The sequence below is a fragment of the Rhipicephalus microplus genome, chromosome 6 (assembly GCF_043290135.1).
Source record: "Rhipicephalus microplus isolate Deutch F79 chromosome 6, USDA_Rmic, whole genome shotgun sequence".
Lineage (NCBI taxonomy): Eukaryota > Metazoa > Arthropoda > Arachnida > Ixodida > Ixodidae > Rhipicephalus > Rhipicephalus microplus.
Window position 1 is genome coordinate 117,527,737 of NC_134705.1, and position 69,465 is coordinate 117,597,201.

The 69,465-nt window shown below is 43.7% G+C and overlaps 1 protein-coding gene across 1 annotated transcript; it reads right to left on the reverse strand.

The window, feature by feature from the left end:
* Positions 1–32,812: 32,812 nt before the first annotated feature.
* On the reverse strand, positions 32,813–54,448 carry LOC142765441 (uncharacterized). Its single transcript, XM_075866472.1, has 10 exons — positions 54,357–54,448; positions 52,093–52,175; positions 49,474–49,738; positions 45,238–45,451; positions 44,039–44,216; positions 42,180–42,304; positions 37,453–37,570; positions 36,334–36,507; positions 35,170–35,277; positions 32,813–32,993 (listed from the first exon to the last, which is right to left on the reverse strand). The coding sequence occupies exons 1-10, from the start codon at positions 54,388–54,390 to the stop codon at positions 32,853–32,855; spliced, it is 1,440 nt and encodes a 479-aa protein (XP_075722587.1). The 5' UTR covers positions 54,391–54,448; the 3' UTR covers positions 32,813–32,852.
* Positions 54,449–69,465: the final 15,017 nt, after the last annotated feature.

Sequence of the window (69,465 nt, forward strand, 5' to 3'; positions counted from 1 at the left end):
CTTCCAAGTGCCACTGCGCAGGACGTAGCGTCCTTCGTCTTCCGTCGCTTCATACTACGACATGGTGCACCTCGAGAACTAGTAAGTGACCGAGGTCGAGCCTTCCTATCAGAAGTCGTCACGGCTCTGCTTTCTGAATGCCATATTGTTCACCGCAAGACCACGGCATACCACCCGCAGACTAACAGGCTCACGGAGAGATTTAACTGCACTGTCGGCTATATGATCGCGATGTATGTGATATCTGATCATACTAACTGGGATCGCATTCTTCCATTCATCACGTTCGCATACAACACCATGGCACAGTCTACCACTGAATTTTCACATTTCTTTCTTTTTGGCGAATGCGAACCTTCCCACACTATCGACACTCTCCTTCCATACCGTCCTGACACATCCTAATGCCCATCTATGGGCATTCGGAAGCTGCCCGAAAAGCGGAAGAGTGTCGTGAACTCGCACGCACCTTCACGGCACAAGAACAGCAGCGCCATAAAGAAAACAACACCGACTCTTCACGGAGCCACAGCTATTCTCCAGGATCACTTGTATGGCTGGCTGTTTTTTATCAAACCCCCAGCCTTTCCTCGAAACTCGTCCCAAAGTACGAGGGCGCCTACCGCGTTTTGGAGCAAACCTTGCCGGTGAACTTTCTCATTGAGCATCTTTCCCCATCTGACGACATGCGCAGGCATGGACGTGACATCGTACACGTCGCTCGCCTTAAGCTATATCACAGCCCTATGCCTCCAGACTCTTAGGTCACCAGGATGGCTCGTTTTTTCGGGAGAAAATCGTGAAGAAAAAAACGCATCGTTGGCAAGCAACATCGCTGCCGCTTGGGTACTGGTTCCTGGGCTCCTCTCGTTCGCCTCGTGCTGATCGTCGCCGGCATCTGCTTGACCTTTGCTCTGTCCCGATCGTGTTTTCTTCGTAAAGCCGCGGTGGCAACACACGCCTATATACCCCTTTTTAATTCCTTCAGTTTGCACGACGTGTATGGTTTTGTCATAAGTGTCGTTCATGAAATACGAGATTCACTCCCGAGTTATGCGCTGTGTTTCGTGTGCCTTCTTTTCCCTGCTGACGTGTGCTTGCGCTGCCATTCATTATGAAATACGACCAACTAGCCCACTTGTTCCTGTAGCCAAAATTTCCATTCATGCAGCGCTGACCGTTACTTACGGCAGGAGGAGTGTTGCCGGACGACGGAGGATAATTAGCGTAGCGGGCATCGCTATCACCTCCATCACCGCCTTCATCAGTCTCGTCTATGGGGAAGAAATTGAGCGAATAGTTATAGTGTCGCCCCACGGACGTCGCAATGATCGGTATAACGAGAAATTGTAGTTTTCTCACTAGGGCCGTGAATCTTCGCAGTTTACATTTCTTGAAAATCGCGAAGTTTCTTTCGGAGTTACGGTTTTCTTTCGTAGATTCGAGTTGCATCCCAATTTACTTCGCGTGGATCCGAAATCCTACAAAATGTTGAGCTTGATTTCATGTGATTCTCACTGCTCCAAAATCTGAGTTTCGCATAATCTGAGTTTCACTTGTTTCACATACAGTGCAACGTATTTACCGTCTCACTAACCATTAAAATTTCAAACTTGCACTCTCTCAATGGGTAAGGCACAATAACACTCATCTAATTGGGCAAACGTGATTAGAGTGAATCAAAATGCTTAGGAATTATTTTATTCATTACGTTGAGAAGAACACCGGCAACTTGAAAGTAAAATCATATCAATCAATGAGCACACTCGCCGTCAAGCTTTCTATTTTGCATGCATTTTCACTTAATATAGTTTTCAACATTATTTAAGCCTAAGCATAAACTTGGCTTAACAGAATTTATAGCCTTTGCTGAAATGTGTTCTTATACGTGATAAGACAATGGCACACCAAACAGCTAACTGTAGGATGAGCGTTGTCAGTTAGAATACGTGATTTAGTTATTTGGTGGTAGGTGAAGGACTATACCCTGTTTCATACATCAGGTGCAATGTTGCGGAAGCTTTGCGAAAAATTCGGTCAGTGAGATGTGTCATTGCGGTTGTCTTTTGTCGTTGTAAACGCTCGTGCAAACCGAGCATGTGCGCACACACGATTCATCATGACGCGCTGCACATACAACACTAAAAAGCGAAGAGAAAGCAACTCCAAGTGGTCCAAAACGACCCATTGTTAAAGCAATGGCGGTGTTTGTTTATATCTGACGTACAAATCACCTTAAATTTATTACTCAAGCTAAAGAGGAAATGAAATCATTTTACAGGTGGTAAAGCCGTTGAACTATTTCTTGAAGTGAATGCCTATACTGTTAGAAGCCTCCCTAGCATACACAGCGTCGCACCTGATGTACGAAACAGCTGAAGTCCAACAGTTGATACGGATAAACTCCACGGCGAAGAACTGACACGCGTATGCCAGCAAATGAGCTCGTGCTCATTTCAATTAACCCTCCTCACTGTCATATAATTCCAGAAACTATTAAATAAATAGGGTGTAGGATTGTGGTGAACAGCGGCGGCCATTTTGCGATTTGGTGTATGATAATAAGCCAGATAATACGCAAAATTTCACGGCGTTTTCGAAGATGCACCTGAATTGGTACATGGTGGCCTATATATGAATTGATGCTTTTCGTAATTCTATCGCAGCAAACGTATCTCTTTGCAATAGAACACAATATTCAAGAGAGCAACCAACTTCACCCACTTTCATAGCACACGTTGTAAAAGATTACTCGGAGTTTCTCATTTTTAATGAGGCACCATGCGACATTGACATTTTTTTCTCATTCTTGACACAAAAATGGACCAAAGTGAACGTCACATGGTGTGTTATTAGAGATTTTTCAGCCACTATGGCTTTGCAGTTTTAATAGACATCTACGCGCTGACCTGGTTATGTAAAACGTTATAATTCAATCAAGAACAACGCTGACGAAATTCGAACCTAAATGCATCATTGAGGCACCTGCCGTGATTAATCCTATCGCTTCACGTATATGTTTCTGTGACAATGTATATTTGTAGTCTGTAATATATGCAACCTTAAAAGAATAAACAAGCTCGCAATTATGGACGTAAAAAAAAACGTGATCGCTGTCGTCTGTGTCATTTCTCAAGTTGATGCGTAACGTCGGCGATTAGTTTCGCGTACATACAGTATTTGCCTGTTATTGTAAAAAAAATGTGAATAAGAAGATGTTTAGCGTGCGCGTTTACTTAAACGTCACTTATCACTCTGGAGATACAGAGCATCTACACTGTGCATGCAGTTTTACAAAACCGGCAAAGTCGTCAGCAACGGGTACAAGAAAAAGATCACGGTGAATCAGTTTCTTGTGCCTATTTTTTGAGTGAACCAAAAAAAAGCCTTCAATAGAGCTTTAGGACAAAAACCTACCATTTAATCTCTATGTTTAATATGAAATTGATATTCTACACCACTTCGTAATGAAAAATTCGCATACTCACGAGTCTCCTCCGAAGAAGACAGTAGCGACAATAGAACGAGGGCTGCTATCAGGAAACAACAACACAATCCTGCCCAAAGCTTTCGATTGTCGCTGTCCGGAGAAAAATGACAAAGTCAGTCATCAGGGGCAACTCGGAACAATCCAGCATATAAACTGACTTGGAGTGCGAACAATGCTTGCTAATGCTTTATTCAATCGCTATAGAAACCACCATGAGAATGGTTTCTGTTGGAATGGTGCTGAAGATAATGCCTTTCACAATGTTTCTATGCACGAACCTTCCATGATCTCTGTTTTTAAGCACAATTAACTGTTCCAAACTGGCTATTGACTACACAACTCATTGTCACGGAGAGGCATGCTTAACCATTTAGCATCACTGCAACGTTTCATCGCTTCTCGTAAACTCGTGCAATGGAGTTCAATAGATCTGCAACTAAAACGGAGCGTTTCAAACGTAGTATTCAACCACAAGTATGAGAGAGCCTGAACTGCCTAAATATACCTCGTATAATATAATGACGATTGAGCTACGGAGAAAAAAGTTGGCCCTATCGAAGTCATTCGAAAAAAAAATTATTCAATCTGAGAAGTTGTCTGCGGTTAAAGTAATGGTTCGGACGTAACTGTTGCAATCAGCCTATGATATACACTGCAACAGTAAATTATGGCTTTATTCGTTGGCTTTATTATTATGCCTTTATTCATTGCAGTTAATGATAAACGTGTCACATCTTGTTGCATTGTGGGACAAAGCTTAAAAAGTATTTCTCTAATTTTAAGCAAAACAATGTAGGCGAAAAACGAGATCAGAGAAACCATCTGCTCGAAGATATTCACTAGTGTTAGTCATATGAAACAAACATACCAAGCATCATAACTGCATACCAATGATACAGTAAGAATTTGCTATCATTTTCCAGAATGTTCTTCCCAAGATGATGCGGTCCTTATTGCGTTCCCAACCAATGGTTCCTTCCGAAGAAGTCATTTGGGCACCCCAAAGGTGGACGTCAACTTGAACTGATTCTTAATGTAATGGCTCTATATAATTTTGTACAAACGGGAATATAGCTGATAGCTGAATGCTTCATGTTCCACCTGTAGCACACGTGCATCCATGCATATTTTGCGACATCAGGGATATAGAGTCCACAGCACATTGCCAATTACAAAACAGACACCAATCATAACTAGAAAAGCATTTGCTCAATCCGCCTTTCTAGAAATTTTTCGAGCTAGGTTTTTATAGGAGCAAGTTTGGATGATACTTTTTGTTTTTTTATGTCCGCACACACTCTTTCATCAATGCTACTCTGTATTGAAATTTTACTACGCTTTCTACAATCAGTACTTTCGAAAAGAAAAATAAATAAATACAAAACAACCTATAATATTTACAAATATAGGCTAGTTTGTGTAAAGTTTCTTATAAAGAAGCCGTACAGGAAGCATTGTTAACTTGTGCCCTCGCTAATTTTACTGCGCAACTTGGGAATGAAAGTACTAGTTTTGCTTCTTTAAATTGTCAGGTCTCACGTGGTTTTATTTTGTCTTAAGTATTGAAAAAATGCGACATTTCTTCTTGACTGTCTTTTACATTGAAAAAAAGAAAAACCGATAATCATCTGAAGCCTAAAAACCTACAATCTTACTTTAACACGTATGAAGCAAACTACAGAAATAGCTCACTATATAGCAGCGTAACATCGGAATTTTCGTTGGTTCATTTCAAAAAACAAGAAGGTATTTCTGTGTGTTCATGCTGCATTACAATGTCACAAACAGGGTTCTGTAAAAACAGTCCAAGCACACTGATACACACACGCATACACCATGCCCTCCGCCCAAGACATGCTTATACAAGTATACCTACACGTGGACGTACTTTTTGATAAGCATTCATGTTTTTATCTCTTAATGTGTGCAATTAGAGACATGTTCCCCCGATTCGGGCTTACGAAATTACAAAATGAGTGCAATAATACATGCTGGTATGTCTAAGTAGTGCTCTAATCTGCGAAATGTTCAAAAAACGTGGCTGATTCCTCTTTCTGAAATTGTTATAACACGAAAGCGAAGCGTGTCTTTACACAGGTAGTCGAGTGTTTACAGAGCATTGTTTCAGCAACAGTAACGGCAAACAGCTCAGAACTTGTAGCACACACCTCAATTAGAAAGCACGCACAAAAGTAGCATATTAAGAGTGAGTACGGTCTAAAACTGTCACCGCTGGACACTTTAAGCGCTCTCTTCAAACAAAGATAGATGCCCGAAACGAGAGCACAGGTATACACGGGACAAACACGAACAACTGTCCGAATTCTTACATCATCGTCTGTCAGCATTCCGCTCCGCTCGTAAATGCAGCCCCAGCAGCAACCAAAGTGACCTTTGTCCTTTGCCGAATCTGTCCCGTGTCTTTCTACGAGTCTGATTAGCGCGCGTGCTGATGAAACCACGCTCCGTGGAGACGACAATCTGTGGAGAGTGCCTAACTTCGCCCGTCACGCCATCTCGCTACTGATAACGAAAATGCGCTAACGTTTCGGAGCTCTGAAGGCCGCCGAACGGTATATGGTGTATATAAATGGCTTGCCGTTCGCATCTTCGACAACTCACGCTTCGTCGCATAGGCATTAGGGCCGCGCGCTGTGAATCCAGAAGTTGCTGGTTCGACACAACGCTGGGTGGTTAGTTAGGTAAAGCTTCATTTTTCTTTGTGAAGAAAAGGGGCAATGGGACAGAAATAAGAAGAGGTTGCTACGCTCGGTAGTCCTCTGCAACCATCTCTGCCTAACCCAGGATGGCCTCCTGAACGTCGAGTTTTAAGCTGCGCAAAGGAATTTTTCGTATTCTTTTTTTAACACGAATGTGTTCTATGCGGGTTCTACCGCAGCTCCACTCACGTTTTTCTGTCGTGGATATGACATTGTACAACCTATACAACAGATCGCAGAAAAAAATTGGTATGCAGCAGCTCCACCCCGGGGCGTCGAACCAGTGAATTCTATAACAGCAGCGCGCGGCGCTATAGCCACCACGCCGCAGTGCGCATGCAGGCAAGAGAGCTAACAGTACGCCATTCATTCATATACACCATATGTTATTTGGCGATCCTCAGAGCTCCACAGATTCACTGCGTTCTCGTCATCAGTCGTGAGTTGGGGTAATGAGCGCACGTTGGGCCCGTTCTGAAAGTCGTCGCCTCTCTGGAGAGCGCCGCCTCCAAGGAGCGTGGTCTCTCCTGCGCGCACGCTTATCAGAATTGTGTTTCGAGTGAGCGCGAAGGTCACTTCGCTCACTGTTGCGGCCGTATTTACGAAAGGAACTTGCTGGTCGCACACAAAGAAGAGTTTGCGCTTGTCTTGTGTATAGGTGAGCGTTCGTTTCGTGCGCCTTTCTGTTTGTTTTTAGAGCGCACTTTGAGGGTCGAGCTGTGGTGACAGTTATCAGTCCACGCTCATCCCGTTTATGCCCTTTTCATGCGTGGTTTCCGCTTGAGGTGCGCTCTCTAAATTTTGAGCTGCTGATGCTTGCCGTTTTTTGCATGACATGGCAGTTTCTTGTGGTAGCATTCGGCCTTGTGGCTAAACAATGCACCATAAACTCTGAACTGCACAAGGAACTCGTGTTTTGCTTCGCTTCATTCCATGCCTACCAATGTTTTTGTTATTCATGCATCTTTTTGTATTTTATTATTGAATTCGTCATATTTTGTACCATTTTCTAGTTCTTGATTGTTACTGTCTTTTTCCTCCCTCATACAATGTTCCAAACGTAGGGACCTGTGAAGTATTTGTACGAATAAGTATAAATTGCGTCCGTGAAAAGATGCTTCACTTTCGTGTTTTACCGAATATTAAATACAGGAATCAGCCACATTCTTTTTCTTTGCAATCAGTCAGCATATATTTTACAACGTTATATTCATGACGGCAATACGTCAGTGGAGCCATGGTGGACCCTGGCATGCAAAGACGTAGCCAATCAGGAATTGCAATCGCCGATTGCCGTGGTATTTTCATAAAAGCTACGCAAAGCTCTATTTAGTGCTACTTTTTGTTGTTTCTGCTAAGAAACTCAGAATGCCTGTTCTTTATTTTTTTTTCTTTTTAATGACTGCTTATATAAAAGCCTTCGTGTGGAAAGACAAGCGTAAATGCTTCTTCAGATAATCTCTCGAAGTACGCAAGCGTAGATTCTTCTTCAGGTAATCTTTCCACTTCAATTGTTGTAGAAGCATTTCAATAGATACATAACATACAGCCACGAACCTATCTATGAAGACGGACATAGTGCATTGCTGAAGTGAGTGCAGAAGTTTCATATAGCGTGTTAGAACATCAATATTAAAAGCTGAGAATAACACAAATGAGTGCTGGGAAGCTAGTGTATAGGACAGGGTTGGAAAGAAAACAGTACTGTTAATCTGTTCTTTCACGCGCATCATATGAGCACACGAGCCTAAAGTTGCAGGCAGCTTATATATTTAGTTCTCTACCAATCACACTTTCTCGGTTGCAAGGGCAGCACAATTGATAAAGATGAAGAAGTAGATCAACAACATTCCATGACTTACGTGCTTTCTGCAAAAGGGTTGACGGTGCAAATAGTGACACGATTAGTGGAAACCGGCCATGGCTGGTATTTTATTTGAAACAAAGTGCGAGTTTCTCTCGAACAAATGACATCTTGTTTTAATACTACATTTATGAGAAATGAACCGCCGAATCGTTCTTCACATGAACGATTTGCACACAAACGCCAGAGTAAACGAAAATCTCCAGAAATCACGCTGACTAGCTGCTCACATCAGTTAACACATAAAACATTGTCTTAGACATCACTCTTAAACTAGATTTTATATAAACATGAATTACCGAGGGGCTCCCCAAAAATACTCATATCTACCAGGCAGTGCTAACGCACTTGAAAAAGAGGGGGAGTTTCCAAATAAACGAAAATATGCACAATTCACCACAAAGCAATAAGACACCTAACTGTTACGATCATGTTACCTCAGTTCATTTGCAATGTTCAAGTTGACAGTGCATGCCTCAATAGATTTTGTAGAGATAAGAACTATGATTGGATTGGATAAACTTTTATTTGGTCCTCCAAAACACATATCACTGTGTTGCGGGCAGCTCCCCCGTGGGGACTGAGATGCCAAACTCCTCAGCCGCCTCGCGGGCTTGGTGGACAGCCCAGAGCTGATCTGCCAAGGACGAGCTGCGGATTGCCGCCTCCCATCTGGCAGAGAAGATGTTCGATAAATGAGCGAATTTGGTGCACAGCCAGAGCATGTGTTCTAATGAAGCTATTTCCCCACAATGTGGACAAAGATTACTTGGGTATAGGTCAGGGTACATGATGTGTAACATTTTCAAAGTAGGGTACATCTGCGTTTGCAAAAGCCTTAATGTAAGTGCTTGGGGCCGGGTTAGATTTTTGTGAGGTGGAGGGAAAATCCTTCTAGACAGGTAGAAATGTTTAGTGAGCTCGTTATATGTTGTAAGAATTTCGGGGTTATCCCATTCACCGGTAGAACCCGGGGAGGCGCGGTTGGAGAGTTCTCGCGCCGCCTCGTGTGCTGCTTCATTGAGATTGGGAGGGGAATAGTTGATCTGCCCAAGGTGAGCTAGGACCAACTCAGAAAATGATGCGTTACTTTTTTGCCTTGCGGTATTCTCAGCGTTTGTTCAGAGACTGTCCCCTTGGCGAACGCCCGTAGTGCTGCCATGGAATCACTGTAGACGACTTCAATGTTATCCATCTTGAGTGCTAAGGCGATGGCCACCTGTTCCGCAATGATTGGGTCTTTCGTCTTGACCGTCGCTGAGTTGACGACACGGCCAGCCCCATCGACCACCACTGCCACAAACGCTTTCCCATTGGCGTAGGAAGCCGCGTCAACAAATACAACCCCTCGTTCCTCGTTTGAGACTTAACGAAGTATAGTTCTGGCCTTCGCTACTCTTCTTCCGACGTTGTGTTCTGGATGCATGTTTCTTGGTATAGGAGACACCGTGATATTCTCCCTGATGTTGTCGGGGATATCATTGTAATTGCGTCTGATTGCCATTTGGTATTGGCCCAGCTCCTGCAGGATCATTCTCCCCGACCTTGTTGTAGATAACCTTGCAAACTGTGCTCTCTCTTGGGCTTCTGCTATTTCTTCGAGCGTGTTGTGAATGCCAAGCTCAAGGAGATGCTCGGTGCTGGTATGTATGGGTAGGCCCAGGGCCTTCTTGATAACTTTCCTGAGGAGCACATTCAGTGTCTCGGACTCTGCTCTTGACCAGTTGTGCATTGATGCCTCCTACGTAAAGTGGCTTGGAACAAGCGCATGCATCAACCTGATGAGGTTGTCTTCCTTGACCCAGTTTTTTTGTTGGCCACTCTGCGTATGAGGTGCACCGCACTGTCTGTTTTCCAAGTTAACTTGGCTATAGATTTGCTGTTGGCGCCGGTAGACTCTATCAGCATGCCCAGGACTTTGATGGAGTCGACCCTCTGGATGGCATCCCCTTGATTTGTATGGAGGTGGATGTCTATCTGCTTTAACGGCTTCCATCCCCTGGGCTTCGGTCCCCGGCGTGCAGTCCGATACAGTGAAAGTTCTGAATTACTCGAGGAGCACTTGAGCCCGGAAGAACAAAGGTATGCTTCTACGGTGTCCATCGCCTCTTGCAGAGCGCTCTCAATCTGCCCCTCGCTTTCACCTGCGCACCAGATGGTAATGTCATCTGCGTAGATGCTGTGCTTCAATCTTTCAATGCTCAATAATTTCTTTGACAGTCCAATCATGGCAATGTTGAACAGCATTGGTGAAATCACTGCCCCTTGCGGCGTGCCCCTTGCTTCTAGTTCGATTGCTGCTGTCTCGATATCTGCAATCTTCATAAGAACTATGATAACACCTAGGCTAATCTCGGGAGCTGCAAGCGTACGAACAGTGTTTGTCCGCTGATATTTTAGAGTTGGAGACGCTTGATAGTTTACCGGCCTTGTGACAGTCACGAGTTTAACGGGAGCATTCTAGAATCAACAGTTTTGAACCCGAGTTCACCTGACAACCAGTTTAACATACGCCCAGTGCAAGGTTGAGCCCACCCACTACGTTGGCGCTTGCAGAAGATCTGTCCTCATGCTAATACGCCAGCGAGCGGTATGGTTCAGCTGTAAGACAATTGCGCAGGCAATGCACTCACGCACAAAGAAAACAGGGATAAGTTTTCCCATATAAGTTCTTCTCTATAATTCCTTTCATCACTTGGCTACCACGTAACGCAATCTATTTCACCCTGCTCACGAAGTACCACTCACAACCGCGTAGCTGTGATGAAACGGCCACCCCCATTGACATTTGTGGTGAATAACGACTTTCGAGGCATCGCTTCTACTAATTCTTTTCTCCAGAAAAAAATTTTAGGCGTGTATTGTAAATAACAATAACCTGTCAATTTATTTGCGTGTAATACTCGATAGAATCAAGATGAGCAGCACGAAGGTGCTGCGTATGCACTCTTTTGGTAATCGAGAGTGGAAAATTCCATGCTCGGGGTGAAACGAAAGACCTCACCTAGAGGTCCATTAATGCCCACGGACATGCCGGTAAGCGGTGAGATTCATCTCGTAGAGATAGTTCGACAATCACAGTGACTTGCTGCACTGTTGAAATGTTGACTGAGTGGCAGCGCTGACGCGTTCGTACGTGGTTTTCCTTCGAAAACCTCCTCAATTGCTACTAGACATGCATTTGGGACGCTAATTTTTTGCTCAACGCTGCTTTCACACGCTCCGCACTGCTTTCCTGTTGTGACCGACGTAGTGCGAGCTCGAGGCAAACTAAAGTTCGTGAAAAGCTCAGGCCATTCTGCATAGCTGCTCTGTGTACGTTGTCACGCCACAACTGCCGCCACTCTGTCAAAGCTACGCAACCGCTCGCTATACATTTCACTTTGCTGGCAACTGGGACAGTCAACGTTCCCCCGCAGGACTGACTCCTTTTGCGAAGGCCTTCCACTTCTTCAGCTGTTAACTGGCTCCACCGGCCATGCTTTTGTGACCTAGTAGATTCGAACATTTAAACTTGAGATGATGTGGAGTCAAGAACAGCGACGGTAGTGCCACTCATTATTATGCGTCATCCAGTTATTCAGAAGCATGGGAATTTTTATCACGTGATTTTTTTCGAGGCCATTCATCAAGGTGCCCTGTTGCAGCGATCATGCATCTGCTGCGAAGTGGTATAGCGGGGGCGATAGCTCAGACCATCGAACTGATCGTAAGTACGGAGTGAATAGCTAGTTCAGTGAGCCGGGTAGGGTAAACATTAATTATGATCACCGTGAACCAAGAGACTTTGCTTTCTGCAACTTTTTCTCCGCTCCCATCACACGTGTGCCGATTGGGTTGGCGTGGAGTGCATTAGTTATGATAGGCGAGCGAATTACATGACGAAACATTCACGTAAAACCACGTAATATTTATGCACGTGACTAAAGACAGCTTATGAAGCAAATGGTTACGTGACTACAATCACGTAACATCATGTGACAACTGGTCACGTTACATTATCTGGCCAATAACCTCGTAACCGCAAGTCACGTGACTGAAGGCACGTAACGTCAGGTGTGTACTAATCATGGGAATAGAATCAAGCTACATAACGTAACTAATCACATAACACGTTGCCACCAAAACACGGGACACGTGACTTATAGGGCAACAAACTGATATGGGAGAGCAGCCAATTCTCCAAATAATTAGTACTACCAGCTAGCACAATCAGAAAACAAACTAACGTCTCTACTAACGCATGGCAATACTGGCAACCTTGAGCTAGGTCGAACACTATCTCCACTGCCGGTTCTTGTCGTGCGCTACTCGTACAAACTGCATGCTTTTCTGTTTCTTAGTTACACCAAAAACTACGTAATTTTGCCGCTAGTTTTCGCCCACAGATTTCTGGTGACGGCACCATCTCCCACCAAGCAAAGTAAAGCTCAGAAAATTTTTTTATTTATTTATTTCACAATACTGCAGGCCAATGTGCTGGCCCAAGCAGGAGTGGATACATCAAAAAGTAATTGTAGAAAACAACAGACAACAATGCAAAAGAAACAAAAGGTTAAGAAAGAAGGTGACGCTCAAGGTCACCAAGAAACTTATTAGAATGAAAGATGTCACACGGCAAACAATTCCAGTCATCGACAGTTCTAGGAAAAAAACTATATTTAAAAGCATTTGATCGGGCAAAAATTGGGGTTAGAGCATGTTCATGACCATGACGAGTACGTCGTACTGAGCTCGGTTTAACACAGTCAGGGAGATCAATTTTTACAATACCACACAAACAATTGTAAAGAAAGGAAAGACGACTGAACTTTCTCCGAGCTTCTAAAGTAGAAATGTCGTTTAATTGCATTAAGGTGGTCGGGGAATCAAACCTACGATATTTGCCAAAAATAAACCTTACAGCCTTTCTGTTAATACGTTCCAGATTCATAATATCTTTCTTGGTATGTGGATCCCAGATAATAGAAGCATACTCAAGCTTAGAACGAACACAGGCATTATAGGCTAGAATTTTAGTACGCGAGGGTGCAGATGCTAGTTTTCTTTTTAGAAACCATAGCTTACGTAATGCAGAAGTGGTAATGTCAGTTATGTGGGTCGACCAAGTTAATTTGCTTGAGAGTGTGACGCCCAAGTACTTATATTTGTCTACAATATTTATGTTAGTGCCTCTTAGAGTATAGTGGAAATGACTAGGACGTAGCTTCCTGGTGATGCGCAGAAGCACAGTTTTGTTAGTGTTTAACTGCATGCCCCCGTTCTGACACCAGTTATCGATAGCGATAAGTGCATCTTGTAAAGCCACATGATCACACGGTGAGGGAATTTGCTTAAAAATGACGCAATCATCCGCGAACAAACGCACAGACACATTTTCAGGAATAAGAGAAGCTAAATCATTAACATAAATTAAAAACAAAAGTGGCCCTAGCACGCTTCCCTGTGGGACTCCAGAGGACACACGAAGAACAGTCGATGAAGAATTACCAATCACTACATACTGACGTCTATCTTGGAGGTAAGCCTGAATCCACAGAACAATTTTTGTAGGTAGTCCAATACGCTGTAATTTGTGTAACAATTTCCCGTGTGGCACTTTATCGAAGGCTTTACAAAGATCTAAAAACAGTACATCAGTTTGCCCAGAAACATCAAGCACACGTGCAAACTCATGGACAGTTGTAACTAACTGGGTAACAGTAGATAACCCCCTTCTGAAGCCATGCTGATGCTTTGATAGAACATTGTGTTCACTGAGAAATTCATACACGTAATTAGCAATAACGTGCTCAAGAAGCTTGCAACAGCTGCTCGTAATAGAAATAGGGCGGTAATTCTCAAATGATAAGGGGTCACCTTTTTTATGAATTGGTTTCACGCGTGCTATACCCCAATCAGCCGGTATTTCCGGCTGATTGGGGTATAGATTGGGGTAAAATAAAACAGTACCTTTAATTTTTTCCTTATTTCATTTCGTCCCCTACAGTAACGAATTATGATGCCCTGCAAAAACGCATAAAATCTACAGGGCATAATTATGAGGTACTCAGTATTATATTAAAAAACATACAATAAAGGATTGTTTTTTGCAAGTTTCAGCAAATAATGGTGACGAGCATATAACCATTTATGTAATTATTCGGCCACCAGTCAGCTTTTGTACTTTGATAAAATTGATCAAGTATTGGGCCTCAAACATTCACACTGTTTTTTGGTTGTACTCGATTCCAGCGGAAAAAAAAGAACTGTTTTTTCGGTGGTCCTAGAACGCAGCGGGATGAAATATTGTCCAACATGGCAGTGTCTCCAGAAAAGTGATCTGTTACAGCATTAAGAAGCACTAAAATCTAAATTGACCACTGGTTGGCCACTCAGGAAGCCTGCAGTAATGTGCACAATTTTCTCAGGTCATTTCAAGAAATATGTGGCGTGTGACGCGCCTTCAATGTTTACGTACACAATTGTGTGCGCTGGGATTGAAAGGGTTATGGTAAGATGAAGTTCTGGTGAGATAAATACAATGTATCTGTATGTCGCCTCTGAAGTGTTCAATTACCTGCTTCCTGAGGAGGTGCAGTCAAATCTGTAAAAAAAAAGCGATGCTTTATTATGCACTTCAAGGGAACCTGAAGCACTTTAGGAATTACTTCGGAGCATGTAAGCACAGTCCAACGCAAGCACAATTCACAAAATGAGAAAAGAGTCTTAAACGGGAAAGTGAATGCTAATGGCATTTTCAGCCAAAAAAACAGACGCTGTAGCCGCAGGGCTAATTTCAATTCCGAATCAACCTGTCCCCCTTTATAAGCTCCGACTACAGCGCGTCACAATTCAGTCACACAGACTGCACAGTTTGTTATGCTCATTCGTCTACTACTTCATTTTCATGAGTAGAATAACGTGTCCTTTTTAAAACCACTTTTCAGAAGTTCTTCGTGCTGATTGCAAATATTGAAATCGTTTTCAATCGCGTTGTGTTAACGACGGTGGGCTTTGCCTTCAGATATGACGCAGTGACGTCTACGTAAATTAGCCCGTCTGGTTGCGACATAGGTAGGTTGGAAGGGAAGGAGGGCTCTCTACTTTGAAATCATGCAATCACTTATAAAAACGCCCTTCTTTTGGCATTTTATCGAACATTAATTTTTTGTTTTAGATATTTCGCCGACTGTTACTTGTCTAGCAACAAAATATTCTCAAGAAGTCCACATACAGGATGAGGAGCAGCGTAAAGCTAATTTAGCAGCACATAAAGTGCTAAAATGATGCATTGAACCTGTAGAACATCCTATAATATGCGAACATCTATAAATAACAATACTTTTATACCTAATAACTTTTGTTTCAAACAGAACCTTAGTTTACGAATCCTTCCTTCCTCTTCCTTTGTATTCAAGATTCTCCGACAGATGCTCAGACGGAAGTAATAGAGCCATTTTAATTTACCACAATTAGGGTGTACCAAGATATACATATATATATATATATATATATATATATATATATATATATATATATATATATATATATATATAAGGGAAAGAAGTGTATACCTAAGGGCCCGTTTTTTCCGTGTTTTTAACACAATAATAATGAGATCTAACAGACAGTAATGCCAAGGAATGTACAGGGGAAGTTATTAGAACCAATGGAATGTAAATAAGAAGAAAGAAGAAAGAAAAGTGGATGAAAAAATAACCAGCCGTGAGCAGAAATCGAACGCGTTATTCGAAGGTCGTAGGTTCGATTCCTCCTAACGGCTGGTTATTTTTTCATCCACTTTTCTTTCCTCTTTCTTCTTATTTACATTCAATTGCTTCTAATACCTTCCCCTGTACATTCCTTGGCATTACTGTCTGTTAGATCACATTATATATATATATATATATATATATATATATATATATATATATATATATATATATATATATATATATATATATATATATATATATATATATATATATGTGGTGTTTAACGTCCGAAAACCATCATACGATTATGAAAGACGCCGTATTGGAGGGCTCCGGAAATTTAGACCGCCTGAAGTTTTTCAACGTGCACCAGGCTAGGGTGCACCAAACGATGTTACTTTTCTGTTGATACAAGCAAGTAAGTATTTACATACCGGACATCTCAGACGATTCCACAGCGTACTCCAACATTTCTGATTGCTCAGCCATTTCTGAAAAAAAACGCAACATGTCAGGTTACTGTTACAAAACCACTAGAACTCTGTGTAAGATCTGTTACGAGGTTCTTATGAAGCAATGTCACAAAAATGGCAAAGAACAGGGTGCTGGCGAGGCACAACTGAGGTAGGGGCTATAGTACGCACGCAGCCTCTGCCTAATAAGCTCGAAAAATTGTGTGGAGTCGTGGAGGCTCGCTAGCCTGGAAACAAATAGGTGCTTTAGTGGAACCAAGTGATCCTCCACACCACCGTAATTAGAGCAGCAATACTTATTTTATTTTTTTTTTGCTGAGAAGCATGTTCCAACGCAGCGCAAGGACATAAGGACAAGTTCTTGCAGTGACTACAAATCACCTTGTTGCAAGAATCATTTCAAGTACCATTAAAACACTCATATTTAAGGCATGTTTTCTCGTTTAATATCTCAAAACGTGTAACTGTATTAGCGCTGTTAGCACTCATTTCGTCTTGTTGGCCTTTACATTTGAAGAAAGCATTTTATGATAAACTGCGAAGCCTGAATTCATTAGAGCACATAGAACACGCACACTCCCAGGAATATTTATATATATATATATATATATATATATATATATATATATATATATATATATATATATATATATATATATATATATATATATATATATATATATATATATATATATATATATGAAGCCTCAGCGTAGACTAAGGGTGTCTTTTTGTCCCACAACAATAATCGTCACCTATATTGCGTTCCATCCTTGCGCTATCGCCCCGCGCCCAGTACATTCCGGTCACGATCGACATGCCCAACATCAGGGTTACATTGTATTCTCGATAGGAAAATGGCCAGCGCCGAGTTTTCAAGAAAGGAAGCGCACGCAAGCCTGATGACGATTATTGTTGTGGGACAAAAAGGCAACCTTTTTAGTCGATATTTTTTTAGAGTGTAGGTCATCAAATATTAAACATATTAAACAGGCATGCTGTGAAGAAAAGTGATAGAAAGGAGACTTCCAAGCTGTCCTCCTGTCCCCACTGTACATATCTATGTACAGAAATAGTCCCAGTCATTCGTTAGTAGTCGTGGCCTGTGACGTTAACATAGATTTTCTTTCTATTGGAAAAAGACGTGAGAAACGGACTCTATTTATTTATTTATTTAAAATTCCTTAGAGGCCCTTTACAGGGCATTGAGTAAGGGGGTAATTGGTGAAGTTTTACAGATCACACAAAATTAATTCACGCGTCACAAAGCGTATCAGCACAATGAAAATATGACGTGGTTTGCAATATAAGTTGAAGTTAACAGGCGATAACAAGAAAAAAGAAAAGGCGATTTTATAGTGCACACACGACAGTGAAAACCGAATACAGTCATTATAGCATATGAAGGCGACATCAACCAAAGATAGCCAGCTGGCTTTACCTCAACGACGTGCCGTAATTTGTTTATAAGTTGCAGAACATATAATAGAAAAAGCACCAAAAAATGTAGAACCTATACCCATATACACAAAACATTTCCAGTGTGCAACAAACATCACCGGGCACAAAATCCGACACTAAAAAAAATATCCTTGACCGCTGCTCGGTTAAAGACATTTACTACATCAGAACATGGATTACGGGGCAAAGTAAAAATGATATAAGGGTTTCGTTTGGAACAACACACTTTTGTTATCAAAGTCGGGACTTAATTTTGTCATTTATGCACCCAGTGGTCACTATTGTGCTCCTAAGAATAAATACACAGATAATTTGCAATTTCTCTCTTTGGCTAACGTGGCTGCCATCGCTGATAGTTTAGCTAACTTGCTCTATTTTAGCCGCACTCTCCCTCCTTACTGTAAGCTCTCATTAGCGCTAGACTACACTGGTGGGTGAAAATGAAATTAATAGGCATAGTATTTATCTACGGAAAAGCAAGCCCGGCAAGAGACTAAGCTATTTAACACTAACTTGTAGCTATTCATACACTGAAAATCCGAAATACAGGTGCTATTAAAGAAATCCTAAGACTGGAAGGCTCCTTGCACTCGGGTTAAACTAGTCTGAACATATTTGCTGCTGTGGGGGGTCACATGGACGATAAACAAATACAAGAGTAAGACCCTGCCTATACGTCACAATTCGCAGGATTCAGCCTTAAACACTAATATTTCTTACTTACTGAGGGCTTTGGGTTCTCTCGAAGACCGGCAAGAATAGAACAGGGCAGCTCAGACGAACGCTAACTGGTTGGTCGTCTTTCTTTTCACTTTAATGATCGCTCATACCCGCCAGATTAAATAAACTACTTTCTTCTGACAATAAAATTAAGCTATGTTTATAATAAGCTTGTTATAGGCCTAAACAAAATAAAATCACGGCAAAATAATTTAGACGAACCTAGTTCGTGAACCGCCATAAATTAATTTCAAATTCTCCTATGGCCGAGAGATAAATTGACTCCGCACCGGAGGAAGCAGGCACCCAAGAAAGAGTTTGCGCCATATAAAGGATTTTCATTGGTTTCAAACCACTTTTGAAGACTTGGCTTGAGCAGAGGGAACTGATGAAGAAAATTTGAATAAAATTGTCTCCTATTAGCTCCAAATATCGGGCCCAGTGGCAATAAATCTGTACCAGCAGAGTGATGATAAAACGTGGAAACATATACACGAATACGCACTTTGGTAAAATTCCTTTGTTTTGCTTGCTTGAGAAAAGATGTCGTCAATATCAGGTGGATTGTTCTCTCCTTTAATTTTTAATGGATGAGCTGTACATTACCACTTCAAGGTTTGCCCAACGTTTAGTGCGAATGACCCCAGTACTGCTCGCAGAGACAGTCAATCTTCAATGCACTCGATTGGCTGGACAACCAATTTCTTTCGTGAGCCACGGACAAAGCAAAACTTGGGTTTTCGTTATCTTCCTGGGGCGGCTATTACATGAATTGACAAGGAGGAGGAATAAACTTTATTATTCAGAAAGGGGAAGAGAAATGGGGGAAAGCAAGTTTGACGGGGACGAGGTTGGGGCCCAAGGGGCCGCAACACGAGCAGACCAGTCCGCCAGCTTGGCTGGTATATGCAAATTTGCAAAGAGTAAAAGCGAGCATGGGTATGCCACCTAGCGGTTGTCTGATCCTTTCTCGCTCGGCCGCGAAAAGGCTCGAGTGGGCATGCCTTCTGTATGTAGTATATTACTTTAAGCGAATAGTATATACGCATATACACTATAGCGCTTACAACGCATTAGCACATTCTATGGGCACAGTCCAGTTTACACAGCGTGATCACACCGTGAATGAAGTTTGTACAGATAATGGCAAGGAGCTATAATAACTGAAATTCAATAATTTTTGTCCCATCGAGAATATAAAAGGAAAGCTATATCAACAATAGTATTTTTTGCAGTAAATCATGTATGATTAAAATCACAAAAAGGTCAAATTTCAAAGTGGTGTGCAAAATCACACATTATACAGTGCCACCATGAGAACACACAACCAAACAATTTCATTAACAACAAAATCATGGACGAGATTACCGCTAAATAACCATTTGAATGAGTCAGTGATACGAAGGAGTATATATATAATAAATAAATAATTGTAGAAGAATAAAATGTTCACCAGACGTCACGTGATGCCCGTGAATGTTTTTAAATAGAAATTCCCACCCACTACAAAGAGCTAAGCCACGTATATACTCAGGTATTTGACATATAATCGAGAAACTCATGGCAAAATTTTATTGTTGCTAAAAAATAAAAATGAAGCATACATGTTGGATAACATAAGGCCGATCGCACTCACATCAAACATAGTGAAATCGATTGACGGAACCATCAATATACGAATTAATGAACTAATTACCATGAGGTCAATTCTAAGCCCCTGTCAAATTGGGTTCAGGGCTGGTTGTTCAATTGGGGATGCCCACGTTGATTTAGAAAGTCGGCCTCAATTAGCTCAGCTACATAAAAAATATGCAGCTTTAGTTACCTTATACATCGCTAAAGCATATGAAACCATGGAGCACTCTAATTTGATAGATCGATTAGAATACCTTGATTTTCCATCATACATAGTAGCGTGGGTTCACAATTTTCTCGTAGACAGGAAATTTCATTGCTTTAAAGATGGGAGATGGGTTTTCATCATCTACTCATACCAAAACGAGGGGAGTACCGCAAGGCTTCGTGCTTTCCCAGGTGCTATTTAATTTACTAATGAGCACCATTTCACGTAAGCAGGATATAACAACTTATGTTTATGCATACGATTTCACATTTTTTGCAATGGCAGATAACACTCAGACCTTATATGGACTGCTTCATACTTACCTTAATGTATTGGAGAGCTGAATCGATGGCAACTTCTTTCTACTTAATCCGGCTTTTCCCGCTGCAATGCCCTGTGAACATCTCTCTGTCTTATCATCATGAGGATGTAACACAGGTGGAATCTGTTAAATACCTTGGGGTAATTTATCGCACACCGCTTAACTGGCGACCTCATATCAAATATATTGCTGGAAAAGGTGTGCGGGCCATTGCCATATTACGTAGGCCAAACAACTACCGCATAGGTATGAGAAGTGACATATTGGTAATGATATATCGCATGTACGTTCGTCCTATTTTGGAAATTGGTTGTGTACTTTTCTCTGGAGTTCCAGCTTACAAGTTTCGGCCTCTCATTATTCTGGAAAAAGAAGCTTTGCGCTTATGCCTTGGCCCTCCCAAAACAGTTGCTAACAATGTGTTGTATCTGGAATCGATGTTCCCTCCGCTTTCTTGTAGAATTCGCCTTCTGACTGGTCAGACATTTTTAAGAATTTATGAATCGCCATTACGACATTCAAAAACAGGCTTTATTTCCACCCCGGAATTATTTTTTGGTGCTAGATGGCCGTGATTTCACACCCCACAAATTATATTCGTGCAACTTTGACTGGACCCTCTAAACGTACGTATATGCGACATCATGCCGAGTCCTGATAATTCAGCCCCGGTGGAAATCCCATTTGGCGACATTTTTCCTAATAATGCCGAAATACCTTCCCATAATATTTTGGATAGTTTACTACAAGATCACCTGCGCAATATCACAGCGAACGTTTTTATTGCTACAGACGCATCGCAATATGATGAAAAATCAGGGGTTGGTATTTTCAGCACGATTTCGGATTGAATATATTTCCTTCGACTACCCGATTTCATACTCGTTTTTATGGCTGAATTTCTGGCAGTAGTGCTTGCCTTACACAAGTTAGATACAGCAATTACATCAGCTGTTATAATAACAGATTCCCTATATCTCTCTGTGCGGCACTTTCTGTTGGTGCTGATAATCAAGTAAGAAAGGCGTTACGTGCACTATTACTTGCGCATTTGAGAAAATTACGATTAGTTTTGGTGCCTGGACATAAAGGTTTATTCCTAAATGAAATAGCCGATTCCAAGGCTAAGTCGTCAGTCAGCGAACCGATTCCACCGCCCTGTCCATCATCGCTTATGTGACTGCTGCTTGATTCCGCAGACCTACGCTTATGGAAGTCTTTAAAGGTTCAGCACTAACAATATCTACAGAATATCGCCATTCATTATATCCCAGGTGAAGAGACTTTTGCCGCACTCGTAAACAAGAAGTAGCTATCACAGAGCTGCGCTGCCGGGTACGAAATGTGAATTTCTATTAACACAGGTCTATGAACACAGAACGCGCAGCTTCGCCATTGTGCGCATTCTGTGATGAACTGGAAATAATAGATCATTTCTTTTTGAACGGCAGGTGGTTTAACACATTCCGAAAAACCCTTTTAGAAATACCTTTACGTGGTATTGGTATGGACTTATCTGTGCCTGTCATTTGGTCTTTTGTAGCTTCTATTTCTGGTTTTTCTAATGCGACAGTATGTGCGGCCGTCCGGAACTATATTGATGAAACTAATAGGTTGACTAATTAACCAGTTCTATTATCCTAACATGTCCACATAATTATATACGTATAAAATCAAATTATTGCTCTATTCTAAGATAACTTTGTTTATGTATATATTTGTATGCATTACATTAAGCACCACACTTTACTAGGCTATCAGTAATCTTTCTGTTTTACCTCCATTATTCCAAATCTGAACAATAATTTTCAAACCCACTCGATTCCTGGCCAATCCCCCATAGTGGGTATGCGCCGCTATCAATAGGTGAACAACCACAACAACAAACGCATATAACGCGTTGCAGTTGTCTAGCGGGTGCCTCGCTTCTCCGCAGCCTCACGAGTAATAACACAGTAGGTACTGCCATACTTCACCAATATATGATTGATTACGGCATTGGATATCTTGCTTGCCTGTACTTGTAGTGTTCCATCCCATAAGCGTTCACGGCGAACTTCAACATGTTGTTCCTCCAGTTTCGGCTGTAACTGTGCTGCGCGTTTCTCACAGACGTTCCATATCTTATTATTTTCACTGTTTAAACGTACTTCAAAAAGGTAAAATGGAAAAGAATTTCCCATTTCAAGTTAAAAAACGAAACGTAACTTTGTCGTGAGAGATGCGGAAAATTGGTTGGCGTGGTATTTTTGAAAGTATATCCTATAATAACAAAGGTAATAAAAGCTTGAACATTAATATTGCTGGCAAATACAATAAGGATAGTGGAAAACTTGTCACTGAAAGGACCATTCTATATTGTGTACTTCTACAGATGCACCGATTATAACAAAACAGTGGACGCAACGCTCAAAATGCAATTAGCCCTTCTTTTCAGTGGTAGCTAAGCTGAAATTGCTAGTTTGCGACGCCTATACTACTGTAGCGCACTTTCAAGGAAGTAATCAGAATACAATTGTCTTCGTCAGACCAGCGATTGCCTCCTCCACACTTAATTCGTAGGCGCACCTATAAAGATCAATCAGACTTGACGAATTCAAGTGTCGCTTAGTTGTACGCCTAATAAATAAAATCAACAAATAATCAAGCCAAGGAAGCTATGGCACCAGCATTTCATTCACCTTCACTAAAATTTGACTCATGTACGCACTTCCAGGTATGCCATTCTCGTAGGTGACCACCTCGACGAAACTGGAAAGCAAGCTCAGGGACGCCAACAATGAGTCCACGTGAACTGTTTTCATCAAGCAGTAACAATCTGATACACCTTAATCTGGGACACCTTAATCTATTAAGATGACGACTAAGGTGCCTTGTGCCTGGAACAGAAGACCGCAGCACGAGTTATAGAAACGAAACAACTACTCAAGTTAAAACGTAGGTAGCATCTGAAGTCGTAAGTGCCGCCCGGCAGCCCAAATGAACGGCACAGTTGGGTAAGAGCACCACCAGTTTGAGCAACACTTGTTCGAAAAGACAAACTTTTTGGCGTCCTCACTGCGGCGTTTATAGGCACCGCCAACTAGCTTGAAAAACAACGTGAATACTGGAAACACGCGTAGAACACGTGATCACTTTCAGCCAATACGGGCGCGGCAAGCCTATCGATTATATACGCGTTCGGGTTCCTCGCGAACGATGGCAATTCAAGCCAAGTTTGAATCCGACAGATCCTAGCATTCACCAGCGTGGCTGAGCTCACAAAGCCAGTTTCGCCTCTACACGTTTTCCTAAGGACCTTCATTGTCCTAGGTATACAGCTCAATGCAACAAATGAAAAAGGAGAAGTGCTTGGTGTGAACAACACTTTAGAAAAGCTTGCGGCAGCGATGCTTCTTTGGCAGAAGGATCGGCTATCCCTGACGAAAGAGTGCACAGAAAAGCTCATTCGCTTCGGTCACTCTACCAGGTCTATCTACACAAAATTCAACTTAATTATTTTATTCAAGTATAAGCGAGGTCACACTTAGGAAAGAGGACTAAAGATCGTGGCACCTGACTGGGTCGTTGTGCCTGTAACAACAAACGCCCACTCAGAGGCACTGGCAAAAAAAATTAAATTGGCCAAAAGTTTACATAAAAACATGCAGAAAAATTGGAGGACACTTGAAGAGTTGAAAGCGATAGTGATATTCTGTCTCTAGTGCGTACCTCAAAGACTTGGTGTATGAAACCTTTTCGAACTTGCTTGCACCAACTACGTGGCCTTAAAGGTGCAATAGGGTTTTTCACAAGCAGAGGCATGGTTGTGTGGTAGAACACCCGCTTTCCGCGCAAAGACCCATGTTCCCCCTCTAACACATATACTTTATTATTTTATTTGAATCATTCTTGATTTTTCGGTCACGCAAAGGATCTTTTTCGCTCACAACTAACGACACCGATACCTATGCCGGAACTTTTGCATAGCTACCCGTTTAACGCGCTAAAATAAAAGGGCGAGTACAATTTTGATCAACATAGAATAGCCGACGTATTATCATCGCCGCAAACAAAAATCCCTGAACACAAACAAAACGCAATACTCACAGCAACACCAAATAGCTATAAAAAAGTATATGATTTATTATCACTCTATTTTTCCTAACTAATAGTTCTTCCTTTTATACATTTGTTGTTCGACAGTTTTTTAATTTGGTAGTATAGCATTTGTCAACTATAGATTGTCTTGATCCTTTTATTGCTATTGCTAACATGCTCCATAGTAAATTTTGGAGGTCATCAATATTTTGAAATTTGTCAATATTTTTTCTGTTCAAATATTCTTGTTTCAATAGTGTGTTAATTTGATCACACAGTGTTTGTGAACCCTACCTTCTCCTTATCCTATTATTTCTGTATTTAACATGTCGGAATGTATGAAGCAAATTTTTTTGCTAGTCGTGTAAGGTGAGTGAAAAGGTAGTGTTATTCGTGAGAGATGTGTCTCAAACCCCGCGGCAATGTCTTAATTCCTGTATGTTCAGTATGCCCAGTTTGCTTAAGTGTTCTTGAACAAACTGGGCCGGAGGACATTTCTACGACAACGAGGGAACAACGACGCAACGATCTGCCACAATACGAAACTCCTCGGCAAATTGTACCACCTAACGAGAAGACGAGCTAAGAGCTCGACAGCTTTGAAAATACTTTGACTAACGTAGTGAGGCAGTCTACAACAAGGCTGCCGAATCAAGTAAGGCAGCCGTCATGGTAATTTGCCGCATACCATTGAAACTGGCGCGACTCCGCTTGAAACAACCTGTACCACAAATGTGGCATCCGCGGCTACTGCTCTAGTTCATAGAGATAACGAAACCTAAAACACCTCCGCGGTAGTCCTTTGATTTTCTGGAGGTCTATAGATTGTGTGTACGTGGTGGACAAGCGAATGCCATCCCGAGAATATTCAGCGACAATCTGTTACAAAAAACAAGCCATTACCTGGTGCCAAGATGTAGAGGGTATCTCAGATAATGAGCTGGCGTGACCATCGGCTGAAGATTCCACCAGCTTAGCACAGAGAGATAAAAAATACAAACCTCACACTGCTCAAAATATACTTGAACACCGACGTACGACAAGGATGTGTTGTGCCCCACCATAAATTCAGGCTAACAGTTCCACATCTGGAATGGTTTTATTACCTAAACTCTACATATCTGAAGTGCCAGTTGATATCAACGCTTCTCTGCATAGCATAAGAATATTGGAGTAAACCTGTGGAAGCACAGTGACCTGTGATACTCACGATTCTCCTTTACTTTGTGAGTCTGTCTGCTCCCGAACAGGCTCAAGATCTGAAGGGGTCTCGAGAGAGAGAGAGAGAAAAAACTTTATTAAAAGGTCAGTCAATTGCTCAGGCATGGCCCGTTGCCCCTAGCTGTCGGCCGGAATCCCTTGGGACGCGGCAGCAGCAAGGGCTTGACTGATGATGTCGCGCTGAACGTTGGGATCTGGGCTGCAGAGCAGGGCCTCCCAGGATTCTACAGTGCGAGAACCATCGTTTCGACTTGGACATGTCCACACCATGTGGACCAAATTCGCTACCTTATCACAAAATTTACACTGGGACTGGAAAACTGCGGGGTGCCACTTGCTGTAAAGTGCGGGGTTTGGAAAAACCCCGGTCTGTAACTTTCGCCACAAAATCTCGTTTTTCTTACTTAGTGAGTTGTCCGCTCTCGGGTACACTTGCCGATTCAGCCTGTAGTGTGCGATGATTTCATGGTATGTGCGCATATACTCGCTTCTTTGTTCGGTAACTTGGGAGGTTCCAGGGGTCGACCGGTAGGTGAGACCTCGGGCGACGGAATGAGCCTCCTCGTTCCCTCTAAGGCCTTGGTGAGCTGGAGCCCAGACAAGCAGAATCTGCTCTTTGGGTACTCCTACCATGTTTATTATACGGACGGCAGTCTCCGTCACCCTTCCCGATTCGTAATTTCTCACAGCGTTTTTGGAGTCGCTGATGACCACCCTGATCCCCTTTTGGCTGATGGCCAAAGCTATGGCCACTTCCTCGGCCTCTACAGTCTCGACACCAAGTACTGTGCAGCACGCAATTAGGCCACCATCTCCCCTGACCGCCACTGCCGTGTGTGCCGCTTTGCTTTCATATTCCGCAGCGTCTGTATACGGGACGTCCTGTCGACCAGTGTACCTAGATTGTAATGCCTCTGCCCTGGCTTTACGCCTGCCTTCGTGAAAGTTAGGGTTCATATTTCTGGGTAGCGGAGGTATCTTTATCCTGTCCCTGATCTGTATCAGTATGTCTTTTGAACGCGCTTGCTCACGCGTGGGCTCATAGCCCAATCTCTTTAATATTGCTCTCCCCGTTTTAGATCCGAGTAGTCTTTGATGTTGTGCAGTCAGAGTAGCCTCAATTAGCTCATCGAGTGTGTTAGATACCCCCAACTTCATAAGTCTGTCAGTTGACGTGTTTGGGGGAAGTCCGAGCGCGACTTTCACACTTTTCCTGATAATGGTGTCGAGTTTGCCCCGCTCCGCTTGGTTTAATTTTAAATAAGGTGCCACGTACACTATCCTACTTATTATGAAGGTCTGCACTAATCTAAGAAGGTTCGCCTCCTTCATTCCAGCATGCCTGTTTGCTATTCGTCTGATGAGACGACATGTCTGATTAGAACTGGCTTCCAACTTAGCAAGAGTTTCAGAATTCCTACGGTTCGCCTGAATCCTTAGTCCAAGGACACGGATACTGTCGACCGCGGGGATCTCTGCGCCGTTAACATACAAGTGGATGTCCACTTCAGGCCCGTTGTGGAGCCGCCGTTTTCCGGCGGGCGTGAGGAAGAGTGCTTCCGACTTTTCGGCCGAGCATTTAAGTCCTTTGGGCTCCAGGTACTCCACGATTTTATCAATGGCGATTTGCAGAGAGCCTTCAATTTGGCCGTCACTGCCCTTGTTCATCCATAATGTTATGTCATCCGCGTAAATGGTGTGATTTAAATTCTCAATATCCTTTAACTGTTCAGGCAGTTTCAACATCACACTGTTGAAAAGGGTGGGTGATAACACCGAGCTCTGAGGTGTCGCCCTGTTGCCTAATTTAATGTCCTCGATGGATTCTTTCCCGATTTTTAAAGTGGCTGTCCTGTTCGAAAGGAAGTCTTTGACATAATCATAAAGTCGCTTTCCGACATTCAGGGAGCTCAGACTCTCCAAGATTGATACGTGCCTCACGTTGTCAAATGCTTTTGCCACATCTAAACCCACGATAACTTTTGTGTCTCGCGTTGGCTTGTCTATAATTTGGTCCTTGAGCTGTAGCATCACGTCGCACGCTGATAGTCGGGGTCGAAAACCGATCATGGTGTCCGGATACATACCATTGTCTTCCATGTACCTATTGAGCCGCGTCTGAACGACATGCTCCATGAGCTTACCTACGCAAGACGTTAACGATATCGGCCTAAGATTCTCGAAACAGAGTTTTTTACCCGGTTTAGGAATGAAAATTACATTTGCGAGTTTCCACTCCTGTGGTATCGTCCCTTTTTCCCAACACTCCTGCATGTACGTTGCTAGGTTAGCGATGGACCTATCGTCCAAATTACGGAGCATTTTGTTAGTCACTCTGTCCGGCCCTGCCGCTGATCTAGTCCTTAGCCGATTAATCTCCGCTCGCACCTCAGCCAGGGAGATAGGGGCGTCTAAGGCTGCGTTTTCCCGCCCTCCATAATCTGGGAGAGGTTCGGATACGGCGGGATTAATGTATCTGCTCCGAACTTCTTCTAAGAGTTCCTTCCTAGTACCTTCAAATTGGTGCGCCATTCGTTCCAATTGTTGTTTAGACGCTGTCTTCGTGCTCTCCGGATCTAAAAGGTGACGAAGAAGTCGCCACGTCCCTGACGTACTTATATTTTTATCCATCTCCTGACAGACGTTCCCCCACCTTTGCTTCGTGAGCGTGATGGCGTGCTCTTCAATTTGCCTGTTCAAAGCTGCTATTTGTTTCCTGATACTCCGATCCCATCTCCTCTGTTGGAGTCGGTTTTCCAAAGCTTTCTTTTTCTTCCAAAGATTTACTAATCTCGTGTCTACCACTTCGTTGTCCTCCTCGGTTTCCACCACTTCAGTGGCTTCCTTAACATTACGTAACACCCCATCGCACCACTCGGCAATGTCGGAAATGGGAGTCGGGTCGCCCCTGAGGTCCCTGAAAGAGTCCCAATTTACGGCCTCTACCCTTCGTTTCCGAGGTGTTGCCGGGCCTCCCTCTACCACTATTTCTATGATCATGTGATCACTGCCTAGGTCCTCGTTTGTGTTGCACCACGTGGCACTAGTGCCGCTCCCCGTCAGGGTAAGGTCGGGTGTGGTATCAACCGCGACACTATTTCCCTTCCTTGTTGGCTGCAACGGGTCGGTTATCAAGTCCAGATTATGAGTTTGCATGTCATCCCACAATTTCCTGCCCTTAATTGAAGCCTGCCTATATCCCCATGCCGTGTGGTGAGCGTTAAAGTCACCGACGATCAGCAATGGGTTGTTCTTACTCTTACGTCGCGTAGAAGCGAAGAGGTCCCCAAAGTCGCATCGCCTTTGTCTGGGAGAGCTGTATATATTTAATACGAATAAGCTAGCGTTTTTCTTTTTTTGGGGTATTAGTTCTATGAGAACATGGTCGATGTGTGCATTACCAATGTCATGCTGCACCGCCGTAACGTTTCGCCTGACCAGGGTGGCCACCTGCGTACTCGTGCCTTCGCTTACATAGGATTTATAACCCGGCAACGTCGCCTTTCTCCCACATTCCTGTAAAGCTATAACATCCGGTCGATCCCCTTTCCTCAGGAATTCCTGCAGAACCGCACGCTTGCGCGTGAAGCCTCTGCAGTTCCATTGCCAAACGGTGTTCTTACTGAATCTGTGAGCCATGATTGCCACTAAGGTGATTAATCGGCCTGCCTAATACTTCTTGGGCGAGCTGTTCATACGCGCGATCCCTCTTCGCGAATTCTGTTTTAAGTTCCTCGGTAAGTTTATTATCCCGCTGATGCAACTGCTGATTCAGATTTTGAAACATTTCGAACATTCGTTTCTCGAAGGCCTTACGCCATTCATCGTCCTGGGTAGATTTGGCTTCAATGTTTGCCTCCAGTTGCGCTATTTTCATGTCTATCACTGTCGCTACGTTCTCCTCTATTACGGGCTTTTCCGCTTCTTTTGCCCTCTTTTTCGCTGGAGGTGGAGTAGCGCTCTGCTCCTCCGGCATTTTTATATTTTGATTCTGTGGCATTTGTGGTAGGGAAACCGGTGTTGTGTTAGATGACTTAATAGCTATTTGAAGCTCCTCTATTTGCCGACTCATCATTGCTAGCTGCTCTTTAAGCATGCGATTCTCTTCCTTAATGGTTAACATTGCTTCATCGCGTTTATCCTGGGAGGCCCTATCTCCCCAACCCACCTTGCGGTTTGGCGACGTGGGTCTCCCACTGTTGAGGACAGCACTGCCGGAAGTCCCCTCGTTTACTGGACCAGTCATTGGTGGCAGATCTCCTTCTTGTCTTTCCGGTAGTCTTGGGAAGGAACCTGCTCTTCCTCTTGACCCTCTTCGATGCTTCGACCGGCTCCTGGACCGTTCTTTGATCTCTTCCATTCTGCACGTTTGTGGATCGGCGTCTTTCGCCTTCCGCTCTTCTCCTTCCATTCGCCGCCAGGCCTCCCACTGTCTCTTCTTTATTGTATAAGGGGTCCTGAAAGCTTCCTTGCATTTCCGATCTGCTGTCAGATGACCTTTGCCGCACAGCTTACACTTGGGCTCACATACATGGTCCTCGGGTGGAGCTGTCATTCCGCATCCCCGGCAGCGAACATGGTCGCTGATACACACGTCCGATCTGTGTCCTAGCTGGCCACATCGGTAGCACACCTCATATCGTTTCTTATAAAGCACGCACTTCAGCGGTACGCCGTAACAGTACATCCACCTGGGCACTGTCTCATTTTTGAAGATGATGACCGCTGAGCTTGAGTTCCCCAGCTTCCTAACACCAAGTATCGGCGGGTTCCTTGAGTTCTCGAAGGCCTCTGTCAGTTCCTCTACTGACAATCTCGGGTCGATGCCGCGCACCACACCCCGCCCGCTATCCTCGTGCGGCGCGAGGTACGCCGTGACGTCATAGCTCTTGCCTTCAATCTTGATAGACTTAATCCTGGTCACCTTCCAGACAGTGTCTATGTCTGGAGTGCTGAAAATCAGGGTGCCTTGCTTGTCGTTAACAATGAACACTTCCTTTTCTTGTCCCTTAATCCACGGAATTTGCGCTGCCATGCGCACCGCTTCACTGAGCCTGGTGTTCGGAATTTTTGTGAGCGCCAGCCCGCACTTCGGACGAATGATTATCTTGTAGTCGTTCGCCGGCAACCGCGGTAGGTACGACGCAATCGAGCGCTCCGCGATCTTGTGCCCCAGCTTTTTGTATGCTGCGTTCGCAGCCGCCGTCTTCTTCCTGTCTTCGCCGGGCTCGGTTCCACTTTCTGCCCGGGCGTTGCCATCTTGGCGTCCCTGTCTGTCGCCTCTAGCGGCGTCACGCAGCTCTTTAACATGTTTTCCAACTTTCGTGATCCAGTCAGCGGTTCTAAATTCTTCAGGGGTAATTTCAGTACCCTCCACGGTCACCTCCATTGCCGTCGCGTCTCCACAACGGGGCTCTGAAGCGAACGCCGGGGGCGTCGGCCACCGCCGAGCCGCCGCGTTTGTTCACCGCTAGCGTTAGGCTTTGCTGGGCGGAGACGCAGTCGACACCAAAATAGCCATAAAATGCCCCAAAACGTACTCACAGTCCTGAAGTCGTGGTCTAGATGGTCCAGAGAACTTCAGGCAGGAGATTGTAGGAGTTGTTTGCTGTAACTGCACAATTTCCACCAGACCATACAACTTTCCGCGGAGCTGATGCGAGGCACATCCGAACTCCCTGGCCCCCTCGAGCGGTCAAGTATAATGAAGATCTTTTGCTACCGTCTCCTCGTGCCGAGCTGCGATAGAAGCGTGCAGGTAGGTGCAGTTTGTAAACCAGCGAAGCGACGCCCTTGAATGGATGGATGCACCAAGGGGTCTCGAGGATCAATTCTGACGAGCAAAGGCGGCCGCGTGTGTTCATAAAGAGAAAGCTCTTTGTTGACGATTCGCCATTCTTTATTTTTCTCAAAGGTAAACGTTCTATACCGCTTCATATATTCCTGAGAAGCCACGCAATCGATAATAGCGCTCCTAATACATTATTTAACATCGATGCTTTATTTCGTAACCTTTGTAAAATGTATCGCTCGATAAGCTTGAACCAACACAAGATAGACACGATGCAAACCCAAAACGCATTACCATGCCGCTGAGTGAAGCTGAAACTTTGGGTGTTGGTTGGTTGGTTGGTTCCTCAACACCTTCGCACAGGCCGCCCAGGGGGATAGGCCAAGAATGTGACGGTGCCTTGCTTTTTAAATTATTTCACTTGATGAAAGGGAGGGTCGGATTAATTAGGTAATATAGGAAATAATTTAGAGTTGTTAGATTTCTAAAAGAAGAACCTTAAACAAACATAATAAACACACAAAAAGAAAAAAAAGAGTTCTATACATAAACCACTGAAGTTATCTATTTTTAGCATTCAATTCTTTTAGATTCTCGACGCTGACTATGGACGCGGGTCGGTGGCCTGGAAGTGCGCCTGCCAGTTGACTGAAACTCTGACGAGCGCCAGAGAGAAGACGAAAGATGCGATTAATCGATGCCGCCCTCCAAAAGGGGTTTCGTGAAAAGCAGCTGCCACAAAATAAGACGCCACTAAAGTGCCTACATTTTTCCCTGTTCTTTCTTTAGTACCGACAACCATCGAGGAACCTCAGAAGAATCTCATTGCCTAACGCTCATTTTCGGCAATAATGGTCGTCTTAAGCCTTTGGCAGCACCTGGTGAAACGATTCGTCTGCTCACCGGAGGAGAAAGGCACATCTCATTCACTTAAGGATGCGTCGCTAATGTACTTAGACATAGTTAGACAAATAATTGTGGCAGAGGCTGGCTGTGTGTGAGAGAGGGCTGAGAGAAAATGCCGTTGTTGGTGCTTACTTAGGTAAAGGGGAAATATCTAGGGGCTATGAACGCGGCGCTCACACATCACTTACACAGCACCAAAAGCACATTCATCGTCAACCTTATATTGATACGTGCCATTACGGGGACTTCCGCGGTTAATGTTTATTATTTGCTGGCCAGGTAGTCCCGCAGCTTCCGCTCCCTGTCGAAGCTCGAAATGCACGTTCCGGGAGTCATAGAGAAGTGAGTGTTGTACAAGAGCCAGGCGATCTTTGGTGGCAATTTTAGGCTCAACACAGCATCAACCTGTCACAAGAAGTCGCAACAGAAGCAGTCAACATGTAATCAACCATTTTTAGGTTAGTAAGGTTTAGGTAAGTAACGCTTCGTTTATTCAAACTTACATTTGATACAAAATTGCCGTGTAAGGCTGAGTATTTGCCTGACTACAAAAGTGGAGCCAAGTCGGGAGCAAAGCAAAACGAACACATCACTGTACAATATAAGCGGAAAGTTCAACAGTACATATTATTCTACACGGGTTCCAGTGTCAGAAATAATGGTGAGTAGATAACGCGAAAATGTAAACACGTCTCGCTATAATGCAATCATAATACAAAAATGCGTACTTTAAATAAAATAAACAGTAAACATATCCTTGCTGAAAGTAGAATGAATAAATATATAAACAGAGCTCTCTTTATATACTATATAGAGTGATCGCGATCACTGGAAATATTACTGGAGTAAAATACCGTCATATATTATTCTACCATCACTACACTATACTGCAGGGAACGTCTGTCGTGAAATGAACTACCTTGACAATGAGTCAACACAAAAGCATATATATTGTAATGGAATTGCTGCCTGTCAATGTCACCCCAAAATTATTCTGGGAGGCTGCGTACAGTGCTGGGACCTGGAAATTTCGGTCACCAGCTGTTTTATATAGTGACCCCATAGTTCCCGGGTCTCGAGCATTTTCGCCTTCATCGCAAATACTGTAGGAATCGAAAGGAGTGTAAATAACAGGAACCCTGAAAGCAAGGCGACAGCGTGCGTCCTCTTCCCCTTTATTCATTGGGACGTACCCACTATTGTTGCCTTGTGCTATCGTTTGGATACTGTGCCATCTTATATCGCATCATTGGACCCTATTCTAGCATTTGGCTATGGGTCCAAACTGTTTTTTTATCTATCATGTTGGAATTGGAAATAAAGTGAAATGAAATGAAGAATGAATGAATGAACGATTCTTCCTTGAGTTACATGCCCAGACGCTGTCTGGACTGCGAGCCTTGTTCAGGCTGTCACCTGTGTAGACTATTTTCCGCAAGGCAAATGGGCGCCACCGTTTTGGGCTCTTAAGCCCATGTTTTCGTGTTTTTGCACATCGCGACGGGAATGAATAAGCCCATGAAACATCATATGCACGAACCCAACAGTTTCTGTGCGTATGCGCCTATTCTAACAATGTTCGTTGAGGTGTTCAACATGCAAAACACTTAGGTTAACAAGCCACTATGGCGGCCCACACACACATTCATAAAATAGTCTATATCTAAGCCCTCGCTGCTATCAGGCTTGGCCTAATAAATAAGACAATACTGACACCAGTTTAATTTCAAACTTCCTTAGTACGAAAGTATAGAAACTACTAAAAAATGCGCTTGTTCTTAGGCTGCTTTTCTGTCGCCATATTGCCTTTTCGGAAGTATATATTCTGTTCAGCAAATGCAGCCTTTGTCCAAATCTTGAGAGCAGTCTTTTCAAAGGTCATTACCGCTTTTGTCACAAGTGGACGCATAACATTATCTGGTCATTTCATCCTTGAAGCGATGACTCAAGTATACTGGTTTAGCAGCGTCCAATTTTTAAATAGAAAATTTCATGCGTGGAGTGAAATCCAGCAGTTGCAGTGATCCAGTGTTCGCGATTTTCCTCATATATATATGTGATATTATTGGCAGAAAGCATATTTATACCCATTTATTTAATTTATCGAGAGCATGTTTAAGATGACTGTGACACTTCCTGCAATTTCTCAAAGTTTATGTGCCGCATCCGCAGCTGCCACATCACCGGTAGCTATTGCATTAGAGCCACTGCTGTCCAAAAAGGTGGTTTGCGTTGCGAAAAAATTATCGCAATCTTTTGTGGCATACTTGAAACTCTTCTAAATGCGAATATAGCGTTTAAAAAGCAGAATCTTTTTTGCAACACAATGATTTTCCGGTGCTATTCTAAACAGTTGGAAATATTAGTGAACATTCAGATAACCAATTTTTTTATTCGAATTTGCTCTTTCATCTTCTTAGCGGCATGTATACATTTCAGTTTTCGAAAAATATCTCAAAAAACAAAGTCACCATATTACTGACTTAGTAATATTCATCTTGAAATCTCTAAATTAAGCAGCATAAAAAAATATCTCATCAGCGCATGATCCAAAAACGTCTGCATATGTTCGCAGACTCACCTTCTTTTTTATGGTGTCCCAGCTGTCGTAGAAGAAGACATAGTTAGAGATGACTCCCGATTCAACGACGTTGTTAAGAGTTTTCAGTCTCACGTGTGGATCGCAGACCTGCGTGTACAGGTACAGGGATATCTAATCACTGTTTCTGTGGCATTAGCCAACGCTAATTTAGGCAGTGACGATGCGTTTAACGCCAATCGGAAACGCGCAACTTTTTTGGCGTTCTGTGCAACATCGTTCAAGCGAAAAAAAAAAACGCATAGGGCTGCGGAAAATCCAGCGTGTCAAAACATGATGATAACAAGAAACAAAGTGCCTACGCTGTCTAAGGAGGAGCCCATGATGCGCTTTTATTCGACATTTATGTCCACGTTGTTGGCAATAATTAGTTTTGCTTCTTGTCAATCAAGCTCTACATTAATATGTGAAATGAACGGACGTCGCTTACTCGATTTACGCACTAAGCTTCAAAACAAATCGTAAAGAATTTCGCATTGAAAAAAAAGAACGACCTTGTCCTGTACGAAATTCAACACGGTGCGGCGTCGAAAAATGTTATTGTCTGTCGGCAGAAGTTTTCTTTTTCAGAAGTGGGTGTTAATTTTCGGTGTGGCATCTCGATACGAGCGGGCTCACGATGGCGGTTCTTTTTTGAGGAAGTTGCTTGGCATTACGAAATTTCGCTGAGCTATTTCAGCGTAGCCGATAGATAGCGACATTATCAATCTTCACTGCACGACAAATACTACGCTGGCATTTATACAGTGTGGCTTTACTGTACTGAGAACATAACAGACAGTATCGAAACGTGCAAATTCCGATATTCATTTTATGTATGGCAAGATTTCCACGGCATAGTATTGGTACACTTGCTCCCTGTTTCAATAAACTATACGGGCACAGCTCAACCCTTTCAATTTCACGAAAGTGCCTCCTCCTAAAGAAGGCCTGGTCCTGCTCACACGCTACGTGAAAGCCTCGAAAAGGGACTCCACTAAACCGGACCAGTTTACACTGCTGCGTTCTATATCATAGCGATATATGACTGAGCATACGTCATGTGAACTGGTCAAACTATAACATATGTGGGGATCGCTTTACTATTACAGCGCTTTCATATGCCATCAGCGGCTCGACCGTGTCAAGCAGGCTCTTTACACTTACCTGCTCATATGCGACTTGCGTGTACTGATCACACGGAGCAAATGGAGCATCCTCTATTGCAGTATCATTATGCGACAGCTGGTACAGATTGACCCCCATCTCGAACGAAAGGCCCACGTACAGACTGCTTCTCGGGTAATGCTGCGAGTCGAGGAGCAGCTTGGAATGCCTCTCCTGCGAAGGCGGTAATGTCCAAGCTGACAGTACCCTTGGAACTGGAACCCGCGTTGGCGGCAGAACTCGTTAGAATGTGTGTAAGGAAGGAACTCGCACAAAAGAAGAATAATTGGAGATCGCCTGGGAACCGTATTATCCACGAATACCAAAAGATATTCGAGTGCCAGGATTGTTGTTCTCAAATATTTTTTTCCGCTGTACTGAACTTTGTATAAGAACATGTTGCCATCATTGATGAACGAGCCCCTGTGGTTCATATTCTTTTTGGGTCCACGAAGAAGAAGAGAACATTTTGGTTGCTCTTGTTCAGGTCTACCCAGCACCTCCATCAGTAATGTCACGAGCAAAACAAGACCTACAGCCAGGAGTTCACCTAAACCAGAGCAACCAAAATGTTCTCTTCTTCTTCGCGGCCCCAAAACGAGTATGAGCCACATTGGCTCATTCATCAATGGTGGCAATATGGAAACATGGTGAGCCCAGCCTACTTTCCCCTCAATAAAACTAGCAACATAAAAGCTTATAAAAAGTCAGAGCTACAAAAGTGTTCAAGCACAAATATAGCGACAATCATAGGCAGAGGCCGAAAAACGTGGCCTCTTCGATCTACCGTTTGAGGCATTGCGTGTTTCATCACATGGACCATTGTGCGCTTGAGGGGAAACCATTGCCACTTGTCTAGTTTCGCCTACCAGTGCGCGTTTGGTCGTCTTCGCTCAAAAAATAAAAACCAAAAAAGATCATGAATACCCCATCCTGAAAGTGCACAATGCGATCTTCAAAGTGCGCTGGATAGTGCGTGTGCCGTAGGTACTATTTATTCTTGGCGATTATTCACCGAATAAACAGGCGTAATACGACTCTGTAGGACAGATTACATGCTAAACGTAGGGTTTTTTGTTGTTATTCATCGGCGGCAAGGAAAATTTTGCGGGTACTCACGATAGAGGAGAAGTTGGTGTTTGTAGTGTTCCAGACGCTCGTCGGTGCGGCGTAGCAGACCTTGTCTCCTATCTGACCCTCTTCACTGGTAACCGCGATCAGGATATCCACGTCGTAGCTGTTTGTCATTGAGATGGTAGGAAAGCAGAAAGAAATAACAGCATATTTGTCAACCTAAAAGTGCTCTCGGAAGGAACGCTTGAGTTTGTTTGTTGGTTGGTTGGTTTGTTTGTTTGTTTGTGTTCGTGTGCGTGTGTGTGTGTGTGAGAGAGAGAGAGAGAGCGTGTTTGACAGATTACGAGATGAACAAAGAACGCCGCTATCGACACATCGAAAACATGCACTGAGCACACTGAGCATCCTCTAACTACAATACAGAAAAGTAAGATCTGAATAACCAATGAATAATAACAATTCGTCATGCTCCTCGTTTAAGCACATTCCGTTCTTTCCAGCTTTGTAACAGAAATGAGAAGAAAAAAAATACAAAACCGGAATCAAACTTTGTGGTCTCATAAGTTTAGTGTTTACTGGAATGCTGTTTTAGTTAAGAGGAGTTATGCTTAATGCACCACAGTTTTATGACGGTTCTCTGCCCGAGGTAATTTATAAAATTTTGCATGATGTATTTTAGTGTACCCTAAGAAAAAACAAAATCAAACTTTTTCCGTAATAAGTTGATTGTTTACCGGTACACTGACAGCTATGCGTACTGCTCCTAAATTCATTGTAGGCTCTTTGTCTGGGGTAATAAAAACGTTTTAGATATGTTGTTGAAATACCGGTACGCCACATTTGCCTTCTTAAAGGTACACTTATTCTGCTACACCTGTGAATTGCTGCTTCTTGCACGTTTTCTAATTGCGTGTACAGTAGTATTTATGCTTTAGGCGGCACTCAATTCATTGTCAAACGTCACAGAGCAATTACAGCTTTTCTACCACGAGTGATTTCGCCTTTTGCTGCTACTTTCTCTGAAATAAATGAGAAGATCAGGCGCTGTAACAAGGCATGGCACAGCATCGGCTTGAAGTTTCGTATATAATGATCAATTAATGAAAGAATAAGGGGCCCTACGGACTGACAGCGCTTCAATACATCTATTTTCGGATGACAGAAGTAACACGTGGAAAAACCTCGGCGTAGGATGTCGCCACCTGTCCTGCGAACACTAGTAAATTCAAGGGAATCAACAGCTCATCGCTAAGATAAAAAACGCGAACTTAAATAAATAAGCTCAAATTGAATCATGCCGAATATCTTATTATTCTTTGATTGAATTCAAATCGCTCCTGAAGAACACTGTTTAAAAAAATTTGCTGTCTAATTAATTATTTTTGTTTTGGTAAGAAAAACAGTTGTACACTGTCGTTTTTTATGAAAGAGAACACGCGAACGCGCGGCCTGCGCTCTCCGGCGGCTGCCTACAGCACCATATACCGACAGCAAAAGAAAACACGTTGCTTTTCAGCGTCATCTGTTGGAAAAAAATAACAGCATATCCACGGAGAGAATGATGGATAGTGGGACGAAGCATCCGTCCGTTTGTTCGTTCTTGCTTCCGTCCATCTATGCGTGCGTCTGTGTGGCCGCCCATGCGTCCATCCACCCGTCCGTGCGTGCGTCTGTTCATGCGCCCGCACGTTCATCCGTGCGTCCGTCACTGCTTTCTTCCATGCATCCGCGCCTGCGCTCGTCCATGCGTCCATTCATCCGTGCAGACATCCGTGCGTCCATCCTCCATCTGTCTCTGTGTCCATTCGTCCACCTAGTCAACACTCTAAGTACAAAAATTTTGCATCTTTTCATCATATATTCCTCATATAGAAGCACCGCCATCCAGCGGACATTCCAAGGACTCAACGAGAGGAGGCACACGCACACTTTCTCACGGCTTGCGCTTCGTGTCTACTTCCCACCTTTAACCACCTCAAGTTAATGGTATATACTAGTTCACTGTATTCATGGCACTGTGGCCCGACGTTCGTTAAACCTTTCTGAAACCTAGCAGGTTACGCCTAGCGAGTATAACGTTGCAAACCTTTCGTGTCTTCTATGCGTTGTTGAACAATAAAAAATTCGCAGCGTGCGCGTTAACTAAAAGCCGGATTCTCCTGTCTCTCATTCCCCCTTAGCAGCCATTGGCATGTACATTGAGCACTATCTTTTATTGTTAAACAACGCACAGAAGAAATTTCTCACCGGCACCACCTTGGAGGTCAAAATTTATACTTGTTACACACTACTACTACGGCCACGAGGGACGAACGGGTGCCGCCAAAAGTAGTTTTTTCAAGTGATTTTGTTACACCAGACGGTTGTACTCACCTGAAATGTTGTTACCAGTTTGCAATAAACTTCTCTGTTTCGCCCCTAAACATAATTATAGCGAGTGATGGCGGGTAGACAAGCGCTGAGAGATTGCACTTGCTCTCTGCTGACGCCTAGCGTAGTCCACTGCCATCGTATCAAATATCAAACGCTGTGCTCGGCTACGGCGCAAGCAGCAGTAATCGCCCGATATCACTCACCACGCGCGGAGGAAGGGAACGTAATCTAGCAGCGCTTGTCTACTGGCCATGACTCGTTACATTGCTTGGCAATAGAGGACGCCAAAAGCGAACGTGCTTTCTTCACTTGTCGGTTGATGGTGCTGTAGGCAGCCTCCGCAGAGTGCCGGCCACGCGTTCGCGTGTTCCCTTTCATAAAGGACGACCATGTACAGACATGGAAGGCAAAAAAAGAAACAGCATGGTTGAGACTCTAAACCTGGGTGAACTTCCAAGCTCAATTAAACTCCAAAGAGAAGTCTTACCGGATTTAAAGCTAGAACTTGATATAAGCAAGCTTAATTTACAAAGTTTTCCATCAAACCCAGAAAATGTCATTCCCCGATAAATATCCGTGGGATTTTATGGTCTCATCCGTAAGCATTAGTGAAAAAATGTGGTCAGCAAACCCACCTAAACGAAGTGCTTTCTTGAACCAGCCTCGAAAGTGAATTCTTCTTAATTTAAAGATAGACCGGTTTTTCTCCGAGTCGACGCTGTAACGTTGTCGCATTAAAAACGTCTGGGCATCCGGGCCACTGTAATGCTTTTACTTTTACCATGCTGCACGCCGTTTACATGAAGAGAACAGCGGACTGCAGATCAATAGCGCTCGTACGCACCACACAATGCTAGAGGCTACGGTGACCTCTCTACCCTGATGGTCTGTTCGAAACTTTCTCGACCGATCTACTCGCAAAAGCATCCCTTGATTTCTCCGCATCATGGCATATCGGCAGACTGTCAGGGATTTACGTGACTGACCTGCATCCAGCTGACCTGCATTTCCGAAGCAGGCCGATTTCGATCCTTGCTTGCGGAATGGGCCCTGACGCCGCGTTCGCTTTTTGAGGTCGGTAAGTTACAATTGTACGGCGATTTTTCTTGAGAAGGCAGGATCACTCAAAAACGCGTTTGCCAGAGTGTGTCAGCATATTTTAGGGCTCCAACCGGAGTATATGTACTCGTTCAAACCACCCTCGCTCTACCACTGTCACACAGTGGCAGAGCGTGCTAGAGCACTTTCACGCCGCCGAGAGTAGAGGAGATCAACCAAGTGAACTGCTCTCGCCTAAAAAGCGTAGTAGGCACGGAACGAGAGGGACGACTTGAAACGCCACATTCATTTGACATTTCTTAAGTTTTTGTTTCAGCCTATAGGAGTGCGGAGGCAATGGTAGCAACCAGGTGTAGTTCGACGCCGCCGAGGCTGGCCGTATATGCGCCATTTGTACGGTAGCGAGGATGACGGCTGGGAAGAGTACGCCGATGCTTAAGCTGTATGCGTCATTCGACAATTGTACTACATATCTGTGCATTAAAATAATGGCCAACATCTGACTGGCCAATTATATGCGTACTTTTTTGCTGTCCTGCGAAGAATGCCGGGGCTTTGAAAGTTTCCATCCCATGGTATATTTCACTTATCACCCCTCCCCCCTCCCATCTGCTTTCCCAAAGGATGCCGCGTTGTAGTGGCACATTGAGTGATCATGCTCTCAGTGACCTGCCAGCCACCCCTCCGTGTACTACAAACTCCTGTTCCCTCAATAAAATTTGTCACTGAAAAAAAGAAACAAGTGACTGCTTGGGTAAATCTGCAACACTTTCATGGCAGCAGGTACACAGAAGTGTGCAGTGTTTAAATAAGCATATATGGTAGGTGTTAATTGTAACAAGACGAAAGGGGAGGTCATTGAAGTTTGTACTAATTTAACGGCTACAGTAGGCGTGTGTGGAAGCGCTCAGCTAATAAGAAATAGCATTGGTCGATAGCGCTCGGCCAAAAAGAATTAAAACTCATGAATAAAGCAAGCTAGCGTCGGTAGCTAGGGCTTCCCTCCGCCTGCTTCCTGATGTCTTAAGTATATCAGCGTAAATAAGTCACTACAGGCGAGTTGGATGTGGTGTGATTTGTATTGGTTTGTTCTTGTCTGGTCCGGTGCTTCATAGCTTTAAACAATGACGGTTGATTAAAGTTCTGCATGTAGAAGGACAAAAAAAGTTTCCGTCTTGATTCTACGGAATGACCAATTTCATAAACAAAACGACTTGCGAAGGGCGATACTTTCGTTATTAGGACTTTTGACTGTACACTGAAAAACTATAGCACATCGTTTTGCGGAACGTAATTCTGCAAATCGAACACCTCTAAACAAACGTGCGTGATGTCCTCACTTTCCAATTTCCTGGAAGTACCGCCGATAATACATTGTCCAGTCAGAAGAGACGTTGACTTGGAATGCGCCAAAGGCCAGGACAATCACACCGTTCGGGTCGCCTCTCTGCAGTGACCTCATTTTCTGCACATGTAAAAAAAGACGCACGGCGCACGAGTCATTTGCATGTCCAGCTCTGGCTTGGACGTTGCGACGAAAGCAGTAAATTATGCGACATCATAAACTGTGAATGTCAATGCCACCTAACCAAATCACAAGAAAGAGAGGGAATGAGACGTTTATGCCAAAGTATATGGATGCTTTAACTTTTGAACTTTAATTGGGAAAGGATTGCGGAGGAAGAAAAATCAACTTGCCGTAGGTAGCAACCGAAGCTTTATAGATTTGACTACTTTGTTTCCTAATAAAAATAGCTCATTTTTGTAGTTCATGGCAGTGTGGATTATGGTAAATGAACAGACGCAGCAGTACACAAGTATACATACTTAAAATCTTAACGACATTATTTTTTACAGGTGGTAAATGTCTTAATTATAGCGTTACTGTAATAAAATGATTCATTTCACTAGATCTGTTGAGCTATAGTTTGCAGTACTGTGCACAGTGCAGGAGCACTTTAGCCTCTGCTGCGCACTCGATGTTGCTGTCCTTGCACCGATCTACTTCTTCTTCATTACACTGCCATAATGCAAGCACCTCATTGTTCGTGGTGCTTTGTTGCATAAGAGACAAAGTGCCTTATTCTGAGTTGAATTTGAGTTTCATAATCTACTGTGGTAGAAAGGCTGCTGATACGTAAAGCATTCAATTACTCTGCTTCTCTGTTTTCATTTGAAAAACTTTAAATGGCTTCATATATGAGCTGGTGCAAGTTGCACGTCTTTTATTTGAAAAGGAAATTCTTTCAAGAAGTTGTTTTTTTACGGCGGCACCACTATACTACAAATTTTAGCTCCTATTTACTCGCGCTGAGCAAGTAATCAACAATTGAAAAACACCCGAAGGAATTCGGAGGCCTTTCAGTATACGCCGTGTTCAGTTTAAAAGAACAGCGTACCACGATTCGTGAATTAGAACTGTAATGAAACTTCGTGAAAGATTTCAAAACTAGGCATCATCCGTTTTGCTTGTTCCGCTGTACAAGTTTTTAGACGCCAAGTTTTATAGGTCTTGAAGTTTTGAATACCATAACAAGGATATGAATAATAAAGACACCGTATTAAATGGCTCCGGAAGTCATGGCTATCTAAGATTATGTAATGTACACTTTAATACACGCCTACAGGCCTGTAGCATTTTGCTTTCATTGAAACAAGACCGCTACGACTGGGATCGACCTCACGACCATCCTGTCTGCAGCCTAGTGCCGTAATCGCTAATCCACCGCAATGGACTCGGACAAAACAGCGTATAAAGGCTCGTTCTGGCAGTGAGTGTGTTTTTTTATCATTCATTACCCTGTTCAAAGAGGTGAATTGATAAATTCGCTAGTGTATATGTATGTAGTTTGCTCTACATATAGTAAATTAGAGATCGCTGGCAGAGGCGTTCAGCCTGTAGTAGACCTAGGATAGGCGAAGAATTATTGTGAAAATAATAATGACGACACTTTAAGGTGTTTCTTCTTTGAAAACTCAAGAATATGCTTTTGATGAAATAGGAATAATATATTGCCACTTGATACATTAAGATAGATTTTACCATAGCCATTTAGGCACAAGTATTGTTAATTACCACTAGTGATTTGGTACACTGCACACACAGGAAAATAAATATCAGAAACCTGGCAAAAACAGCGGAAACAAGTAATAAACGACTGTCCTTGTGCTTGTCGAGAGGCATGACTATACTTCTCACCGAAAACGTGCTGGGCAGAACCGCCACGAGATAGCTCATAAGACCTGGCATTGTGATGCAATTGAGGATGCCGTAGTGTTTGATGTTGCTCTTGTTGTACAGTTCGAGCAGTTCAGTGCGGGCCTCCTCCAAGGCAGTAGGCAGTAAGGCTGCCCCAGTTTTTTCGTTGATGCCGTACCTGGGCACAAAGAGGTTCCGCTTGAATTTCCACTTTATATGCATATCAAAACTTGCAAACTCTAAACCGACTTACTGTGACTTATCACCATACAGAGTGCAGCTCATTGTGCTCCTGAAGCATAACTGCACTACTCAAAACGCCGCGCCTATTTACCAACTTTCGTACTTATGGCCGCCTATTGCGAAAAAGAAGGCCTAAGCCATTTCTCATGCATGAAAAGTTGGTGTGTGCCTGTATGTTTTTCTCTGTAAAGCTTTTGCGGTTGATTCCGGCATCGAATGAAATGTTCAAGGCACCGCTAGTCTTTATCGAATACTTTGCGTCGCACCAGCTTTTGATTTTGATAACGAATAAAAAAAGGTAGCCTATATTGTGTCATTGTGACATATAACAGTCGTACGAGAGCCATGTTAAGGAAGACTCAATGTTCCTCATACATACGCCTGAAAATACTAGAGGGGGAAACCATTTTATCCTGCCCCTTTCTCCTCCGAAGGCTTTCGGTGCTCATCGGCGTTTTGCATTGCCTCTTGAATCGATGGCCCAGCAAGCTACCTGAACCTCGCCGGGCAGCTTCTCGCACTGCCTCCGTGATGAGCCTACTTTTGACCAAGGAACCACGTCAAGCAATAACGTCATCGCATGACGCCATGGTACGTGACGAACTACATTTGGCGATATAATCTACAGGTGTTCTTGTCATATAGATCACCATTCGCGATCACGTCAGAACCGAAACACTTTAAAGAAAAATTATGTTTTGAATTACATGTCGATTGCGTTAAATCAGGCCAGTTGGTTTTCTATGATCAAAAAATATAACAGTGCAAAAAACGATGGACTATCAAACAGAAACAAGCGAGCGCAGACAAACAGCGTCATTATATGTCTGAGTGCTGGTCCATAGCTTTTTCCGCTGTCCTGCTTCTTTTTAATCATGAATACTTTGTCTTCATGCTGTCGATGGTACTTTCGGGGGGTTCAAAAGGTATTTTCCGAACGTCTTATGCTCACTTACCGCATGTCAAAGGAGATTCCACCAGTGTAGCCACCAGACGCTTCTATGGCGCGAGCGAAGTCCTGAAATGCCCCACTGCCATCCGAGGCGTACAGGCGTTTGTTCCTCGACATGACGTGCGTGAAGAAGACGTAAGAGCACACATGCAACTGAGGCAGCAGGATTTGTGCGCTGCCCACGCTGCTCACTGTGCACACGAGGGGCATCTTTGTCGCTGCACAAGATAGCAAAACAGGAGTCACTCACTTCTGCAGGCACCAATATGTATATTTATGCAATTTCGTTCACATTACACATTTTGGTCTTTCATTTCCGTTGAATGGCGAGTGCTTTTCTGGCAAACATGCGAGGGCGAGGCTTAGTTATGTGTAGAAATTTAGGGGATTCATTGTAGGAATAGCGTAAAAAAATTTTTGCACGTGCTCTACGTGATTTCGGGTATTTCTTCATAAGTGCTTCTTTGTGAAACTAACGCTTCAATTGAATGTGAGTGGTTGCTCGAGTTGCTGTGTTTCATCAGATTTGTGGTTTTGTTTGTTTTTCAAGACTTGACGACAATACATTCATATGAATGAGCCCTGTTAACTACGTTCCTGCCGTTTTTTTTTTTTTAGGCGCTCCATGCCCGGTAAATCTTGTCAACAATATCTGGAGCGAATTTCTTGCACATTTTTGAAAGAAATACGTGCAGCAACAGAAGAACAGATTTCAGTGCAGAAATCACTAGTAAAAAGTCTATACCGCTGACATCTGTTCTATTCGTACATTCCACATAAGGTTACCACCTCAAATATTGTGACAACTGGCCTCCCTACACCTGGCCGACTAGCCTCCCTACATCTGTGTCTTCGTGTAGTATTCGCCCATGCATATTCATAGAAGCAAGCAAGCAAGCGTTTTATAGCCGATACCGTCAAGCGCACTGACGGCTTTGGGGAACATGGATGTTAGTGCCCCTCTTTGGAAGATCAAGTCTTGAACAGCATGCAACTTTAGCTTACTTCACCGGAAATGCCCTCACAGTTGACAAGATGCGCAGGCAATGAGACATCGCAATAGAAGAGAACTGACATGCTTTGACATGCATGAAAACGTTCTGGCTGATACCATCTAGTGCACTGACGGCTTTGGGGAACATGTATGTCCGTGCTCGTCTTTGGAAGCTCAAAGGCTTCTACTACGTGCAACTTTAGCTCACATCAACGGAAATACCCTCAGGTTTACAAGATGCGTGGACCATCAGACATCACATTAAACAAGTACTAACATGGTTTGGAGCTATCCCAAGAAGGGCAGTTTTATTTCCAATGTGTGCACTATCAACACTCTCCTCCGCACAACTGAGAGGGACAACACGTATCAAACATTTACTCCAAAGGTTTCTCCTGTAAACATCTGAAACCATGCCTTATCTCAACGTACATTATCGCAAGTAAGGACAGTTCACTGCGCTTCAAAGTCTGCGCCCTGCATGACGCCCGAATCGCAGAAATTGCTGCCAGTGTCTCCGGATGGCAATTAACTCATCGTTGCTTAGGTGAATCACCTGTGACTGACAGCAACATGACAACTATTGCTAGTGTGTGGTGAATTGCAGTATTCTAATGACGTCAGACTTCTGTTAACATGTCAGTTCAAAGCCGCCGCATCCTTACCAAAATCAAAATCGATGGTTTAGGTTAAGAGTAGTCAGAATATATTCAATGCATTGTTTTATTAAAGTTCTTTGTATGTATGTATGTATGTATGTATGTATGTATGTATGTATGTATGTATGTATGTATGTATGTATGTATGTATGTATGTATGTATGTATGTATGTATGTATGTATGTATGTATGTATGTATGTATGTATGTATGTATGTATGTATGGATGGATGGATGGATGGATGTGTGTATGCATGTACGTATGTATGTGTTGTAAGTGTAACGATACTCTTTCTAGAGTTCTCGGCACTCGGCTTTTCATTTAAAACAATGCACCAAAATTCGTGTCACTACTTCTACAAGAACAATTCGGAAATTTCTATTAGTTGAAATGTGCAAATGTGCACCAAAACAAAATAGTCGTGTGATTGAAAGTGGGGGCCAGATCACCTCTAAGCTCGACAATGAAGGCCTGTGCACCTCAAAAATGTGTCATGATAAAACAGCTCGTGAGAGTAAAAGTCTGCTGGTCCTAACATTTGACGTATCTCTAGCGAAAGCGGCTTGCCAACATGGCAAAGATATCTCAGCAACATGATATCAGCAACATGATACCCGTGTTTCAAGTAAACCTTTTCTTGTTAAAGGAAAGAAGGGGAAGTTTTAGGAATCGTGTCTGTCAAACTCAACATTAGCAAGAACTAATAGACAATGGTTTAAATAAAGTATACGGAATGTTACATCTAGTAAATGTAATCTAAACCGCAGAAATAAAAGCAGAAGGAAAACTTCCGTGCACTGGCAAGTAATTTGTAACACTCTGCCACCTGAGCTACAGCGGCAGGCATACCCCGTCCACATTATGAACCATATATATCCATTCAATCCTGAAAAATTCCAGCGCCGCCAGTAGCCGCGACGGCGAGTGTAGAACACACTTTGTCAGTCAGTGGGCGTCACGTAGCAAGTAATTATATCACAAACTGGCAGCTGACCAATAATCTTTCTCTAATACCTGAAGCCGTGAAGGCTACCAGAATACACATCAGCGTAATATAGTGGAGCATGCAACCTGGAACTCCTTTTGAATTCTCAAATTCAAAGAATTGCTTTCTCTTCTCTTTACAAATGACGGAAGATGCTCATTATTCACGCGTCACAGCCGTTGGTTGAGCAATTGGCTGAATTAAACATGGCGCGCTCGGTCGTTACAGAGATCGCCGCGGGAGGCCGCGACTTGTTCACACATACGCCTGCCATCGCACTGAAAAGCCGCGTATTCAAAGAAAAAAAAAGGAAAAAGTGCTCATAGTCGTGAGGCGTGCGCGACACGCCTGATTTCTCCATGCCATCCCTCCCTGCTTAGCTTCCAGCGCTTTCATTGGGGCGAGAGAAGAGAGAATGCAATTGCAGCATGCGATAAATAGAACTCCGCTTGTTGGGGGTGGATTCAAAAACATTTTACAGCAGTGAATTCACGAGTGCCTGTAGCAAATCTATTCTATGACTAGTTGAAGCAGTGTTGAGGGCTCCGTTAAAGGACCACTCACCCGGCTGAGCGAATACAAAAAATAAGCAAGCGCAATATTCTCTCCTGATATTTATTATCCTTCTTGTGCACTTCTGTGACGCAGATAGCACTTCCCGTGACGTTTATAGCGTACATGCTCTCGATTGGTCCATTTACGTGAAATATAAAGTGTCATTTGTCTCCTACACTATTTCGCCAAGCAGTCGTTCATCCGTTCTTCCTTGTCTCGCACGAATATCGTGCGCGATGGATGAATCGATTAACACTTCATTTGGTTTGTTTAAAACTGCGCAAGCGGTGTCAACAGCACCTAGCCGAGAAGATTTAAAACCTGATAGGCTATAGCGCATATTGCTGACATTGTTCATTTGCTTTTAAGAAGTAAGGGGTGAGGAGGATGCATTGCTTGTGTGAACAATAGCGAAAGAAAGGAGAAAACCACCTCCTCGTCTTTCAACGTGGGGTGGTGGAGGGCCCTCGAACATTATAGAAAGCAGGCTTGTCCATCAGAATTAAATAAACGTTGTTCGTGGCGAACAGGTAAATACAGTGCAAACAAAATAGAGGAATATGAAATGCGAGAGATATGAGAATACTCACGAGAACATCTTCAATTTTATACAGTGCACCTGAATTACGAATGAGAGGCAAGAGAGAGACAACAAGCTCGGGAACAAGTGTGTACAGAAACTACAATGCGCATAACACCAGAGCCCATCATCTACCAGTAATTACGTAGTTCATTCGCCTCCAAATGCTACAGGAGGATGCTTTGATATTTCTTCGGCGGTATAAGACAGAAAGACGCAAAAACATAGGTACATAAAAAGCGCCCTTTCACAGCTTGTTATGAAAAAGTTCTTGGGTCCCCACTTTTTTTTTGCCTCTGTCCTTACAAAAGTTGATTTAGACAAACTATAGATTGTTTAAATATATTTTAGACCGTCTAAAGGATGTATCATTGTTTTTTCGAGGACGCGTGTATGCTCATTTGTATACTCGTCCCCACAGCGTCAGAAAGCCCTGCTTGCTGTACAATGTCCGGAAAGATACAAACCGATGATTGGAGGTGGAGTAGTAGTCGTAGGTTTATGGGTCGGTCCTCTGGGGGCAACACTGGTATGGTGACCGGGCTCCGGTGTGCCTGGCTTTGTCACGATAGGTCCGAGTCTTATGGTCTTTCCGCCGTGGGTTGGAGCATGCCTCGAGGTCGTCTTCCCGCCAGGCTTGTGACCTCCCCCAGAAGTCGTCTTCCCGCCAGGCTTGTGGCCTCCTCCAGAAGTCGTCTTCGATAGATCAACCTTTGTAGAAGCGCCACGGCTCTGCACGCCGTGAAGCTTCGAGTCATCTATATAGTTTCGAGTGCCAAAGTCCCCACATCTCGCGCTCGGTCAGAGAGACAGGGATGACTCAAAAATTGATCTACAGTGCCTCAAACACTGCTCGCGCATTGACGTATTTCGTGGTACATACTGACGCATTTACTCGTACGCGCTTGCGCCGTGTGTGCGGAGCCCATCTATAGCACACCATGGACGCTCGAGGAAGCTACAGCTGAAACGAAACAGGAAATGCATGGTGCCAACTGGCACCAAACCTTGTAAGCACATATGCATGGCGTGTGTCACGGTAAACAAAATTCATGCACACATTCCTGTGGATGCCGTCTAAGGGGATCTGTATATGAAATTTTGCCCTTGCTTCAAGATGTCACACTGCGTCATCGCGTTTATCATGGTGCCTCCCTTTGTATTATTTGGCAGTTTATGATCGCATGTGCTTCTCATTACCTGGTGCCCTTTCGGCGTTTTTTTCTTGTGATCAGTGTCCTCAACAGCGTTTGCTGAAACATGAGCGATGAACGCACTCGACATCGCAGAACAATCAGAAATCCTGTGCCGGCTTCCACTCGTCATCCTAGCGGGATGATGAAACTGTATAGTGTCGTGTTCTGTGTGTAAGCATCCTCCATCCAGCAAGCATGTGCTCGCTAGAGCCGATATTGTCAAGTGCTACCGTGCCCCAGAAAGGTAGCCCTAGGTCTTCATTATCAATGGGACATGGGCGTCTGACCGTACGGCGTCTTCCACAGTCAGTGTGGGGGCGTGTGAGTGAGTTGAAGAGTGAGAGCGTTCTTCTGTTTGGGTGACAATATGTTTTCATCAGCACTGGCCCTATTGTTCAGTATGTTTAAACAGCGCCCGATTCTGGCGCGGTCGTAGGGCCCCAAGTTTTGTTTGTTTGTTTGTTTGTTTGTTTTTTGGGGGGTGCAGACATGTGCACTTTGAGCGCAGTGTTCATTATTGGCGCAAGGTGACATCATTGTAGATGCAGTAAAAAACGAGGCTTGGTTGTCACGCCCCAACCGTGGCTCTCTTTTTTTCCTCCTGCCAGGGGCAGCCTGGCTGTCGTTTCGAGTCCTTCTGTTTGCCCCTGCCCATAATATTAAAAAAAAAACGGCAGAATTGCACACGACTACAACGATTAGCTCAGTGATAGTTGCATTATTATGCCATTATCATTGGCAGAAAACAATGCAACTGCCATTCAGTTACTGCGTTAATTTCGACGCGATGAGCCTAACGGTGATTAGACAAGAATAATTTCAAACTGAGAAGACGCGCCATTGATGTCGACGACACCGCAATCATGAAACCAATTTTCTAGTGAATCATCAGCGTTGGGAAAAGTAGCGAAGAATTTAAACAAGCTTGCTAACAAGGAGCGTTGCCTAATAATCCTTATAATGCCAATTGTATCATGTTTGATACATTAAATAAAATACCTCAATAAAGCTACTAAAAGCTACCATAGGTGTCACAATAAGCAGCTATTGCAAATTTCACATGTTATGAAGAAGGTACAGTCACTTACATATAATACAGTAGCAACTATTTCAATTTATGGTAATTATATTTATGCCTCAAACGAAATTCCACTCATATTTTCTCTAAAATGCACAGCACAAGAAGAATGAGAACGTTCAGCGTTTGCTCGCAATTTACCTGAAGGTAAAATTGATCATGGGTATTACAGGGTTGAAAGCGTCTGCTTATCGAGGCGACATGCGCTAGCGGAGAGCTCACGCTCCCGCGCCAACGTTGCTGAGTTGAAGCGTGGCAGATTGGGCTAGTTGTTATGACATGACGATAGTTATAGCACGAGAACAGAACGACAACAAAGAGACAAGAGGGACACAAGTACTCGTGTCCTTCTTGTCTCTGTTGTCGTTCTGTTCTCGCGCTATAAACCGATTGATAGATGGATTGATGTGGCTGTACCCTTTACATGTGAGGGGAACGAAGAGGGAAAGAAGAAGAGTACAGAGTAAAGCTCAACATGAAAACAAGCAGAAGAAATAGAAATAAATAAAAGAGAGGAAGATAGATAATCGACACACGAGATGGAGAAAGGAGAGAGAAATATGTAGAAACAGAGAGGGCACGAAAGACAGAAAGCCAACAAAAACAAAGACATGTAAACCAAGTGACAAAAAAAATAGATACAACAGAAATAAGTACAAATAAACATGCAAAAAATAAAAAAACGGAGATAAATCAAAAAAGAAGAAAATATAAACAATGAGGCCACTCGGCTATACGCTTTCTTCATTGTTACCACCACTAGTTTTTTACGAGCTAAGCTTGCGACCAACGCAAGGGTGACTGTTACTCACAGGAGGGGTTTTTCCGCCGCCAGATGGATTTACAACGTAGTGAGACTTGTCATCGTTCCCTCCGCCGTTATCGTCGGTCGTTTCTTAAGCAAAGAATAAAGAGCAAAGGGATTTATACAGTCGTCATACAAGTTCCTAGTGTCTTCAATGAAACGAAAATCTAGAGAAAAATGACTCACCCACGCGAAGTATAAAGCTTTGAAACGAAAAGAAAAATGAGCCTACCTGTTCGAAGGCAATCGTGAGGAAATGCGAATGCATTTCTTGCACCGAGAGAGTGTAGCATTAGCGTCATTATCTTCACCGACTTCTGCCATCGTCTTGAGAGAGACCCAGCCAGCCATCCGTCGAGAGTGAGGAGCTAGTGGGCGGGAAAATTGGGCGCCAGCATTCTCGACTCGGCGTTGGCGTTTCTGAATGGCGTGTTCGCGCGTTTCCGGATGTTCTTGAGAGGCACCCAGCCAGCGAACAGTATTGAGTAAGGCGCGACCGCACGGGAGAGTGGGGCGCAGGCAAGGGAGAGAGCAAACGGCGAGAGAAGGAGCGGCAAAGCACTGCACCTACGCCCTTATACACTCTCTCGCATCTTATTGTTCGGTTTCTAGGGGCGAAGATAAGTGCACACGTCCGCAGTTGTTGCTATGGAAAAACGACGAGAGCGAAGAGCTAACACCTTAGGGCGCACGGACACCGCGAATGCCTGGCATAGCCCAACTTAAATATGTACTCGCATTTATAAGGGCGCAAGACGGGAACGGAATGGGTACACACTCTAGCGCTAGCAGCTGATTATTTGACGCACTTCATGAAGCATATATCATATACACGAAAATAAAAAAACTGTTAAACAATTTCTTGCTATTTTCATCCATTTATTGCAAACGCTTACTTATCTAACTACAGATCGAGAAACTGGTTTTCTTTCTTGGTCAGTGGTAGTGGCTTCTTCCTGTTTTTCTATGTTTACCGCTTTCTTGCCTAATCTATACCACTTAATAAGTCGGGCAAGTCGAGACGACAGAAGCGCGGCAGCCGACCACCTCAGCGACTGAGGGAATAGCCCCACTCTTGCTCTCTGCAACATTCTCTGCAGGTGGTAACAACAGCCGTCCGTCCCATGACGCAAGTCTGTAGAACATGCTCAATGGAGCAGGCTTGCGTGCATCGGCCTTTGAGGAGGAAGTGCTGTTCTAAAGTTGCAACCGATTATAGTGATCTTGTCTGATGAGAGGCTCCGCACTATCATACCTCCGAGGCGTGTAACGCAGCTACAAGCACAGCAATGTAACCCTAAAGGATCTGTTGGGCGTTCTAATAGTGCTCTCGAGACTTTTCTTTAAGCACCTGCCAGTCTGTCCGATATGCGTTCGACCTCAAGACAAGTTATAGAACAGACCACATTGCGCGTGCATTGTGTAAAACGTCTGTAGGGCAGCGTGAATGAAGCCCCACAGACGGTAGACGCAGTCTCTAGCCCATTATTTGTTTTTTCCTATTTACTCAGCCACTTAGATCCTGAAGACACTCAGGTGCAAAAAACGCGACCGGCATGTCGGCTCTGCTGCCTATCTTCAGCAGGTAGTGGGATATAGGATGCAAGCAAGGTACGACTGCTGCATTGTTCGGTTCTTCTGCAGTCGCCGTCACAAAGCCGAACTATAAAATGCACTATAGTCATACCCTACTACCACCGTATCTCCCAACATGACTTTATAAAGATTAGTATACCACGCGTATGTTAAGATACGTGACCGACTATAACCGCTCGGTCATGGTGCGCATTGTCTGCCACTAGCGCGTGTTCTCCGTCCACCCTTTGCCTTTTTTTTTCCAAGGACAAATTACTTCACAGAAGCTCCCAGCGTGTTTCATATCTGCTTGAACAGTATTCGCAGGCATCCTGTCGTGTGTTTTTACTCACGCATAGAAAATACGACGTGCGAGGCCATGTTATCAATCCGATTTTTATACAAAACACTACAGCGATGGCGGGAATGCGCCTGTTGTTTCGATATAATATTTTTCCAATTAGAAACGTAGTGGTAAACAATCAAGCGCTGCATTTGTAAGGTCTCTTAGGGGTGCCCCCCACTGGAAACAGCTGCAAATCTTTAAATGCAAGGTTGAAAACACGACCTACTGCAAATGTGGCCAGAAAATCTTTCCTCGTGAATCTGTCAAACAAAACTACTCTCGGGAGCACCGTGTTGAGCCTGAAAATAACAATCGGCACCACTTCGTAAAGAAGACAATGGCTTGCTCACCAGTCGAGCTGTCGGAAGAGGACAGAAGCACCATCCCGAGGAGCAGGATGAGAAGCAAAACACAGCAAACGGCAAACCAATATCGCCGATGGTCTCTGCGAAAAAGAATGGCATATTCCGACGTACTCGATGATAGTGGGAGAAATGTAGTCTATATTATAAATACATGGTCCTAAAGTCAATATTTTTCAATTGAGGAACAATTTTTTACATTAGTGTAAGGAAAATTTACCTAAAGCCATGTCCACAGAATATTACATGCCTCTCGTGCTGAAACTGTACAAGCACACTTCGTGCGCTATCAGCGCAACCAACGTTACCTTCACTAGAAAGACTTACACCGACCCGAAGTGGTGATTTCGAGTGATTACTCATAACAATTCTCATACAAACAAAAATGATGTCGCTTTTCAATCCGTGCGTACTGTACCAGCACATCATCATGATAATTTCACAGGTTGACACTTATCTTATAAAATTTATTGATCAACTTCTGTACCATCACCCCACTCCCACGTGGTAGCGTTGGAAAACAACTTTATCCCCCTCCCCAGTTCTTCAAATAAAAAAACCTGCTTAATGGCGAAAAACCAAAATTAAGAGAAGGGTGCTACACTTACCTTTGGGCTGTAAAAGAGTAGAAGTTGCAGTGAATGACAATCTATAGACACAGCCGAACACCAATATGGGTATCGTAACGGTGTGATCTCTCTTTTCGGGATAGCCTACAGTTCGTAAAAGTCGTAGCATATTAGCAATAAACCACAGATTTGTGCAGTGTGTAGATGATGAATTTATAAACTTTGGAGTCAATCAACATTTTGGAATATTACATCGACTTGCAGCACGCATCAAACAAAGCAAAAACGTGGAATCCGACATGTTCTCAAAACCAACGTCAATAAACGCTTAGAAAAGGGGCCCTGCAGCAGTTTTTTAAGCAGCCATAAAATTTGTACAATAAAGGAGCTTATCGCCTGGCAGATTGAGTGCCCCAAATGTTTCTAGATTTCGTCCAGTACGAGCGGAGTTACAAATATTTGTCACACGCTGCAGTTACATTCCCTCCTCTCTCGTCCCGAAGAGAGCACTGGGAGATTATCAGGAAAAGATGGAACTTGGGAAAAGTGTATCTCACGCGCCTCTTGACATTGAGCACTTTTTCTGTCTGTTTTTTATCTTCAAATCACGGATTTTCAGTGTGATCACGCGGGTACGCGCTGACAGGCCATGACCTCTCGCAGCGGCCCCAGTAACTCCTATGCGCGTCATGCCCAAGCCAACCAATTGCGGGAAAAGGGCTTGTGACGCAGCTATTTTCAAGCCTGTAGCGCCTTTTCTCGAGAAAAGAGAAAGCATTTTTTTAGCTTTCTTTGAGAACTTATCGCAAGTCCAGGCCACATACTGCGCAATATCATTTGGCTCGCGTGTTCTCGGGAGCCTCAACTGCCGATTGGTGGCGCTTTTTGACCATGCCTTGAATGTGTGGCAGGACCTCTTCACTTTAGTATTAAAAAGTGGCTTCTCCACCACAGCGCGTATTTCAGAGGTAGTGCTGTTCGATTCTTCATTTTCTGCAAACTGTATAGGCAGGTTCTCAAGAAAGACACAATTACTCCATTGATGCAGACTGGAATTGACAGCACAGGTTTCAGAGACTCCAAGCACAAACAAAAGCTACGGGAATAACCTATAGTCTCATAAATCTACAAGAGATAAAACTACAAGGCTGAAGTGCGAACGCGGACTGCCGGCACGACTAAAGAAATAGCACCGCTAATCGGCTGAACATGGAAGAATTACAGCAAGTCTGCTTCATGAATGCGTTCTCAATCATCATCATCATCATCATCAGCCAGGCTACGCCCACTGCAGAACAAAGGCTTCTCTTGCATTCCATCAATCCACTCGGTCCTGTGCTTGCTGCTACAACTTTATACCCGCAAACTTCCTAGTCTCATCTGTCCACCTAACTGTGTCTCCCGCTCACACGCTTGCATTTTCTTGGAATCCAGTCTATAATGCTCAATTACCAGCGGTTATTTTGCCTTCACGCTACCTGCGCTGGTCATGAACATTTTTTTGTTAATTCCGACTATCATGTCATTAACACCCGTTTGTTACATTATACGCACTGCTCTCTTCTTGTCCCTTAATGTTACACCTTAATGTTTTTTCCACTGCTCACTGCGTCGCCGTCAATTTATGGTTCATGCAGGCCTAAATTAACCCATATTTGAGAAATAAATGACGCTCTCTCATGAAGTTCTATTGAACTGCAAGCATTGTCGGAGTGTGCAAAGGCACTGCCTGTTCGCTGAATATTTTAGGCTGTCAGGGTGTCATGTGGCCAAGCTGCAACCACTGCCGCTCTTCGTAACACCTTCGCAGCGCCTTGATCACGCACTCGATTGCGTTAGCTTTTTTAGTGATTTGGGTGCCAAGCGTTTTTTTGGTGTGACAGCTGGCTTTGCCCATATGAGCGTTTCGATGGTCGCGATTCACAGGCAGGCTTATCCGGCCACGCCTTGATATTGCGCCTGACCATGTGGCCACGAACTTCTGAACTTCAATCGATGAAGACTCCGCGAAGAAGTAAATGAGGCTGTTCCTATCATAGGTGGTCGAGTTAATTTCCTGCAAGGCAGACCCCGACCACATGATAACGATTCAGAGAGCCAGATCTTGTTTCACTTCGAATTATCTGCGCAGCGGCAAATTGGAGACGGAAGGCAAAAAACCACACAGCGTTGTCCTTGTGTGCTCCCTTTTTCGTATCTCCTATTTCATCCTGTACCAATGAATTAAAAAAACACCTATAACGCGACCTATCTCTGAGGCAATCATTATTGTTGCCAGTTGTGACAGTAGCCCAATCGACTACAGAGCGCCAACGGGTGTGGCAGCGCAGAAGGTATGACCCGCTTTTTTTGTTGTATCGAAGCTCAGGTGACGTCTGTACTGTTTTGCGACCAGCACTTGTAAAAGACGACGGGAACATGGGACGATGCAAGGAAAACTATAGCATGTAACTGGCAAGAATGTGTTTTATTAGGGTCATTTTTATGATTTTCGGTCGAGGTAAGAGATGCGGAGTTATTTATAGTTACGTTCATGTATACATCAACAAAATACGATAGGGAAGTATAGCGTAATCCGGTAATATGATATCATATGATATTCGAGATGTATGAACCTACCGGCTCCTTGCTTATCTGTCGTACTCGTGTCTGTGAAAACGAAAAAAAAAAGCGTCGTTAGTACCGGCTCACTGCGACTACCTTTTGCTGCATACGAGGTTATACGATCCAGTTGCCGTCTGCTTGGATAATAGTTTTCGTTTCGCATTTAAATTTTGTTTATGTACTTTTGAAAACTCTTAAAGTCTCTGATACACCAAGAGTTAAGCAGTCGACATCGTAGTAAATAAAAAAACGAACAGCGAGTGAGGAATCAACCATGAGACAGAACGTTGCTAAACATGCCACAGCAAAGCATATGCCCCACTATAATTTTGCTGCTTTACAATGGTTAACGTCAACATAAGCTTTCACTGTCCCTAGCTCCAACCATACGGTCTTGATAACAGTTCAGGCAAACCGAAAATTGTATTTGCTCATATTACCTAGCTCATAAAGTACTCCCGCAATATTCATTGTAATTATGCACTCCTATTTTTTGAGTCAACTCCAAAGCAAAAGCATCAACAAACATTTCCGATCAACCGGTCATAATTTTGAATGGTATTGAGTAGTGGCAATCTTTTATTTCATTTTCCCGCACATTGTGCTTACGCGTATAGTTCTGTACATACAGAAAGGTTGACAGCTCTGAAAAAAACTTCATTGTGATTTAGCTATATCGCCCAACGTGAGTGTGTCTGTTTGCTTCTGCTGAATTTTTTTCTCAACGCAGTGTAGTAGATCATTGCAGTAGTTTTCTGTGAGCGCCTTTCAAGAGTCCATTTTTTTGTTAGATAAAAGTTTACTGAACAACCAATCGCCAATGGCGCCAAGAAATGTATCGGGGACGTTATATAGTACTCTAAATGTATTGCAGTATTAAATGTGTACATGTCAAGAAATTAAACTGGATGAAAATCAACTTTGCACCTACAGGTATCCAACGTGCAACTTTCTGATAATGCAGTCGGGTTGACAGGCGGGCTAGTTGGTACAAGTTCATAATGAAATAATTAGAAGCACAAACCAACGGGACACAAGAGAAGAGACAAACAAGCGCAGACTGAAACTCAATTTATTCAGAGAAGAAATTATACACCAGAAAGATGAGACAGGGAAACAACTGGTGAGATGGTTCCAACATGATCAGGTGTCGTCCAGAAACGATATTCACAATCTATCAGTTATATAGACGGTGAACTGACACAACTATCAATATCTTTTTAATTAAAAAGGCTTCCGCAATCTTTCTAGTTTGCATGTCATGATGGCTGCATAAGACAGATGTGCGCGAAAATTCAGGTACGCAGCCACACTTTTTGCAATGGGCGGACAAATGTAAACCCGGGGCTGATTTCAGCGCCTTGTAGAGTTCTCGCGAGCGAATATTCAAGCAGCGCCTAGTCTGCCCAATGTATAGGCTGCCGCTAGACAGTGGAATACAATAAACGACATTAGATCGATAATTGATGAAGGAATCGACATGCTTGACACCACAACCTTAATTCTCAATTCCGCTGTAATGAAATAATGTTTTTACAAAATGGCCCGTGTATTTTCTAATCAAATAACTAGGTTGCGACAGGCAGGCTTTCCGTCCAATGTCCTCATTTTCGCCGCTCAGAAGGTACTGCGTATGAAGAAAGGGAAGGGATGCCCCTTAAAGGAGGCAGATAAACGACATAAGTTTGCGGTAGTCCGATATGTGCACGAGTTTTCGCATAAGATAAAAATTGTGCGAAAAAATTCAACCTCGACGTTGTGTTTTCCGCACGTGGAAAACTGCAGCAAATGTGCTCTAGAATTGAATTACAAAGCAGAACGAAGGCAGGTCTTGTGAAGAAAGGTTGTGGTGTCAAGCATGTCAATTACTTCACCAATTGTCGATCTAATGTCGTTTATTGTATTCCACTGTCTTGCGGCAGTTATACGTAGCACAAGTAATCATGTACATGTAATCACGAGCTAGTGTTTTTTTTCGCCGTAAAGGTTAGTGTGGAATAATCTCTTTTGTCAGTTGGCGTTACGTAGCATGCGGGCTTTCCTACAAAGTGGGAGCTCAGCATCAAGCTCTAAAAGATTGCAGGATCGATCCCTACCAGTGGACGGTGGCATTTTCGTCCGCTTCTATTTTTTCACATTTATTTCAAGATTACCATTATACACTTCAAAGACTAATAACGTGCCGATCGCTTCCTTGGCTTTGATTTCTATTCGTTTCATTAGACTTTCACAGCACAGCCGTTCCAGTTGAATTAACATTGAGGCTCACATGTGATGATAAATAGGTGATATTCAGTCGGTGCGTGCATGGTTAGAACTCAAGATATTTTTGACGCCAGATTTCGACTTCGACAGTGTATAGTGCAGAAAACCTTTATGTCACATTCACCAAATGTGTCAACTTGGTGTGCCCTATTACATAGATGGGCAGTCAAATATTCCCAATGAAGATATCTGCTTAAGCACAGTACCGTGTGTGTTGAGCACAGTTTCTATTATTGTGCAACTGTCGCCTAATGCCATGAGTACAACGAATGAATAACAATAGCGAATCTCTATAACCCTTTTCGACACAGCACTTTTCTTTAGGTGTGTGACTTAATTTTGCCGTTTCTGTGTGCTGTTTCTAAGGGATAGACCACGAACAGAGCTAATGGTCAATAAAGCGTTGTGGTCACCCATACTTCATTTATATCACTTACGGGTGACTTATGGGGGATATATCAATATCAATTATGGGTGACTTATGGGTGACTCAAGTTATGTGTGAATAATGGCTTCAATTAAGGCCGTACCACGTCCAATGAGTTGTTCGAGGTGGAGTGCTTCGGTAGAAATTTGCAAACACTTTTTAACCTTTTCAGAAATGCTCACTCTCAGCTGATATTTGTCGCATGTAACTGGAGCGGGTCCTTGAATTCGGTTAAATGAAGAAATACATCACAAATGAGTCTGAATTAACGAGATAATTATGTACATTTTCTATTTTAATTATGAACTTTAAAATTTCCGGCAATGTTTTCGAACAGTCCCACTCACATAAAACTTTTTCTCTAGAACTTTAGTGTCGAATTTCGTATATTCGGCACATTCTTGGGATACATTGATGTCTCTCGCACAAGGATACGGTCACTTCTTGTCCAGTTTGTGAATACTGTGTATTAGCGCTGTTATTACATAAACAGTACCACACACTGAAATATAATGGCGCAGTTTGCAGCTAATCGAATGTATATTTCTCCATTTTAATCTGACTTCAGCCGTATGATGCGCTAGTTTTATGCAATGTGCATCTTAAACGTCCACATATCTGACAAACGTGGCTGACTGTAATATTCAAATAGATACTATTCCACTAATTTCAGTTTAAAATATGAGTATGATAAGTCCGTGTATTTTTGTCCTTGTCTACGTATCACGCTCGCATGTGAAACAAAAATGAATCTTCAACTCGCCCAATCAACCATATTGAAACACTTGCCACCAAGTTAAGATTTCTGTTTTCAATTACTACGACAACGTAGTTTAACCGTGATCTGTGAAGGGTGACCAAACTGCGCGGCATATTTAGCGACGCGAATCAAAGCACCCCAGTTGATTGATTGATTGATTGATTGATTGGTAAGTGGGGTTTATCCTCCCCGAACTCCCATATGACTATGAGAGACGCCGTAGAGGAGGACTCCAGAAATTTCGACCACCTGGGGTTCCTTGAAGTGCACCCAAAGCTGAGCACACGGTCCTATAGCATTTTCGCCTCCATAAAAAAAAATTGCCCGCCGCTGCCCTCGGGGGAACACTGAGGAGGATGCGGAGCATGTAATTGGTTAACGGGGTGTTAAAGTGCGACTTGCTTGGGTCGATGGCTAAATTGGTTAACGTGGTTGTGAAATGGGGTGTTAAATTGCGACTTACTTGGGTCGATGGCTAAATTGGTTAACGTGGTTGTAGGAGGGGGTGTTAAATGAGTGAACACGTACACACGTATGCGAAAGGGCGGCGCTGGTCGAAGGGACGTCGATCATTGTAATTGTGGATTCGTTGGAATTCATTTCACCGTGACCTTGGACGCCGACGCGCCGTACAAACCAACCGACGAGCGGCAACTGAGCGAGCGAGCGCCGACCTTGAGTATATATACAGCGCGACGGCGCATGCACTGTCAGCTGTTGAATGTTCTCGAAGCGCGACGCCACATGCGCGTCCACTGGAAAATCAGGAGAATTGTAGATGTCGAACGCGGTGTGTAGAGGAGGAAGGGTGCACAGATGGTGGAGGAGTGAAGCGCGCGCGGTGTGTAGAGGAGGAAGGGATGCACAGATGGTGGAAGAGTGGGCGACGGCGCGACGGCGCATGCGCGCGCGTCAGCTGTCGAATGTTCGAGAAGCGGTGCGGACGGCGCGGACGGCGCACTACAAGGCGCGAGTATAAGATGATTCCGCATCTAAAAATGCAGCCGCCGCAGGTGGAATTCGATCCCGCCACCTTCGGGTCACCATTCGAGTACTTTAGCCACTAGACCACCACGGCGGGGGGCACACCAGTGCTCAGCTGAATTGGTAGAACATTTCAGTGAATACACGTGAACCATGAGCCTACAGCTTACGATTGCCATAGGAATGGAAGTATTTCCTTATAGCTCGAATTCATTTCTACATTGTGTATTCAATGAAAAAAAACGTCTGCCAGTTGAAAAACATGTCTATTTTGCTGTCGTACTTAACGATACGCAATTTTGCGACTGTGAGAGTAAATTGTTAAAGCCTCAAACAGTTTCATTTTGATAAACAACTTAACCCATAAGACTCAGCGTCAAATGTGCAAAAACAATGCCGCTGTGGTTTTTTATGTATTTCACTTGCAATTTCGGCTGTACCTGGCACACCCACCCTGGCACTGTGACTAAAGCTGTACCTGGCACTGTGACTAAAGGCTGTTCACGCTTGAGTTCGCATCGAGATGAAGTTTGAGTTCCGTTTTTGCCACTTTCCTCTGCTCGTCTACCGCTTAGTACGCAACCCAGTCAGTTACGCCCCCTGTATGTGCATCTGGGAGCTGTAGTGGGACGCGGACGCAGACGCTCATCTGTCGTCAGGCCCTAGCTAGAGCAGCTCCACTGTTAAAAGAATAGTTTTAGCCTGATGACCTTTTTTACCACAGGTGTACTGTATCCTAAGCTGGTGTACTGCAGTCGGCGTAAACCTTCTACTTCACATTTACAGCACTTTCGTTTGATCATGAACTTTTAGCTGAGTGATCTGCATAACGTACCAATGTGCAATGAATAATTCTTCCTTGTAGGCCCAATAAACACTTCAGGTTGCTACTGCAGCTACGGCTGAAGTATGGGCACAGCCTCCGTGGTTCAAACAATGTCTTTTTTTTTAAACAGCATATTCTGATATTTTTTTATTTTCCTGCAACATCACCTAAACCAAAACCATGATATCGGTGACATTGTGAGATTTTATGTTCGATTCCTGCATGTGGTAGTGTTGTAAGAAGAAGACGATGTGCGCCCGACATACCTGACATGCCTGACATCTCAGATGATTCTACCGAAGACATGGAGGACATTTCCGACTGGTCAGCCATTCCTGGAAAAAAGAGCAAGATATCGTGACATGGTTACATAGACTAGACTGAGATTTGTCTCGGACCTTCACCCAAAGGCGCAACAAAGGTACCGTTGAAAAGTGAGTGGTATGGCGACTCACGGGATGATCTCCACAGCCAATATGGTTTGCTGCCTCGGCCATGCATTCCTCACCATTGTATAGAAGTTAGTGAAACAGTGAAGACGGAAGAACACTTTTTTTCTCTATTGCTTTAATATTATTTGGGCATACCTCGCAATAAGTCTGTAAGCCATCTATTACAGACATTTCTTGAGTGATAGTTGAATGCGGGAATTGTTTATGACGGCGCTTTGCTACGACAACCGATCGCTCTTCGTACATTGTGTTCGGTTTGACGGCCATTCACGTTACTGCGACTCAGAGTTTAGAAAGAGGTGATAATTTTCACATGTGACGGAGACACTGTCCAAAGGCAAACGCGTGGTGACGTAGGTAATACTGATTTCTTTAAGAGTGTTATTGTGACGTAACACGAGTGGTATACTTTCATGCTACATCGCAAACAGACAAATAGTCGGCAACACACACAAGTACTAACCCACAACTGCGTTTATAGGCGAAATGAGACAACTATCTTCGATAGCAAGCCGAACCTATTTGTTGTGCTTACACACTTGGAGGGGTATCTTTCCTACTCCTTTTTTCGCTTGATATCGATTTCTCTAGTTGATTGAGTGACTCGATGAGCGATCTAGCTGTGATTACCTCATTGAGTAATTCTTTTATATTCACCTTCACTGGGGTCTAGTTTCATTAAAAATTACTAATTTTTATGCGGGTTACGGACAAAAACATTCAGGAAAGTTGAAAATATAATCAAAACTTCGTTGTGGTTGTGAAATGCAGTAAAAATAATAAATAACGCATCGCGAGATCTGTGACACTCTGCGAAATTCATAACAATGAAAAAACTGCATACTGTAAAAGTCAAAAAAGTTTGACGTTTCGGATGATTATTTCAGCGTATGCTGTCGGATAACCAATTACAAACCTGCATAGCCTTTACAGACCTTTACCTACACGTTCGGCACGCCTCATTTAAAAAGAGTTTTTGATGTCCTACATGTGCGCACTATCTCTGCCAGTATAATATTTCTTGTAGTTTTGTTATTTCGTATTTTATCTTGTTTTTTTGCATTACACCTGAAGAAGTCGGACAGGTCACTAATGTCGTTCTTCCAAAATATTCTTCCGTAGAATTACATAAAATCAGACACTTCAAAACAACACCAAAGTCCAATGAAGTGAGTAGGCTATAAAGGAGCCACACTGTGTAAAGCTAGTATGGATGCCAGTCAACATACGGAAACTTTCTGCTATCCAAAAGTTTCGTTTCATAAATTTGTTTCGCCACCTTTGAAAGTGCTGCTCTGAAAGCTGACGAACGCTAAAATGACGTCGCCACTCGAAGACATAGACGGCCCTACACAAATTTAATGACCAGGATGATCTTAAGACAGACGCACAGACTTCAACCCCATTCGTAACAACGGGTTGAAGAACGAAGAAGCGGCGTCTGGCTCAAGGACGAACCGTCGAGAGACGGACCATGACCGACGACCGTTGGAGACGCGCATAAAAAGGCAAGAGCTCTTTCAGCACGTTTTAGGCATGAATAAAGAGGTCCTATCGAAGAAGCGGAAGACGCTTCGAGCAAATGTGACGACACTTACGAGCGAAATCTATAAGAAGATAGAAGAAGACGCCGATCGAGCGCAACTTATGACGCTTCTGAACCAGATTAAGAGCGTGTCACAAACGCTAAGAGAAGTTAACGAACAGATAGAACCGTTCATTGAAGAAAACGACGCGGAGGCAGAATTTGAAAGAGTTTTGCATTATGAGATCAAGATCGGCGCTGCAACGACAGAAATAGAGGAGCGATTACGCGAGTTAGAACAAGCGACGCAACTGACAACGAGAATAGTCACAGAACAGGCGAGTTCAGTGCAAGGTACTAACCAAATCTCGGAGACGCAAGAGCTTGTTAAGTTGCCACGTCTTGAGATGATCAAGTTTGATGGGGAAAAAATTTGCCCGCAGCTTCCCTCGGGGGAACACTGAGGAGGATGTAGAGCATATAATCGGTTAACGGGGTGTTAAAGTGCGACTTACTTGGGTCGATGGCTAAATTGGTTAAGGTGGTTGTGAAATGGGGTGTTAAACTGCAACTTACTTGCGTCGATGGCTAAATTGGTTAACGTGGTTGTAGGAGAGGGTGTTAAATGAGTGAACACGTAAACACGTATGCGAAAGGGCGGCGCTGGTCGAAGGGACGTCGATCATTGTGTTTGTGGATTCGTTGGAATTCATTTCACCGTGACCTTGGACGTCGACGCGCCGTACAAACCAACCGATGAGCGGCAACTGAGCGAGCGAGCGCCGACCTTGAGTATATATACAGCGCGACGGCGCATGCACTGTCAGCTGTCGAATGTTCGAGAAGGGGGAGAAGCGCAACGGCGCATGCGCGCGCGTCAGCTGCCGATGTTCTCGAAGCGCGACGGCGCATGCGCGCGCGTCAGCTGCCGATGTTCTCGAAGCGTGACGGCGCATGCGCGCTACATTATACAGCTAGCGAATGTTCGTGAAGAGGAGAAGGGCACGCGGTGTGTACAAGGAGAATTAAAGAAAAGTTGCTGAAGTGGAAGCTCCTGCGATGCCTTGCCAGCAGAAGTGAAGCCACCTATTGCCACTGCCAAGATTTCGGAAACATGCTCTTTTCTGATAGTGCCCGCTTGAAGATCAAGTGGCTTTGATACGTTATGTAAATACTACGGTAGTTCTATATTAAAGAATGGTTGTTCCTGACGAAATAACACTCAGAAACAAATATGGATGACTGAATCTTCAAAGAACTTTGCCTCCAATCAGAGGCTCACTACGGAAAACTAGTGACTTTAAGATGCACTTGGAGCACTATGAGGCCCCAAAAATGTTGGTTGCATTAAACTCGTTGGGCGTGTGAGGGAAACGCTTCGTTTTCGATCGCTGAACGGTGACACTTTAGCATGCCCCTAGTAAGATGGCCGCCACAGCCGCCATCTTGCCAGAGGGACGGCTTCACATCTGCGCAATCATTTCCACTCCAGCAATTTTTTTAAACCTCCTTGGGTGTGTAGAGGAGGAAGGTTGCACAGATGGTGGAGGAGTGAAGCGCGCGCGGTGTGTAGAGGAGGAAGGAATGCACAGATGGTGGAAGAAGGAGGAGGAAGCTTGCGGACGGCACCGCACTACAAGCCTCGAGTATTAGATGCTCCGCATCTAAAAACAGCATGGCCAAGGTTTTGGCATCAGTGCGAGACATCGGTGCATAACAGAGTGAACATGCCGAAGAATCAAATGTTTAATTACCTTCTGGCGTCTCTGAGCGGGGAGGCTGCGTCCCTCATAGAAGGTTTGTGGTTTTCTGATCAAAATTACGAGCATGCAGTCACTCTTTTGAAAGAAACCTTCGGACGAAAAGATAATTTAAAAGAGACCTACATAAAAGAGCTTGCAAATTTGGAAGCAGTGAAGAGTCCTAAAGATGTAGATGGGTTGAAGAAACTCTTCCAAAAGTTGTAAGTGAACACACGAGCATTGCAGTCATTAGGAGTGGAAATGGGTAGTTACGCCACAGTGATAGCTACTGTTGTAAAATCTGCGCTACCGGTGGATATGAGGATTGAGATGAAGATGAAGGAGTTAAAGAAAGGTGACAAGAGATCACAACTACGGAACCGGACTCAGCGTCAAGAGACAGCACGAGCAGTTTGAAAGAAATTATGGATTTTCTAAACATATATGTACGCAGCAGAGAAGAAACTCGAGAGGAAAAATACGACGTTACCCAGTCACCGCACAGTATGAGGTGGACTAGAACATCTGCGCTTTAAAGCACCTCGATGAAAAATTGCATCTTCTGTGAGATGACTGGCCACTACACGGAAGATTGCAGAAGAAGCATTAGTATGCCCGCAACACAGTGATCTGTGTTTTGGAGGACCAAATAAAAGTTTATGCAATCCAATCCAATCCAATGCAACAGAAGAAAGAAGCCTTGCAACGGGAACGAAGGTGCTTGAGATGCACCAGACCTCACCACACCGCGAAGATATGCCGCGCTAACGTACGCTGCAAAACATGCAAGGGAAGGCACGCAACATCCATGTGTCGACCACGTACGCCTGCAGGAAAGTCAGCACAGCAGCAAACCGGTGATGTTGAGCAAGTGCGTAAAAGCGCGCAACCTGAATGGTTAGACACCAGCAAGTCCTGCAACATGCACGCACAGCAGTCCGATGAACACAAGTGCATATTACTGCAGACAGCCTTTTCGTGGACGGAGGGAGAAGACAGCGGGTGCTACGCACGGATTCTGCTGGACAACGGGAGCCAGAGGACATTCATCCTCAAAAGATTGGCAAGAAAACTAGCGTGCAAGGTAAAAAGATCCGAAAGGATTACTGTAGAATCATTTGGAGGAGGAGAGATGGAACTAGCCATGAAAGTCGTCGAGGTCAGCGTGAGGCAGGATCCCATCTCGGAGCCAGTCACGATTGAGGCACTGGAGATAGAAGTTATATCTTGTGACGTGCTACCTTCGCCAGCGTTGACAATACACGAAAGAGCAAGATCGATGGGAATTCGTTTGGCTGATGACAACGAGAAGACGGACAAAGAAAGAAAAAATATGGAAACTTCTATATTAATTGGAGCAGAATATTACTGGACTGTAGTCACTGGTCGCATTTGCGAGATTCATCCAAACGTAATGGCAATAGAAACAATATTGGGATGGACGGTCCAAGGTCCTGGACTTCATTGTGTGCCGATGAAATCATCGACGGTTATAGTACTCAAGGTCAGTGCCAAGTCGGACACGACTGCGGACGAACTGCAGAGATTCTGGGACTTGGAAAACATGGGCATCAAGGAGAAATTAGCAACAAAGTTGAGCAATGAACATGTGCTAGACTACGTCCGGCAAACAATGGAGTTCAAGGCAGGAAGATACCAAGTGCGGCTACCATGGAAGGAAAACGTGACATTGGACGACAACACCACCATTGCAGAGAAGAGGCTTATCCAAAGACCAAAAAATTATGCAAGGATAAAGATGAACTCCTAGCCTATGACAAAGCTATTCGAGAGCACTTTGAGCAAGAAATAGCAGAAAACGTCGAAGAAGATGCTGGATTCGATATACAGAACAAATTTGTATACTACATGCCGCATCAAGCAGTAATTAAGAAGGACCGAACAACGACAAAAATACGGATCGTCTTTGACGCATCGTCAAGCCAGAACCCAGGTGAATCCTTAAATGACAACTTGGAAAAGGGGCCAAACCTAAACCCCGACATCACAAGCTTGCTGATGAACTTTCGACATTACAAGATCGCTATGTCAGCCGACGCTGAAAAAGCATTCTTGCAGATCAAGATACATGAAAATGACCGAGACGCACTGCGATTCATGTGGTGGGAAAGAATACCCAGCGAAGATATGCCAAACCCGAAGATAAAAACATGGAGGATGACAAGGGTTACTTTCGGAACTACACCAAGTAGCTTCCTTCTAGCGGCCACATTCCTTCTAGCGGCCACAATCATTCACATGGATAAATTCGAAGAAAAATATCCTGGTCGCGGCACCATGTTTCAGAAGGACCAGAGAGACCACAGGACCGATACGTCTTCGGTTTATTAATGACATAACAGGAAAAAAAAATATGCAGAGCGTGACCCTGGCTACTTCTTCTTCCTCGCCTTCCTCATCTTCAATCTGTTTTCTACACTCTACCATTAGGCATTCTTCGACAACTCCGAAAATTATTTGCAATAAAACTCTTCGATAAGGCATCTCTCCGACAACCCGCAAAAGAGGCTGCGCTCGTCAGCTCCACTATACAGTTATCTTCTAAAAGTGACATGTGAATGGGAATTGAACCCAAGCCCTTCAGCTTTGCAGCCGCTAGCCTTAGCTGCAAATCTACCTGAGCCTTCTAATCTACCCTGCCAGACAAAGACTAATGAGGTCAGCACTGCACGAGATAATGAATCGAAGAGAAAATTAAGCGGCTTGGAACCAAGACAACTCGCCGAGAGAGTTGTGGGTGCTCAAATGCTAGCATATTTATAAAGTATTTGGTATTAAGGAATCCCATAGCTGGTTCATTGGCGTGTAATCTTCAGGGGAAAAAACTGTACCTTTACCTTCGTGCCACTGCTTCAGTGCTTTATCCACGTAAAAGGGAATAGCAAAAAGATTCAGACTGCGCACTAAGTTTTCCGAGTCGTC

Bases quoted from the DNA above. Each gene is read 5' to 3' on its own strand.
- LOC142765441 (XM_075866472.1), bottom strand. From the start codon at position 54,390: ATGGTGCTTCTGTCCTCTTCCGACAGCTCGACTG. The intron at 35,278-36,333 runs GTAAGTGTAAAG...CTGTACACGCAG, and splicing joins CGCAAGTCGCATATGAGCAG to GTCTGCGATCCACACGTGAG. The intron at 32,994-35,169 runs GTGAGTCTGCGA...TTCTTGTGACAG, and splicing joins GGGACACCATAAAAAAGAAG to GTTGATGCTGTGTTGAGCCT.